This window comes from Loxodonta africana, chromosome 23 (genome assembly GCF_030014295.1).
Source record: "Loxodonta africana isolate mLoxAfr1 chromosome 23, mLoxAfr1.hap2, whole genome shotgun sequence".
In the NCBI taxonomy this organism is placed as follows: domain Eukaryota; kingdom Metazoa; phylum Chordata; class Mammalia; order Proboscidea; family Elephantidae; genus Loxodonta; species Loxodonta africana.
Genome location: NC_087364.1, coordinates 66,470,173 through 66,542,071, shown reverse-complemented (window position 1 = coordinate 66,542,071; position 71,899 = coordinate 66,470,173). Strand labels below are relative to the sequence as shown.

At 40.1% G+C, this 71,899-nt stretch overlaps 2 protein-coding genes and 1 long non-coding RNA gene across 3 annotated transcripts in view; 1 reads left to right on the top strand and 2 right to left on the bottom strand.

The window, feature by feature from the left end:
* Positions 1–24,633, bottom strand: part of CPA3 (carboxypeptidase A3) — a 32,118-nt gene extending 7,485 nt beyond the window's left edge. The window contains exons 1-10 of the mRNA XM_003416213.4: positions 23,986–24,633; positions 23,812–23,887; positions 20,146–20,270; positions 10,303–10,405; positions 10,097–10,198; positions 8,777–8,878; positions 6,949–7,059; positions 5,762–5,852; positions 4,129–4,331; positions 2,271–2,355 (exon numbers count right to left, since the gene is read on the bottom strand). Of these exons, the coding sequence (XP_003416261.1) occupies positions 2,271–2,355; positions 4,129–4,331; positions 5,762–5,852; positions 6,949–7,059; positions 8,777–8,878; positions 10,097–10,198; positions 10,303–10,405; positions 20,146–20,270; positions 23,812–23,887; positions 23,986–24,053 (1,066 nt within the window). The 5' untranslated portion in view covers positions 24,054–24,633. The remainder of the gene's footprint in view (positions 1–2,270; positions 2,356–4,128; positions 4,332–5,761; positions 5,853–6,948; positions 7,060–8,776; positions 8,879–10,096; positions 10,199–10,302; positions 10,406–20,145; positions 20,271–23,811; positions 23,888–23,985) is intronic.
* Positions 24,634–36,201: 11,568 nt separating this feature from the next.
* Positions 36,202–71,670, bottom strand: CPB1 (carboxypeptidase B1). Its single transcript, XM_003416164.3, has 11 exons — positions 71,455–71,670; positions 71,252–71,327; positions 63,546–63,670; positions 56,785–56,884; positions 56,427–56,528; positions 55,473–55,574; positions 52,518–52,628; positions 52,343–52,433; positions 51,462–51,664; positions 38,441–38,525; positions 36,202–36,389 (listed from the first exon to the last, which is right to left on the bottom strand). Exons 1-11 carry the CDS (start codon positions 71,523–71,525, stop codon positions 36,202–36,204), a joined length of 1,254 nt encoding a protein of 417 aa, XP_003416212.1. The 5' UTR covers positions 71,526–71,670.
* On the top strand, positions 49,530–56,214 carry LOC111752307 (uncharacterized). Its single transcript, XR_002787271.2, has 4 exons — positions 49,530–50,567; positions 51,608–51,686; positions 53,636–53,766; positions 56,013–56,214. It is a non-coding gene; the product is annotated as an uncharacterized LOC111752307 (long non-coding RNA).
* Positions 71,671–71,899: the final 229 nt, after the last annotated feature.

Below are 71,899 nucleotides of genomic sequence, written 5' to 3'. Positions count from 1 at the left end.
GGTTAAGAGCTACGGCTGCTAACCAAAAGGTTGGCAGTTTGAATCCACTAGCCACTCCTTAGAAACTCTTATGTGGCAGTTCTGCTCTCTCCTGTAGGGTGACTATGAGTCAGAATCAACTTGATGGCAATGGGATTGGTTTTTGGTTATGTGGGAGACCTGGCTTCCATTCTCAGCCAGTGCACCTTATGTGCAGCCACCACCCATCTGTTAGCAGTGGCTTGCATGTTGCTGTGATGCTGAATAGGTTTCAGCTGAGCTTCCAGACTAAGATGGCTAGGAAGAAAGGCCTGACAATCTATTTCTGAAAGTTAGCCAATCAAAACACTGTAGATCACAATGGTGCAATCTGCAACTGATCGTGTGGATGGTGCTGGGCAAGGGGGAGCATTTCACTCCATTGTCCATGGGGTGACCATGAATTGGGTGCCAACTCAATGGCAGCTAACATAACATTCCCAAACTAGGCTCAGCAGGAGCTTGCTAGGAGAGTAGACATGACCTTACCCTCCATGATCTGAATTAATATAGTAAATTTGAAAATAAAATTATCTTTCATTGTGGGATAGCCAACTGAATTTATTTTAGTTGACTGAAAACAGAAAAAACACGATTATTTTAGCTGCAAAAACCAAATAGTTAGGCAGTATGCACAGTGGTCAGGATCATGGACTTTGTTCTTGGTGAAATCTGGGATCGAGTCCCAGCTCAGCTAGTTACTAATATCTCATAGGGTTGTTACGAGGATTGGCTGAAATTGTGAAAATCAAGGGCTAAGCATGGTGCCTGACTTTTAAAAAAGACTCATATACAATTGCAGATAATATTTAGTATATAGTAGAATTTGGCACATTGTGGCTGGCAGCCTGTTTTTGTGAATGAAATTTTATTGTCATGTCTATTTGTTAATATATTATCTACGGCTGCTTTTGAGCTTCGGTGTCCTAGTTGAGTAGCTCCAACAGAAGCCATATGGCCAGCAAAGCCAAAATTAATCTGTTATCTGGCCACTTGTATATAGAATAAGAGATAAGTAAACTAAGGCCAAGAAATCTGTCTATTAATTCAAAAGTGCACAAAGACAAAGAAAGTCTAAAAATAGTGAATTGTAAGAAGCGGTACTGAGATGTTAAAACAGAAGCAACCAAACTGGAACCTTGTGGCTTCCTTTCTTAGTCCACTGTCTTAGCCGTCTAGTGCTGCTACAACAGAAATGCCACAAGCGGATAGTTTTAACAAAGAGAAATTTATTCTCTCATAGTCCAGGAGGTTAGAAGTCCTAATTTAGGGTGCCAGCTCCAAGGAAAGGCTTTCTCTCTCTGTCAGCTCTGGGGGAAGGTACTTGTCATCTATCTTCCCTGGTTGAGGAGCTTCTCAGCACAGAAAACCCAAGTCCAAAGGATGAGCTATTCTTCTGGCTTTTGTTTCTTGGTGGTATGAGGCCCCCCCGCCCCGTCTCTCTGCTCAATTCTCTCTTTTATATCTCAAAAGACATTGACCTAAGACACACCTAATCTTGTAGATTGAGTCCTGCCTCATTAACATGACTGCCTCTAATCCTGCCTCATTAACATCGTATGGGTAGGATTTACAACACATAGGAAAATCACATCAGATGACAAAATGGTGGACAATCACACTGTACTGGGAATCATGGCCTAGCCAAATTGACACACATTTTGGGGGGACAAAATTCAATCTATATCATTCAGCATGGAGTTATACATAAAGATTTCAGTTGAACATAAAGGGAAAGGGAAGGTGAGAGGGACAGGAATCTGGTTTTACACGACCAAAGTGGCTGAAGCTGGTTGTCTATTTTCTTACCTAGATGTAGAGAAAAGGCTCTAGTTGCACATAGACAAAGCCAAGGAAGAAAGAGTTGAATTAAAGTTAAATGTTGGGGGAAAAAAAAAGTATAAGGAGTATAGAGCCTCTCGAACAAATTCTTGTTCTAGTTCTTGTGAAGATAAAATGTTGTTGCAGGTGGCAGGGTACAGGGAGACAGATGAATCAAATGGCAAATTTGTCTTCGTTTAATAACTCCTGTTGACTTTGCTATCTTGTAGTACAAATTCTCCACCCCCCCAAAAAAAGTGGAATCTATCCTCTAGATTTGCATATAACTCAGACTCTCCTTTGAAAACTAGATTTTAAATTAGCAATTCCGGACATTCTAACCCTAATTTACTAATTCGATAATTTTCTTTAATATTTATAAAAAAAAGAATTAAGGAAAAGGACACAGTGAATAATAGAGAAAAACTTACACAGTATTGATGCTGTTGGGCCATAGACATAGCGGGTCTCATATCGGGTTGCTAGAGCATCAATGCCAATCTTTGCAACTTTGGCCTGGAGAGAAAGGACGCTTAGAGCAGACTAGTAGAATACTTTTTTTTTTTTATGCAAATGACATTAATTTACAAGGGATTGAAAAAGTCAATTTTACTGGTTATTTGGCATTTGAAGATCTAAATAAATGGTTAAATAAGAAATTTATTTTCAGTAAAATATTTTGTCATTGTAAAGAGTTTCTCTTTGCTACAAGACTTTCTTCCACTTACCTGATTTTAGCATGCCAAGGGAAGAAAGATGGGTGACTCGTCTTTAAAATAGTTCTGTTAAATTAGGGCTTCTCTTTCAGAATGGCATTTTATGACCTTTAATACACATTAGTGCTTTGTGCTACGAGAATGACTGTTGGAATTAACTTCAGTAGAATATGGTAACTAACATATTTGCACTCCAAATGAATGATTTTTTTTTGAAGATTTATGTATATATATAAAATGTGTAACCAATATATAATTTTTTGCTTAATTTGTGTAAGAATGCTTATTTTATTTAAAGTGGTTTTTTTTTGTGTGTGAATATATGTATTTTTTAACCACTTAATGCCATTTTCCTAAAAGTAGATTGCAATTGCCTTGCTATATATTTGCATAAACTAAACAAACTCATGGGTTCATATTTTCAGCTAGTTTGGTTAAACCAGTGACTCTATGGATCACATTTTATTTGTATATTTTCTTCACTTTACATACACGGGTGGTTTTAATGACTGGTTTATATCTCTGTACCAACTCAGAATTAAATGCTGCTGTGATTTTTTTTGTTTTGTGATGCCTGCAGTTGACTGAGATCAGAATGACAATTGTGACCTTTAAAAAAAAATTTTTTTTTCCTTTAATTAAATGAGGCAGTATTTAAGCTACACCTTTTACTGGACGTTCTATAGTTGTTGGCTAACATGGGAGCTGTGAAACAGAACTTTATCTACTATATCTCTTTCCTTCTACCACAGTTCAAAATATCCATCCATCCATCCATCCATTCACCCTGTCAGTTGTTGTGATTCATTGGAACCCAAATGTAGAGTTTTATTTATTCAATAGGCTAATATGGTGGGATTAGCTTTCATAGAAAGGAGAAGGATTCTTAGTGAATCATAGTTCTGGAAAGACAGCATGGTCTTAGTGACAAAGCCTCACACACATTTCTAACGTTCATTCTTTAGATTGATATCGTTTCTATATTGTTTACTCCCTCCAAACCAAACCCACTGCTATTCGACTCATAGTGACCCAGTAGGGTTTCCAAGGCTGTAAATCTCTACTGAAGTGGACTGCTCCATTTTTCTTCCACGGAGCTGCTGGTGGTTTCAAAGTGCTGAACCTTTCAGTTAGCAGTCAATTGCTTTAACCACTGCTCCATGAGGGCTCCTTCTGCATTGCTTAGGAAGGTGGAAATACAACTGAATCCCTTAAAGCTGTTGTCAGGGGGATAGGGCTAGTAGATGTTTTCGCTTTTCTGTTAGGCTTTTGCTGTGTGTGGTTTTGCAGTATGACCCATGGAAAATGTTTAACTCCACAAATGATCTGTGTAGTGATAGGATTCTACTCTGGAAGGTCAAGACATTGCTTACCATTTTCTTAGAATCACATTTAATGGTTTTATTTTCTGTACACTTCAGTCAGTTGAAAAGCTAAAGATTACAATTTTGACTCTGTTGGTTCTTGGGCATTAAAATTTGAAACAGTTCAACATAACCTATGCTGTTAATGAAGAAGAGACTGAAAGCCAATGGTGGTGTCAATGCATAAACCACAGATTTTTTCTACCTACCAGGTCCTTGTGATTAGGTGTCAGCTCTGAAGTGTATCCATAGGGAAACAGCAGCATCTGGGAGTAGGAATGGAAGGTGATGTAGGCCTTGATTGATTTCAGGTGGCTTCGAATGAAGTGGGTAACAGCTTTCGTCTCTCTCTCAGACTCTGGCGCAATGCCTCGGTAGGTGTCACCACATGGGTTACTGGTGTTAGGAAATGCTGCAGGAGGACATGAGTGGATGAGATCCCAATTCGCTCTCCATCAGTGTGGCCCCGTTCTTTTCCAAGGTGGATTCAGAAAACGCTTTAAACCTTTTAGCCTCCCAGGTTCACAGGACATCTTCAATGTCACTCTTACTTACTCTAGACTAACTTTGCTCACATATGTCGGTTTGTAATGGACTTGTTGTTAGGTGTCATCAAGTCGATTTTTGACTCATAGCAACCCCATGTGCCTGAGGAGAACTATCCCATAAGGTTTGCTCGGCTGTAATCTTTGCAGGAGCAGATTACCAGGTCTTTATCCCATGGAGCTGCTGCATGGGTTCAAACCACTAACCTTTCAGTTAGAAGCTGAGCACTTAACCATTGTACCACCAGTGCTCCTTGTAATGGATTTAACCCACTGGACTATGCTCAGCCTCACTTATTACCCCTCCCTTTACGAGGGTCACAGAACTAATACATCAGAAGCAACCCAGGAGCTGGAGTCAGACAGCCCCAAGTTCCAATTCAACTCCAGCCCTTACTAGCTGGGGACAGATGTAAATGTCATTTCCCGAGCTTGAGTTTCTTCCATTTGTTTCAGCAGGAAGCTCTCAATTGGGATAGCAGCTTTTATCATATTTACTATGGGAGAGTAGAATTAAAAAGCTGGGGTGATATTTTCAACAAGATTAGGTAGAGAAAAACAAAATGGGATAGTATTAACTTAGCCTTGAATGTCTGCAGCCGTGAAGTCACGTTAGCGTAGGGAGTACAGCGCCACCTGATCTAGCAGGTCTCTGCTTCTCAAAATCTCCCATTCATTGCAGTCCTCTTTGCCCTTTTCATTTTCTTTTCCCAGTAGGGCACTAAACATCTGAGGAACTGCCAGTATGTTGGTTTTAGCCACTGAGTGTTTATCAGCTTTTACCACCAGGAAGAGAACAGGACCTCTGGGTTGTACCTGATTTTTAGCAAGCTAGATGTATCAAGAAAAAGATGGCTTGAAAAACAACACTCTCACACACCACCTCCTCATACCCCTGTAGCAAAACATTTGAAACTCCTCTGTGTTCGTGATCATTACCTTCCATTTTGTAAATGAGAAAATTCACACTCAGGGAATACCTAAACCAGTAAAGCCAGTTGCCACAGAGTCAATTCTGACTCCTGGTGACCCCATGTGTGTCAGAGTAGACCTGTGCTCCATGGGATCTTTGGTGGCTGATCTTTCAGAAGTCTACCAGGCCTGAGGTGTCTCTGGGTGGACTTGAACCTCTAACCTTTTGGTGAGCTGCCAGTAGCAGCTGAGCACGTCAATAGTTTTTACCAACCACGGACTCCAGGGAATACCTGTCTTTACTGAAATGAGTAGGTGGTTAGCTAAAGTTGGTGTTCGAACACTCTTGAGAGTAATTTTCCTGGAGACCAAGCCTGCTACTCACAGTTCCAGGAGGCGTTAAAATTCCTGTTGAGGTCTGTGCCGATGCACCTGGAGTTCCGGTTCTTGGAACGATTTTTTCTCCACATGCGGTTCTGCAGGATTGAATGATGGAAGTGCTTATGCAAGATCACTTGGCATTTTTCCATTTGATTATTTCAGATTCTCTCTGCAGGTATCTACAGCTTTATCTGAAATTTAGCTAGTTAACTTGAGACCTTTTATAATAAAAAGGAAATATTGCTTGCTCATAATTTATAATATTTTCAGACACATTGTTTCTTATATTTATATTCTTCAGCCAAAATAATTCAGTTTGTTTGGAAAGCTAGTGAATAGTTCTCAGTATTGGAAAATGATCCATGGTGTTCTGAAATTACCCATGATTGAAATTATGACCTCGTAACATCTTTCAGGAAACCCTGGTGGTGTAGTAGTTAAGTGCTACAGCTGCTAACCAAGAGGTCAGCAGTTCAAATCCACCAGGTGCTCCTTGGAAACTGTGGGGCAGTTCCACTCTGTCCTATAGGGTTGCTTTGAGTTGGAATCGACTCGACGGCAGTGGGTTTGGTTTGGGTTTTTGGTAACATCTTTTACCATTTGGAGATTCAGATATAATACAAGTCAAATTGTGAACATTTTGAGCACAATTTTCAGAAAAGAAATTCATACGATAGTATTTTTCTGAAAGTTTGGGAGGAATCTTATTTACCAAAAACGGGGAAATAAAAGGATTACGATAAAAGCCAGCCAGCCAGGTATCTGTGTTTCTCTTCTATTTTTTTTTCTTTTCAGGGGAGTACAGTGATTTCACCTCACATCCTTTCCCAGTGACTTCTGCTTTGAAAGCAATGTGCCTATTATGCCTTTAAATGACTTTTATTCTTAGAATAAGCTTTTCTATATCATGTACTCATACATTTCCTGTATAATTACTGCTTTAAAAATTTTATTTCTACATTATTATCCTCAGTAGCAAATATTTTATATGATGTCAGATTACTTGAAGGACATCTAAGTCACTAGGAAATCATCCTTGCTTTAGTCTGAATTGAGGTTTTTAAAAATATACTTTTCTGAATTGGAGTTGACTAGTTACACGAACATTACACTTAATGCATAGCAATTGATGTGCGTAAAGTCAGTAAAACAATAGATCATATAAACGGAAACAAGAGTAGAGAATAGTACCTGTGTCCATGACCAGATATACCCATCAACGTTGAAAACAGGAAGAACATAAAAATTCATTTGGTCCAGGAGTTTGGTCATAATTTTGTTTTTTCCATAACTTTTGGTTGCCTGTAGGGATAGGGATAATTTGAGCCATTGGGGTAGCATTTAGCTACTATGTAGAAAGCTGTGGTTACTGTCCTAATAACTATTCTGCCTTGAGTCATTTGCCAAGGTCACATAGGTGGATTTCAAACATTTTTTTCCTTTAAATTGCACAAAAAATAAAAGATCCATACAGATGACAGAACAAATAACACTTACTTAGATTAGTGAAAACAACTGAACAGAACATTTAAAAGAGGCTCATGTAATTATTGAAATGTGTGGCATCCCAAGCATAGCGTGAAGATGCATTTCATAGGAAGAATGGAAGCCAAGTGGAAAATGAGCATTACGATATGTTTTAAATTGATTCTCTCCCTCTCATTTGCTATGTAGATATATATTGGCTCTGTAAGTATGGGAATACGGAGAAATTGGAGGGGATTTAGAAAATAATCATGACTAGAATTTAGAATTTTATTCTATTAATAAAAGTACTCACGAAATCATGGATTGGGCAGGCAACTTTTTTCTCACATCTGACTGAAATTTCTCTAATTATCTGGACTTTCTGTGGCTACCTACAATCTCACCATTCTTGGAAAATTTCTTCCAGGTACATCTGCACCTGTAGCCAAAAGATTTCTTGTGTCCCTATAAAGTGTGTTTCTTTAAGGGCTAAGAGGAGCCCTCGGCCTCCAGCTGGGAGAGCTAAAACAACCGCAGGGAGAAATCAATTCTACTGGCAAATTCTTTCCTAGCAAAAGTATCCAAGCCCAGAAAGCCGATGTCATGCATATCCTCTCAGCGTGTTGTGTGCAGAAGCTGGAAGGAAGACAAAGTTAAAAGACAGCAGGAGTCAGAGCACAATAGAAATTGAGTGAGAGGAGTAACAAAGGGGTCACTCATGAGCTGGACTTACCTTTAAAAAGTTAGCTTTCGCTGGCAAAGGAAATTTCAGCGTGAGCGTTACCAGTACTTGCATGGTCAGTGAAATATCTAAATGAGAACTAACGGTCTCTGCTTTGAGCTCACTGAAGAAAGTTCGGATTTATAGGTAGAACTAGAAGATGAAGCCCCTGGGTGGTACAAATGGTTAAGCGATGGGTACTAACCAAAGGAGCACTGGTGGTGTAGTGGTTAAGAGCTCGGCTGCTAACCAAAAGGTCGGCAGTTCAAATCCACCAACAGCTCCTTGGAAACCCTATGGGGAGGCTCTACTCTATCCTGCAGGGTTGCTATGAGTCGGAGCTGACTTGACGGCACCCAACAACACCACTAACCGAAAGCATTGGTGGTTTGAACCCACCCCGAGGCACCTGGGAAGAAAGACCTGTTGATGTGCTTCTGAAAGATCACAGCCATGAAAATCCTAGGGAGCACAGTTCTATTCTAAAACACATGGGGTCACTGTGGGCTGGAACTGACTTCATGGCAACTGATACTGTTTTTAATCTGAAGATGGTTTCAGATTTACCATACTTCGCTGTAGAAAACTTTCATATTACAACCCAAAAGAATTACTTTTAGACTCATAAACTGTCAGCTGGAGTTCAAGAAGTTTGAAGGAAGGTGTCAATTTTATAAAAATTGCACCAGTGAGTGAAATCCTGATCATTTATTTTCTGACAGGACCAAATGTGTGCTCTTGTAGTTAAGTGGAAAGGGGTGTCACCACTGGGTGAAGCGCTGGAGACTTGCCAGTCAAAGGAGAATTGCAAAAGTGTTCCGATTCACTTACCTGATAGACAAACCACTGGCAGAATGATGAGGAGACCCATTCTCGTGCATGGATGCCGCAGTCCATAAAAATAGACTTATTTCTTTCATCCTGTTTCCCAACCTATTTAAAAATAAACTTGAGATATTATTTTACATGAATTCACACCTTGACCTCATGTTGTCCAATAACTCACTCATATTCTCTTCAAAGCAGTTCTTTCCCCTGCCCATTGTTGGATGAGTAACTGTGTATGCACGTATTCTCAGGAAGGACCATGACACATAGCCTGAAACGCCTATGCATAATTCATAATCTGTTAGATAGTGTAGTTTTCAAAAATGTTTCTTAGTGTCAGAGTTACTTTTAGGATTTTCTTAAAAGTCACAATCTCTTGTTTTTCTCATCGAATTGCTAACATCCTTTGGTCAGAGAAATAGATTACAAAGCCACTTTTGCTTCTGCCATTTGCTTTTTCTGTTTGGCTTCATAAACTGGGCACGTTTAGCCTGGAGTAGAGAAAATTCTGTAGTTGTGTTTGGAGTGGGGAGGAGAAGGCATGGTGGAGAGTGGCCAGATATTTGAAGGACTGACATTTTGAAGAGAGTTTACATTTGTTTTGGGTGGTTGGAGAGAATGAATGGGTGGGAGTTCAGGGTAAGGAAAGACTTCCCAGTTATTGGAGGGCTGCTGCAGGGAGCAGTGTCTTTGGATGTAGAGAAATCCAGCAGCAGCTCAATGGCGATTGTCAGCCCTGTAATAGAACGGAATCCCCCGTCAATGAGGGGTTGAAATAGTTCGCTTACTCTTCTGGGATCCTATTATTCTGTAATACTTAAATTTCTCTCTTCTTCATTTATCAATTTAACTGAATTTTAATAAGTGGAAACTGTTTTTTACACCAGGGAATTCATATACTCTTGTAGAGAAAGATATGGGGAGATATTACATAGCTTATCTACTGTGTGGGAAACCCTGGTGGCATAATCGTTTAGTGCTGCGGCTGCTAACCAAGAGTTCAGCAGTTCGAATCTGCCAGGCGCACCTTGGAAACTCTATGGGGCAGTTCTACTCTGTTCTATAGGGTCGCTGTGAGTCAGAATCGACTCGATGGCAGTGGGTTTGGTTTTTGGTTTGGTATCTACTGTGTAACCTTTGACAAATGGTTCACCACCTAAAACTACCTGTCACTTCCACCCTTGAATAGACATCTACAAGTTAAATGTTCTTCAAAAGAGACAGACTTCTTACCATATCTAAACTAGCCCAGTTGTGTCACAAAGTAATTTTTAAGCTCATCTTTTGAAGATTAATTAAGGATCATTCTTGAATTATTTTTACCTTGAGAACATAGAGTGGATTTTCTTCAACAGTCGTTCCAATTTTAATGCGAGATACCATTTTAGGGTGCTTATTCATCATTTTTTCAGTCCATGCGACGATCTTAGGAGCAAAACCAATTTTAAGGAATTAGAATAAAAGGAAACTGACAGCAAATGTTGAGGGTGACTTTTTTTTTTTTGAAGTACAGGCATTTTATGGTGTACCTTGTCCCAGTTATTGTATTTTGCATAGCTGTGCCTGCCTGGGATATCTTCTTTAACATCAAACTGTTTCTCAATCTCTTTTTGCAGATCATGAATCAGGATTCTGTTTGAAAGAGGAATGATAAAATACACATTGACTAGAAAAGGAAAACACAGTTATCTTTCATTTGCAGAAATTTTCTCTTCCTTTTCCCCTATCTTTGATCAAGTTAGCCCTGTCTCTTAAGGAATCTTCTCTAGCTATCTCTCTCAGACAGTCATGTGTCTAGCTTCTGATCTCCTCATTTATCTTGTGTTGTGCTGTCCAATATGGTAGCTTCTAGCCACATGTGGCTAGAGAGCACTTAACATGTGGCTCATCCGAAAATAGAGATTGCTGTGCCTGTAAAATGTATACTGAATTTCAAAGACTTAGTATAAAAAAAGGATGTAAAATATCTCAATAATTTTTATATTGATTACATGTTGAAATCATAATACTTTGGATTTATTGAGTAACATAAAATATATTGTTAAAATTTTCTTCACCTGTTGCTAACATTATTGCAATTGGTCAGTGTTAATCTATAAGCAAGGTGGGGACCCTTCTTCAAAGCACCCACACACACACACAAATACGCACTACACAGGTAACCATGAATAGCCTCATCTACCAATCTATAGATCATCCCTTATAATTTCATACTTTGAGATCTGGGGGCACTGTGGAAATTGAATGCAAACTTGCGTGACTTCAAAATGACCATTTTCAAATACCATTGCTATTACATACACAAGTATTTTTAGATATTTTTTCTGTTTTGGGATTTTCTGTCTGCTCCATTGATGTTTTCCTACTTTTATGTAAGAGCCCCACTGCGTTTAATTATAAGACATTTTAATGTTGGATAAAGTGTCTCTTTCTTCTTTTCAAAATTTTCTTGAATGATTTCATCTGTTTTTAGTAAATGCTTGCCAGAATAATTTTGTTAAATTAGAAAAACAAAACACCTGAGCTTTTGACTGGAATTGCATTAAATTATGAATCAATTTAAGAACGATCTTATTTTTAATAAAGAAACATAATACAGCTGGCCCTTTCTATTCTTTGGTAAAATTGTGTATATTGTTGTTTATTCATAGTTTTTTTTTTTTTTATTACTTTTGCAAGTAGCTTTTTTTCCATTACAATTTTGAACTGGTTATCATTCGTGTATTAAAAAAGCTATTGCTTTGGTTATCCTATTATCCACTTTATTATGCAGTCTTTCAATAGATATTGTTAATATCTATTAGCCACTTTAAAAACTACATTTTTACTTCTAAAACTTTTTAGTTATGCCTTTAGGGTGTTTTGTGTAGTTATTTCTTCTGCAAATAATTATACTTTCTACTTCCCTTCTAGTAACTATTTCTTTTTTTCCTTGTTTTATTGCTTTCTCTGAATAATGGTAAATATTAATGGTGAAAGAGGGTATTCTTGTTTTTTTTCCTGACTTTCACAAAAATACCTCAAGTATGATATTGTTTGACATTTTAAGGTTACTATGCAGTATGTATTGACACAATCAAGTTATTATTGTCCATTGATGAAGGGGTGCAATTAATTTTATTGTTAGATTCCTTAATACACTATATATTATGTTGCAGCCATAGGAGATTTGGGAAACCGTAGTGGCATAGTGGTTAAGAGCTCGGCTGCTAACTAAAAGATTGGCAGTTTGAATCCACCAGGTGCTCCATGGAAACCCTGTGGGGCAGTTTTACCTTATCCTATAGGGTTGTTATGTGTTGGAATTGACTGGATGACAACAGGTTTGTTGTGTTTTTTTTTTATAGGAGAGTTACTGACACCTTCACAAAAAGCCTGGTTCTTTTGACTTAAGACATAGTTCTCCAGAGCTGAATTTAAGAAATAACTCATTGGACATAAGGGGAAATGGCTCCCTGGAAGAAAGCATATGTATATCAGTAGGTAACAGCCGACAGGAAAAAAAAGGAAAAAAAAATACAAATTTAGAAGAATTTAATAAGCACCAGGGTCAGTGGTCTCTTAATGTCAAAAAAACAAAAACAAAAAAACAACCCAGTGCTGTTGAGTCGATTCCAACTCATAGTGACCCTATAGGACAGAGTAGAACTGCCCCATAGAGTTTCCAAAGAGCGCCTGGAAGATTTGAACTGCCGACCCTTCGGTTAGCAGCCACAGCACTTAACCACTACACCATGTCCCCGAACCCATGTAGGTAGGTTGAAGTTGGCCTAAAATGCTTTGCTTTGGTAGCTTTAATCACCCAGGAGGCTACCATTCTCTTATAGCACTGTAAGAAAATCAGTGTTGATAATGATGTTGCCCTTGTTCCCTGCTGTGGAGTGGGCCTCCGACCTTACGCACAACAGGATCGCACCATTTGTGATACAAGAGTTTTCACTGGCTGATTTTCAGAAGTAGATTGCCAGGTCTTTCTTCCTAGTTCATCTTAGTCTGGAATCTCTTGCTGAAACCTGTTTAGCTTCATAGTAACACGCAAACCACCAGTGGCAGATGGGTGGTGGCTGCGCTTGGGGTGCGTTGGCCAGGAATCAAACCCGGGTCTCCCACATGGAAGGCAAAGATTCTACCACTAACCCACTATTATTGCCCTTGTTTATAATGATAATCCCCCCTAAAGATAAACTATATTCAATATACTCTATTTCATAGGGCAGAGAACTGTGAATTATAATGGAAATATTTCAATGAAAATATTTAAAATAAATGATTTTTTTGGGAGGTGTACTTTTCTGAACAATTTTCTTATTTGGATTGACTTCATATTAAAAAAAGGTATCACTATTTTTGTTAATGACGTGCGTATGTATTTTTCTTCTACATTAGTAGTGAGTCTTATGCAGGGAGGTGCTGTCTATTTTTTCACATCTGTGTCTGTTCTGACCTGATCATTTAAGATGTGTCTTACATTGTTGTTAGGTGCCATTGAGTCAGTTCTGACTGATAGTGACCCTATAGGACAGAGTTGAACTGCCCCATAGGCTTTCCAAGGAGCGGCTGGTGGATTCGAGCTGTCGAGCTCTTGGTTAGCAGCTGAGCTCTAAACCACTGTGCCACCAGGGCTCCAAACATTGTCGAATAAGGAAACAGTGACCAGTGGGAAGAGTGCTGGCCCTCTGGTCAGACATTCTTAGGCTTCAACCCCAGGTCAACCACTTAATATTTAGTGTGATCTTGGGCAGGTTAACTTATCTCTCTGAGCTTCAGCTTTCTCAGTCTTACCGTGGGACTAAACATACCTCCCAGGACTGAGGCAAGGATGAAAGGAATTGAACTATGAAAAGTGTATGGTACCTAGCAGGCGCCCTGTGACCCTCTGGGTAATAGTGAAGTTGAGTCACAAAATGAACAGCCACTCTACAGACTTTACATGTCCTTGAGCCAGACTTTGGCTGTACGGAGTCGTCTGGCTCTTTCATTTCTTCAATGTCTTAGGATGAGGGAGAGTGATTCTGGGGACCTCCACTTGACTTGTGGGTGTCTCTGGGCTGATGGACTGACTGACTTGAGTTCTGAAGTAGAATGCAAACGTAGCGTACTCCTAACTAGAGTTTATTTAGCACATGGGACCAAGCGCTGCTCCTGAATATTGATTCCCATTTCCAGCGCTGAGAAGCCCGTTGTGATGCACAGTATATCTCACTCACTGGGGCTTTGCTTTGACTTATGAGGAGTCTGGGATTTCTGAGCAAATACATTTGTGGCAGTTATTTTGGAATCGGGTGGGGCGTGGCGTACTAAAACTCACGCAAAGCCTGAGAAGGTTTGCTATTATATTTTGGGTGGTCACTCCAGATAGAATAGTTTTAAGCTAGAAAAGAAGCCCTGTGGGCTTTGCCCCACCTGCATTAACAGAAGTAAAAGAACCAGGCACAGGGACATTTCATGGTCCCCAGGGTTGATTCTTAACACCAGGCACTATTAATTAGTCGCAGGAAGCTGGAATCGAAGATATTTTTAGACTAACGCGTATCGGTTTAACTCTTGTGGTAACAGCAGCAAAGGAGAATTGTGTAAGCTGAAATACCATCTTGCCACAAGCACAGCTGTACCAGGACTTCAACTCATACCATGTTGTTGCTGATAGGGACTGGAAATGAAGCCTAAGGCTGGAAATTAAGAACCTAGGGCCAGATGTTAATTTCATGAGCCTTCCCACCAACCAGCAGCCAGGCTCGAGCAGCTGAAACCAAATGACTTTCTCTCAAATAATATTTTAGTCCTCCAAGATTTGCTTAATTTGTTAAAAAAATACTCCTAAATGTAGGTGGAATGATACATAATTATCACGGGGGATTCAGCATACAAATGGCTGATGTTTATTGAGACTTTCCTATGTACCAGGCACATTGCTCAGCACCGTATTTATATTTTCTCATTTAATCTGTTAATGAGAACACCACTGAGTCATCAACACTGTTAATCAGGTAGCATTATCATCACTACCATTGTTACGGAAGTTAGGTAGTTTCACCAAATTGGCACAACGGGTTAAATGCAGAAGCTGGGATTCAAGTCTAGAGATGCCCGACTCCAGCACCCTGGCTGTGAGCCGTTATAAAACAAGGCCTCATCATGAGTGGGCTCCCAGTGTTGCCAGCAAGCCGGTGCTCTCCTTAGTCTGTAAAGGGCTGCCATAAGGGGTTTGCCAGTGGACCAGCTGTCATGGAAGCTTGTGTCCCAAGGTCAGGGGGCAGGTAGGAGGTTCAGAGAAGAAGCAAGATAAATCCTACTTTGGCAATTTCATGGCTCCCTCCCTCTACTGATTTTAGAGTTACTAAGATTAACTTGAGGAAGACCCTCAACGAGATAGATTGACACAGTGGCTGCAACAAGGGGCTCAAGCATAACAACTATAGTAAGGAAGGCACCGGACCAGGCAGTGTTTTGCTATGAGTTGGAACTGACTCGATGGCACCTAACCACAACAACAAGAAGGACTAGAGGACTGTGGACCAGTGTATCTGACTGTCGTAGGCTGTGTGTGTGTGTATACATGAAACAGGGAAGATGTTTCAGGAAGGCAGAGTTGTTGTTACGGCCTTAACTGGACTCCCTGTATGTCTATATCCCAGCAGGATACCCATCAGTTTCAGTTGAGTTGAATCTGACTCAGAGTGACCCTATAGGATAGAGTAGAACTGCCTCATAGGGTTTCCAAGGCTGTAAATTTTTATGGAAGCAGACTGCCACATCTATCTTCCACAGAGCACTGGTGGGTTAGAACCACCACCATTTCGTTAGCTGCCGAGTTCTTAACCATCACACCACCAGGGCTCCCCCCAGAAGATTCCAAACCCAAACCCATGGCCATCCAGTTGATTCCGACTTACAGCGGAAGGACAGAGTAGAACTGCCTGATAGGGTTTCCAAGGCTGCAAATCCTTACCGAAGCAGACTGTCACATCGTTCTCCAGCGGAGTGACTGGTAGTTTCAAACCGCCTACCATTTGGTTAGTAGCCACGCACTTTAAGCAGTGCATCACCAGCAGGATAAGGCCTACTGAAAGAACCTGGTTTCAGGTTTCCACAAGTTCCCATTGTCTCCAGTAACTCCCTACTCGGGCTACCATGCATCAAACTGCACTTACTGACATGGTTTTCCCAGTACTTGAGGTATATCTTTATGTTGAACAGTAAACTTGAAGGCACTCAGTTATTCACTAGGAGAGAAAGGGAGCCTTTGATAGCTTCTAGTAATCCTTTGTCCCACAGTGTGTGTGTGTGTGTGTTTATTATCCCTATTTTACAGATGAGGTAAATGAGATTGAGAGAAGTTAAAGAAATTGTCAATGCTGAATGTCTAATTCATGGTTTAAGTGGGACTGGACCCGAACCTGCTTTTTTACTGACCACACTCTTCTGCTTCTCACCATGACCAACATCTCTTGGGCATTTGTAGTAGGCGAACAACTAATATATACAGATATGGAGCAGAAGGAAAAATGAATGGGAGGGCTATTATAATGATTTATTTGATTGAAACACGTATTTGGTAGGACTGTGGATATACTTGGGTTGTGAATTTGTGTCTGACTGAACATTTATTAGATAATTAGACATTAATATGAAGTGGTGATTACCGCTGCGATAGTTTGGCACACGTCTCTTGAATTTCCCACATAATCTTGTGTGAATCCTAATAAGATTTTGCTGTATTGTACTTTTTAAGTTTTACTATTAAAAGCTCAGCTGCTAACCAAAATGTCTGCAGTTCGAATCCACCAGCTGCTCCTTGGAAACCCTATGGGGCAGTTCTACTCTGTCCTGTAGGGTCGGTATGTGTTGAAATTGACTTGACAGCAACAAGTTTGGTCTTTTTTTTTTTAAATATAGGAATAATTATTTTCTGAATTGCCTTTCATTAACGACTTTTTATTTTCTAATGTTAATGTTTGATTAAAGAAAAGGGAATGTTCAAGACCAACTACCTAAAATGTAAAAAAATTAGTCACAAAACGAGGATTCTAACTGATGAATTGCAATATGGTGGCTGCCCTTCTTGGCTTAATCCAACAGACATGCTTTCCTTTAGGCCTTTATTCACCAGTCTGCTCAGCTTTGTTCGTGTATGTATAGTATTCATTTTTTGGACTCACCTTTTATGTTTTGAAAAGTGTAAATAAAAAGAAAGCAAGTACGCTTCTATCTCAATAATTTAATTTCTGAAAATTAAAAAAAAATCACACACAGATGCTTTAAGCTAAATAGTGGTTTATATGCACTGCCTAATGAAGGGTGTCTAAGTAAATCCTTGTGTCAAACCAGCCTCTTAATATGGTTTTATTCAGCCTGGTGCCCGGTTCCAAACAGATGTTTCTGTTCTGAGAACCCTCTTCTGTTCCTGACTGACACCAAGTAACACGTATAATTAATATGCAAATAAAATTATCTGTATAATTAGTACTCAGAGACAAGATTTTAAATAGTTCTTGTCTGCACGGATCACTTTACATATTTATATTTCTGAGGAAGGTAACTATCTAATTATGTGGATTTCCCACAACTGTAGCTAATTTGGGCCAATTTCTAGAAATCATGTTCTAATTAGATAAAACTAATTTTTATAGGTAATTTAACGGTTAGATTCTTGGTGTAGATAGCAAGAAAGTATCTTGGTATAAAAAGACAAGTGAAAAACACACTATAAACCTGTATTGAGTCAGGCCAGGAAAGGCCTAAAGGACCAGAGAGGAGAGAGGGCTGATGTTGAGTTCTTTGAAAAAATGGAGTGACAGTCAGCTGCCTGCCTAGTTCACCTCTCTCCTCGTGGTGGTTACTCCCCTATCCACACGCAAGTCAAGCAAGTAGCTTTTTGTCTCCATCACCAGGCCATTAAGAAAAACATAATGCCTCACTTCACTCTGCTGCCTGAACCAAATTATATCAAATTTGGCCAGAACACTACTGTATTTCAGCTTGGGCTGGATACTTTGTACGAATTAGTTGATTATAGGAATCCAGATCAGGTCAATACTAATGAAGTCAAGCAAAGGGTGAGGTAGCCAAGACACACATTCGAGAAGCTTATACAGCACGGAGGGGTGATTCTTTTAAGTGGAAGAATCAAAATGGCATCCACACGTTAGCATAGGCAGATGGTCTATGACGGATTCCTAATTTCTGGGATGTTGGGGGTATATTTATAGAGTGTCTCAGGCACCCTGCTTGCATAGTGGTTAAGCACTTGACTGCTAAGTGAAAGGTTGGCGGTTTGAACCCACCAGCCACTCTGCGGGAAAAAGATGTGGCAGCCTGCTTCTGTAAAGATTATAGCATTGGAAACCCCGTGGGGCAGTTCTACCCTGTCCTGTACGGAGGGTCATGTCTATTTCTAATTTTAATGGTGTAATTTATAAAAACATAGAAAAGCACATACCACTGTATTAATTAGAAAAGGTTAAAATGCTGGTGTAGGGGTCCCTGAGTGGTGTAAATGGTTAATGCAGTCAGCAGCTGAACTGAAAGGTGGGTGGTTCGAGCACACCCAGAGGCACCTTGGAGAACAGGAATGGCGATCTACTTTAGAAAAATCGCCGTTGGGGGAAAAAAACCCTATGGAACACAGTTCTCCACACATGAGGTTGCCATGAGTAGGAATCGACTTGGCAGGAACTGGTAAAATGCTGGTGTAAATTAATTTTGAATTACGTTTTCCAAATTTATTAACTTTTAAATTTCATTCGCAGCAAGTATTTCTAGCTGTAACAAAAATAGTGATCAACAGCCATCAGAAGTAATAGCTTGCTACTTTTTAAGCCATAAACGGAGTAAGCCATGAACAGGGATCGCTTTTGGTTTGCTTGTCTTATGTATGTCTTTCCTTAATTTCAATATTGTTTACTTTTATTAGGGATATTGCAGCAATACTGTAAACACAAACAAGAAGTGACCCCCCCAAAAAAACAGCAGGAAATCCTGCCCTGCAGCGTATGACATCACTAACTTCAGTGGGATCTTTGTGTCAGCCAGGATCAGAAGGCTTTTTGAGTTAAAGCACTAAATTAGGTAGCAGAGGCATGAAATAGCAAGTTCAAACAAACAAAACAACTAGTGCTTAGCTGCGTTTTGAGAGATGAGGGTCTCACTACAGAGGGGAAATACTGGGATGGTGAGAGCTAGTAGAATTAAAATAGGACTCCCCAGAACAACAAACCTGTAAATGCTTGTTTTGTAAATTACATGTTGACTTGGGATAATCATTGTTAGGGCTCCTTTCCTGTTCCCCAGGGCCCAGAACTCTGCCTGGCCCATGATTGGTGCTCAGTAAATTCTAGTTTTCCCTTACTTCTCTATGGGGCCAGAATGACTCCTTCTGCACAGTGGGCTCTTTGAGATTCTCTCTCTCATCTAATTTGTGTCTTACTGTCTTACTTTGCCTTTGCTTTCTCAGAGAGAGAATTTCTTTCATAAAGAATGACTTACTTATTATATATTTCGCATTCCCATATCTCTAACTTAAAGGTAATCATTGTGGAGGCCACCCTTTATGTATCAGGGAAATTCAAATGCACGAACATGGCACTGGCAATCACTGGTAGCTGGTGAGCTCTGGGCTGATTACCTGTGGGCAGTGATGATGTATGCTAAAGCACCTGTGTGCTCATGTGGGCTCCCACCTGTGAACAAACCGGCTTTTGGAGATGGCCGATCTAGGTCATTGTCATGTTCTTTCGGATCAGAACACACTGAAGACAGAAGCTGAGCTACCAAGTCTGATCTTATTACCTCTATTAAAACAAAACAAAAACCCAAACCTGTTGCCATTGAGTCGATTCTGACTCATAATGACCCTCTAACGTCAGAGTAGAACTGTCCCATAGGGTTTCCAAGAAGCAGCTAGTGGATTTGAACTGCTGAACTTTTGGCTGGCAGCCTGAGCTCTTAGCCACCATGCCACCAGGACTGCATTATGTCTGTAAGCAGGACTGAATAGTCTGTTTGTCAGTAACTGTGAATTTTCTCTTACAGATAAAGAACTTTAAGTTTTTGGGGTCCAGTTAAAAATTAGTTCCACTCTAATAAGTTGCTCAGGGGTCCCCGGGTGGCACAAATGGCTGAGTGCTCGACTACTAGCTGAAAGGTTGATGGTTCGAATACATCCAGAGGCGTCTTTGAAAACAGGTCTGGCAATCTGCTTCTGAAAGGCCACAGCCTTCAAAACCCTGTGGACCAATTCTACTCTGCACACATGGGGTCGCCATGAGCCAAAATCAACTCACTAGCACCCACCAACAGTTCTTCGCTCCCCATTTCAAGACCCCCAAAACTTCTGCCTATCCAACACGTTTGGATGTATACATAGGACTTACTTATACTGCATTTGATTTTGGTCCAAGGCAGACTGGATGAATTGGGAGTCCTGTTCACTTACTCGGAAATCCACCATCATATTAGCAGTTATGTGGTGGGTGGCGTCTGGATACCAGAAGTCAAGCTGCCAAGGTGAATTCAGTGTTAGTCACAGTTTTTTGCGTGCTTACCCAATGTATATTTATTAGAAATGATTATATGTCATCACCATGAAAGGAATTTGTGTTTCAGCGGTGACCAAGGTCTGGGCCGTCTTAAGAGATTTTTTGCAAATATATTTAGAAGCTACTGAATATTAGGGAGTGGGTAAGAAACTGTTTATTCTGATAACTTTTTCAAGACAACCCCCCAAAACACCAAACCCATTGCCGTCAAGTCATTCCAACTCATAGCAACCCTATAGGTCAAGGTAGAACTGCCCCCTAGGGTTTCCAAGGCAGTAATCTTTATGGAAGCAGACTACATCTTTCTCCCATGGGTTCGAACCACCGACCTTTCAATCAGCAACTTGCCACCCAAGGTCCCTTTTTAAGATATAGTATCTGTATATGTGGAAAGAATGGTCAACTTTTGGCTAATCTGTTTTCTCCCACCAGTTTGGGGTTGATTGGGATTGTTTCACAATTGATTCAGCTGGAGCTTCTGGCTCTAACTGAGAATTTAGATTAAATTCCCCTTAGTCAGCCCTCAAGACCAGATGCCTCTGTGGATGCTGGAATTCCTGGGAGGTTTGTATCCAACAGATGCCGTAACCTCCCAGCTCTGTCATTTTTCTAGCAGTATATCCTTGGGCAAGTTACTGATATTTTTTGAATTTCAGTCTTCTCCTCTAAAAAACGGGGCTAACATGACTCGGTTGAGAGTGTTGTGAAAGTTATTAAATAGGTCCGGCCGGGACTTGCGGGCATCTCACAACTGCTAATTCCTTTCTCTTTCTCTTCCCCCAGCTGAGAATTTCAGAAGGTTGGTGAATGGTCCCAGAAGTACAGAATTTAGGTTAAAAAAAAAAAAACTTTGAGAAGATTCCAATTCTTGTGGTTCTTTAAAATCACTCTCATTTTCTTGAGCCAAATGAAGTACAACTCCCCAACCTGGCAAATATAGGGAAATGCCAGTCATACCAAGTTTGTAACTGAGTCTGCTTGGCTGTTTCTTAGTTGTATCTCATGCTACCTCAAGTTCAATCAGCTACATGGCAATATGATGCTACTATGAACAAGACAGGGCCCTAGTGGTGCAGTGGTTAAGCGTTCGACTGCTAACCAAAGGTCAGCAGTTCGAATTCACCAGAAAACAGATTAGCCAAAAGCTAACTATCGTTTCCACATTTATAGATACGATGTCTTAAAAATGGAGCTCCGGTGGCATGTTGATTAAGAGCTCGGCTGCTGACTGAAAGGTTGGTGGTTCGGACCCATGGAAGAAAGATGTGGCAGTCTGCTTCCATAAGGATTACAGCCTTGGAAACCCCGTGGGGCAGTGCTGCTGTGTCCTATAGGGTTGCTATGAGTCAGAATTGACTCACTGGCAATGGGTTTGGGTTTGGTTTATGAACCAAACAATCTGTTTATTTTGATCAACTGCTCTAACATGGACTGGACATACGAGAGGTGTACCATTTAAAGGAGAGTTTGGCAGGACCATCTAATCACAATAGCAGTTCCTCTGTTCTAAAGGGGTGACGTGGGGCAGGATTGTAGAGGTCAGTGCACTTCCATGAGTGTTCATAAGCTCCAGGCACAAACCTGGGCACCATGGTTATAAAGGCTAGTAAAGGACTTATGAGAAGCAGGAGGCTTCATGTGGGAGACAGAAGCATATATGCATGTTTCCAAAATGCCACCCAATACCAGGGGCAAGCACGGGGTGCTTATGGAGGACGAGGAGCCAAACTAGGTCACAAGAGTCTATAGACAAGGCTTCCTGTAGGAGATGCTGTCTGAGCCAGGTCTTGAACGATAAGGAGTTAGCTAGATAAAAAGGCAGAGAAACACATTCCTCCTGAGAAAAAGTGTGAGGGACCAAAGCTGGTGGGTGTTTAGTACTTCTGGAGTATGGAAGTGAGGAAGAGGGCGGAGGAACAGGGGGCTGTAGAGTCTGGCAGAGTTTAGATCATGAGGGCTTTGAATGCCATACCAGCACCAACAGGAGACATTTCTACAATGCATATCATGGCCAGACCTGCTTCTGAGAGCTTCCCAAATATTACCAGTATCAACAGTTTCTATCAAATTGGTTCCAACTGATGGCGACTCCATGTTTGTCAGAGTAGAACTATGCTTCATAGGGTTTTCAATGGCTGTTTTCTTTGGAAGTAGATCACTAGACACTTTTTCTGAGGTGTCTCTGAATAGCTCAAACCTGCAACCTTTTGGTTAGCAGCTGAGGTTGTTAAGTGTTTGCACCACCTACCTGTACTCTATCATACCCGTTGCTGTCAAGTCAATTCCGACTCATATCAACCCTATAGGACAGAGTAGAATTTCTCCATTGGGTTTCCAAGGAGCAGGCTGGTAGATTGGAACTGCCGACCTTTTGGTTAACAGTCTGAGCTCTTAACAACTGTACCACCAGCACTCCATTTGCACCTCCTAGGGACTCATATTAGGTCACTTAATCTTTATAATAACCTTTTGAAGTAGGTATGATTATTATCCCCATTTTACAGAGGAGAAAATTGAGACCCAGTGAGGTAAAGTAACTTGCCTAAGGCAACAGAGCTAGTGTAGAGCTGAGATTTGAACCTAAGAATTTGTCTCTCAGATCTGTGCTCTTTCCATCCTAGGCTGCCTCTCACTAAAGAGCGTTAAATGGAGAAACACGCTTGTCAGCTTTTAGAGAGAGCAATCAGGTTGCAGTGTGGACTTGGCTTTACGGGAGGCAGGACTAGAACCACCAACACTAGTTAAGGGGCTATTGACACTATCCTGGTAAGAGGTAACGAGGACGTGAACTGAGCAATGGTAGTGGAGTGGAGAGGAAAAGTATGGATTCGGAAAACATTTGGGAATTAGAACAAGCTGAACGTTGGATTGATTTGATGTGGGTGATAAAAGGGGATATGACTAGAATTAATCTCCAATTCGATTCTGGGTTTAAATCTCTAGTGTGTGATCTTGGGCATTTAATTTACTGTCTCTGCACTTTATTGCTGTTTGTAAATGGGTCCTGTAGCATCAACATGGCAAATCTGTTGCAGAATTTGCAATGATGTGTGTAATGTGACTGACACAATGTGCCTTGTGTATAGTAGCAGGTGAATGAAGGATACAGTATTTTAGCGCTTTGGATTTTAAGGAGTCCCTGGATGGTGCAAACAGGTAAGCATTTGGCCGCTAACTGAAAGGTTGGTGCTTCAAACCCATCCAGAGGTACCTCAAGAAGAAAGGTCTGGCGATCTCCTTCGGAAAAATTAGCTATTGAAAACCCTGTGGAGCACAGTTCTACTTCGATACGCATGGATTTGCCATGAGTCGAAATTGACTCAACAACATCTACTTGATTGGTTCTTAAAGGGCTGACCTAACTTTAAGAGTCTTCTTTTAAAATGGACTTGCTCTTGGAAAGGGTCATGGACACTGAAAAAGAAAGGAGAGGAAGAAGAAGGAACTAGCAACTTTTAGAGAACAGAAAGAAATGATAAAATATCCTTCTAAATACTTTACCTCCCTGGTTTTGGCCAAGTCCTTTATGATGTTTGCTTGTGTTTCATCCTGGGGCTTCACGCGAAACACCTTTTCCCTTTAAGAACATGAAAGATGAAAGATGTGAACTGTAAAGAAACATTCCTTAATCCTCTTGCCACACAGAAGACTGGAAGACAGGGCAGTGAGATTTACCTGTCAAAGCGGACAGGAGCAATCGCAAGGGTGGTAGCGATCAAACCCATGAGCAGGATGAACTTCATGATTCTGCTTTGCTGGCTTCAGGGCCCTCAGCCAGTTTTATGCCTCAGCTCTTACCATGAGGAGCAGCTGATTTCCTCTTGGGGTTCTGTTGGATGAACTATCTCCTCCCCTTCCGTATCTCTGGTGGGGAAGGAGAAGAAGGGTGCGGCACTAATACTGGGTATCACACAGTGGTAGGCATACTGCCGTGCTACTAGCATACCTTTTACAATAGTGAATGCCCATTTTACAGATGAAGGATGGAAGACAAATTACTTTAGCAAATAACTTGCCCAAGGTGGCAGAGCTAGTATGTTCCCAGAGCTGAGATTTGAACTCAGCTCTGTTTGTCCTAAAGTACTACCATTCTACTATGCTTGAGCTGAATGATGGAGGGAATTAGTTTTAAAATTGTACTTCTCACCTGAGATGAATTTGGGTGTCTAGCCACAGAAGTTTGGTGGATGGTTCTTAATAATGTGAGGAATCTAATGTAATATGTGGTTTAGAAACTGGATGTAATTTGTTAAATTAAAAGCATTCAAATTACAAAGTGTTCCGAATATACTAAAAATACTGTACCATGGGCAACATTAATGCGTTTACCATCTAGATTTTATGATGGTAGTATTTTTTCCATATTTGCTCTGTACCTCTCTTTGTAAAGAAATGTACCTTATAGGAAAAGCTGAGTACCCTGGTTGCCACTGCTATCCCCTTCTCCTCACTTGGTCCTCAGAGGTAAATCGAGGCAAGATAATATCAAAGCTCAAATGTTTCTTCATTGGACGTTATCTTCAGAATCTGGATGTTGTAGGTGGCCCCCCCATAAAGCTTTTTAAAGGTTGATTTAATGAAAGCCATTTATAGATCATTTTAAACAGTCTCTGGGGATTTTCAGTCATAAACGAAACTCAGCTAATCATGGACTATTTGTGAGAAGACAACACCCTTCACCTAGAGCCATAGATTACCTAACAAAGTGAGTGAATTTATGTAATCAGGTAAATTATTAAAATTTCCTGTTAAAAATTACCTCTTCACGTTGGCAGATGTACAGATGATCACATATGAAACTCCTCAGAGTTATGGTTGTATATTTTTGTAATCACTCTAATGTTTTGGGGGAGATGCCCCTGTATAGCTGGGCCCCCTTATATGAACAGCAGCAGCTGCTTGTTCCCCCCACTCTCATAGTGTGGGATAAAGCAAGACTTTCTTTTATCCTCCTAAGAGGTTCCCCTTCCCCAACTCTGCAGGTTAAGGTGTGAAGGGTTTACAAATGTTTTTATGTTCTTGACATTGGGTAAGTTTATCAGCACTGTTGTTGTTAGGTGCTGTCCAGTCAGTTCTAACTCACAGTGACCCTGTGTACAACAGAACAAAACACTACCCGGTCTTGTGCCATCCTCAAAATTGTTGTTATGCTTGAGCCCATTGCTGCAGCCACTGTGTCAATCCATCTTGTTGAGGGTCTTCCTCTTTTTCACTGATCCTCTACTTTACCAAGCATGATGTCCTTCTCCAGGGACTGATCTCTCCTGATAACATGGCCAAAGTCATCTTGCCATCCTTGCATCCTTGCTTCTAAGGAGCATTTTGGTTGTACTTCTTCCAAGACAGATTTGTTCATTCTTTTGGCAGTCCATGGTAAATTCCTAAAGCAAATGCTTGTTCCATTGTTTTTGTCTAAGAGTGTTTTCCATCACTCATCTGTCAGTTTGGTGTACTGTGGTGGCTTGTGTGTTGCAGTCATGCTGGAAGCTATGCCACTGGTATTTCAAATACCAGCAGGGTCACTCATGGTGGACAGGTTTCAGTGGAGCTTCCAGACTAAGACAGACTGAAAAGAAGGACCTGGAGATCTACTGAAAAAAACTGGCCAGTGAAAACCTTACGAATAGCAGCAGAACATTGTTTGATATAGTGCTGGAAGATGAAGCCTTCTGGTGGATGTGATGTGACGTGAATGGAGTAAAGCTTTGAGACCTTCGTTTGCTTGTGTGGCATGACTCAAAATGTGAAGAAACAGCTGCAAACATTCATTAGTAATTGGACCGCAGAGTGTTCGAAGCATGAATCTAGGAAAATTGGAAGTTGTCAAAAATGAAACAGAATGTTTGAAGATGGCATCCTTGGTATTAGTGAGCTGAAATGGACTGATATTGGTTATTTTGAATTAGTCAGTCATATGGACTAATATACCAGGAATGAAAAATTGAAGAGGAATGGCATTACATTCATTGCCAAAAGGCACATTTCAAGATCTGTCCTGACGTGCAGTGCTGTCAGTGACAGGATAATATCCATAAGCCTGCAAGGAAGACCAGTTAATATGACTTATTCAAATTTACACACCAACCACTAAGGCCAAAGATGAAGAAATTGAAGATTTTTTTTTTTAAATCAACTTCTGCAGTCAGAATTGATCAAACATGCAATCAAGATGCATTGATAATTACTGGTGATTGGAACGTGAAAGTTGGAAACAAAGGAGGATCAGTAATTGGAAAACATGGGCTCAATGTTAAAAAACAATGCAGGAGATCACATGATAGAATTTTGCAAGACCAACGACCTATTCATTGGAAATACTTTTTTTCAAGAACATAAACAGTGACTATACGCATGGACCTTGACAGATGGAATACACAGGAATCACGTCAACTACATCTGTGGAAAGAGATAATGAAGAAGCTCGATATCATCAGTCAGAACAAGGCCAGGGGCCAATTGCAGAACAGACCATCAGTTGCTCATATGTCAGTTCAAGTTGAAGCTGTAGAAAACTAAAACAAGTCTAGGAGAGCCAAAGTACAACCTTGAATATATCCCAACTGAATTTAGAGACCATCTCAGAAATAGATTTGATGCATTGAACACTAATGACCAAAGATCAAACGAGTTGTGGGGTGACATCAAGGACATAGGACATCATACATGAAGAAAGCGAAGGTCATTAAAAAGACAGGAAAGAAAGAAAAGACCAAAAGGGATGTCAGAAGTGACTCTGAAACTTGCTGTTGAAGGTAGAGTAGCTAAGGCGAAAGAAAGAAATGTTGAAGTAAAAGAGGTGAACAGATTTCAAAGGGTGGCTCGAGAAGACAAAGTATTATAATGACATGTGCAAAGACCTGGAGTTAGAAAACCAAAAGGGAATAACACACTTAGCATTTCTCTAGCTGAAAGGACTGAAGAAAAAATTCTAGCCTCGCGTTGCAATAGCGAAGGATTCTGTGAGCAAAATATCAAACGATGCAGGAAGCATCAAAAGAAGATGGAAGAAACACTAAGAGTCGCTGTATCAAAAAGAATTGGTTGATGTTCATTTATTTAGGGAGATAGCATATGATCAAGAACTGATAATATTGAAGGTAGACGTCCAAACTGCACTGAAGGCATTGATGAAAAACAAGCCTCCAGGAATTTCCAGAATACCAATTGTGATGCAACACTGGAAGCGCTCACTTGTCTATGCCAAGAAATTTGTAAGACAGCTACCTGACCTTCTAACTGAAAGAGATCCAGATTTGTGCCCATTCCAAAGAAAGGTGTCCAACAATTACCTAACAATATCATTAATATCACATGCAAGTAAAGTTTTGCTGAAGATTGTTCAAAAGCAGTTGCGGTAGTACATCAGTAGGGAACTACCAGAAATTCAAGCTAGATTCAGAAGAGGACATGGAACAAGGGATATCTTTGCTGATGTCAGATGATTCTTGGCTGAAAACAGAGAAAACCAGAAAGATGTGTACCTGTGTTTTATTGACTATACAAAAGCATTTGACTGTGTGGATCCTGACAAGTTATGGATGACATTTCAAAGAATGGCAATTCCAGAACACTTAATTGTGCTCATGCTAACAGAACAAGGGGATACTGTGTGGTTCAAAATCAGGACTGACGTGTGTCAGGGTTGTATCCTTTCACCATACATATGTGTATAGATATGTGTGTGTGAGTGTGTCTTAGCTATCCATGATGTGACTTCTTTTTAAACGTGACTATGCTATCGGCGGTTGAATGCGAAAGTGGCATATGCCATTTCAGCAGAATGAGATGAAGTGGATTATAAAATTTTTAGTGGATGGTGGGTACTAAGATTTTTACTACATTATCACATTTTGTACAAAAAGAATAGTCTACATATTCTACACAAAGAAAAGGAGCCAGTGAACTTAGTTGTATCAACAATCAATGTAAAATGCTGTTGATCTCCCACAATGAAAACTTGACTTTCACTAATTTTGCTGTAATGGGTTCATCAATTTTGATGCTCGTGTCATAATAAATGCTACAAATAAAAATGAGCATATGAAAAGATATAAAGGAAAGTTCAATGATTAGAAAACAAATGTTAAAACAAATTACTGTATTTTATTTTTAGATCTTTCATCTCCAACATGTTATAATTAAAAACATTTCTATTCTTTGCTGTTATAAATTCTTCAATAATTTCATCACAATTAAGCTGCAGACAATATTTACTCCCATACAAAGTAAGGATAATGCATTGAGTCTTTCTTGAATCACTGTTGTACGTTGCTTACAATTTTCACCATTAGCTCCACTCCCCGAAATGTATTCCGGCTACAGAACCTTATTTGTTCACCATCCAGAAATTTTCAGTACGAATTTTCAAATGGTCCATTGTGGTGTTGACAATCACTTGGCCCTCTTTCAATGCATTAATTTACATCATTAGAAGAAAAATTATCCCACAAAGCAGGATCTGCCTTTCTGTTACTTATGGGATCTGCAGATGTGACAATTTCTGATTCTAAAATAGTTTCACTTTCTACACCATTATTATTATTATTTTTTACTACAACAAGGAATGATTCTGTTATATTCATATTGCTATTAGTTGAAATCGACTCTATGGCAACGATTTTGTTTTTTATTAATAATTTCGGCACTAGCAGTACTAGTACAACAGTTTGCAACCATTAAACTCGAGTGTTCAACAGAAGTCTTTTCTGATTCATTATGTTTTAAAAAGGAAGTTAATTTTGGAATTGCCGTTAGGGGCTCACAAATCCTTTTCTTTTTGTCTTCTGCAAGCTTTTGTTTTCGCGCTCCACTTAGATGTTGCTGTTTCATTTTACCTGGATATGAAATTTTGTCACTTTTAATTTGGTTCTAACCTAGCAAATAAACTGGAATAATTAAAAAATAAATAAAATTTATAAAACAAGAAAATTAACAAAATAAAATTTACATTCAAATTTGGACGTTAACACAAAAATGTATATTTGAAAATTAGTAAGGGAAAAAAACTGATATGGAACATGTAGTTTTGTTCTTCAGGTCTTAGAGAGTCAAAAGAAATAGTACTTACGAGGCAGCTGGAAAGACTTCCGATTGTTTGCTGTATGATGTTTGTTGGTGGGCCCTTCACAGATCTCCACAAATGTTTTTCATTTTGAAATAATGCTCAAAAACTTGGGCACTCAGTTTCCACCCTTTGATGCTGCATCTTCGTAGTTCATTGGACTACTGCTGATGGCTGGCAGGGGCCAGAGCGATCGCAGAGAACGTGGTACAAAATACAAGGGTATGTTCAATCTGAAGACAGGTTTGGTTTGCTTTTTGCAAGACCAGACACGTCACAAGTTACACGATTATAGTGCCTCTGGCTCGTTCGTGTGTGGTTGACGGGAGAGAAGTGAACGTGAGGTTATACCTGATAGGTCCGAAGTGAAAATATAATTATTATCATATACAAAATTTATAAAATGATATCGGTTTCATTGCATGCCCTGCCAATTCCCTTCCCCTGCGGCACTCTCTTTTCCTTGTGTCCTGCTTGACATCGATGGGTCTTTGCTTTGGACAGCTGGTGCCCTTATTTATTGATGCCCTAAGCCCATGCTGTCTGAGTCATCTAGTGCTGCTGTAACAGAAACACCACAAGTGGATGGCTTTAACAAAGAGAAGTTTATTCTCTCACAGTTTAATAGGCTGGAAGTCCAAATTCAGGGCGTCAGCTGCAGGGGAAGGCTTTCTCCCTGTGTAGGCTCTGGAGGAAGGTCCTTTTCATCAAACTTCCCCTGGACTAGGAGCTTCTCAGCACAGGAACCTTGGGCCCGAAAAATGTGCTCTGCTCCCGGTGCTGCTGTTTTGGTATGAGGTTCCCATGTTTCTCTGCTCACTTCTCTCTTCTATATTTCAAAAGTGATTGGCTTAAAATGCAGCCTAATCTTGTAGATTGAGTCCTGCCTTATTAACATAAAAAATTTTTTTTTTTTTTGCTAATTCCACCTCATCGACATCATGGGGATAGGATTTACAACACACAGGAAAATCACATCAGATGACAAAATGGTGGACAGTCACACAATACTGGCAATCATGGCCTAGCCAAGTTGACAGATATTTTGGGGGGACAAGGTTCAATCCATGACACATACTTACCTTGCTTATTGGGTAATCCGTCCCTGTGGCTGAAAGTGAAGAGGGCTTAAAGCACTTACTGATGAAGATCAAAGACAACAGTCTTCAGTATGGATTACATCTCAACATAAAGAAAACAAAAATCCGCACACCTAGACCAATAAGCAACATCATGATAAACAAGAAAATATTGAAATTGTTAAGGATTTCATTTCAACACCCATGGAAGCAGCAGTCAGGAAATCAAATGACATATTGCATTGGGCAAATCTGCTGCAAAAGATCTCTTTAAGTTATTAAGAAGCAACGATGTCACTTCGAGGATGAAGGTGTGCAAACCATGGTATTTTCAACTGCCTCGTATGCATTCGAAAGCTGGACAGTGAATAAGGAAGAATGAAGAATGGATGTTTTTGAATTACGGTGTGGGTGAATAATATTGAACATACTGTGGACTGCCAGAAGAACAAACAAACCTATCTTGAAAGAAGTACAGCCAGAATGCTCCTTAGAAGGAAAGATTTCGTCTTACGTACCCTGGGCATGTTATCAGGAGAGACTGGTCCCTGGAGAAGGACATCATATTTTGTAAGGGAGAGGGTCATTGAAAAACAGGAAGACCCTCTACGAGATGGATTGGACACAGTAGCTGCAACAAAGGGCTCAAACATAGCAACGATTGTGAGGATGGCTCAGGACCGGGCAGTGTTTTGTTCTTGTACACAAAGTGGCTATGAGTCCGAACTGACTCGACTGCACTGAACAACAGCAAAACAAGAGCGTGTCACAATGAAAAAGACTTTGAGTTTGGAATTAGCCCTGGTGGTGCAGTGGTTAGGCATTCGGCTGCTAACCAAAAGGTTGGCAGTTTGAATCCACCAGGCACTTCTTGGAAACCCTGTGGGGCAGTTCTACTCTGTCCTATAGGGTCGCTACGAGTTGGAATCAGCTTGACGGCAACGGGTTTGGTTTTTTTAAAGCACAGATTGTATCCAAAACACTAGCTATATTACCGTGAGCAGATGGCCTAGTCGTTGTGCGCCTTGGTTTCTTCATTTGTAATATGGGGATGCCATTGTGACTCTTGGAAACCCCGGTGGCGTAGTGGTTAAGTGCTTGTCTGCCAGCCAAAAGGTGGGCAGTTCAAATCCAGCAGGCGCTCCTTGGAAACTCTATGGGGCAGTTCTACTCTGTCCTACAGCATTGCTATGAATTGGAATTCGACTCGACGGCAATGGGTTTGGTTTTTTTTTGTTTTAATGTGACTCTTAAAGAACCCTGCTGGTGCGATGGTTAAGTGCTCGGCCGCTAACCAAAAGGTTGGTGGTTCAAACCCACCAGCCACTCCTTAGGAGAAAGACCTAGCAATCTGCTCTCACGTAGATTACAGCCTAGAAAGCCCTATGGGGGAGTTCTGTTCTGTCGCATGGGGTCACTATGAGTTGAAATCAACTTAAGACACTTAACAACAACATAACAACAATGCAACTCTAACAAGTGACCTGTAAGGGTTAAGTGAGATAACCTGTATAAGTGACTTTGTCCATGGTATAAAAATTTTTTTTTTTATTGCTTAAAGAAAAAAAAAAAAAAAGCCTCTGCCGTTTAGGCAGTTGATAAAATCGTCAGGTTCTAGAAACAGAAACTTATACAGTTGGCAACTTCCAGATAGCAGAACTGATGAGAGTCAGCATGTATCATGTGGTAGATTACAGTGGTGGCTTTGACTTTTAGGGGCAAAACCTCTCTCTGTATTTGTTTTAATGTGGACTACATCAATACATTTTTTTTTTTTTTTAAATGTTATAGCATTGTTTTTTAGCCTTCAAACCTTTTTCTGTGTGACTGGTGTTAAAGCTGTGAGAAGGCTTTTACAAGGCAAGTAGGAAGGACACATTCATTTCTATCGTATTTGGGGATCTAGGTAAATGTTTTGAGGACCCTGGTATCTCTCAGGTCAAGTCTCTGATGGTAAATAAAAGTCCTTCTTCATTGTCTTAGTATCTGTTGCATACTAACAGTTCCCTCTTTCTGGGAAAGGACATACACATGGGATACATTTAAGACCCTCCCACTCCTCCTCCCCAATCTATTTAGCCTCTGAAGAAAAGTACAATAGATGCATTTCCCGAATGTTCTGGAGCTTTTTCTCAGAACGGGTGCTATTTCTTGGCAGGCATACTTCAGTGCAACCTCATATTACCGCATCAAGATTTATAAAGGCTCTTGGCATATGTATGGAGTGGGATGAATAGTTGTTAGACACCATATCATTTTAGAATTGACTGTGTAGGACTCTGTGATGTTTCATAGGTTAAATTAATCTCTTTAAAAAGAAATGTAAAATTTAATGCTTCACACAGCAACAATTTTCCATCTTTTTTGGAGCTTTGCACTCCTAGGATTTTTATAGTAGTGTATTTTTTTTTTTTTTTTATGTCTAGCTACAGTTTGAAAATATCACTTTATTTTTTAGCGGTGCTTTTCTGTCTTATTTTTCAAATATTCTCCCAACAAAAAGAAATGTCCTAGAAAATGGAAGTAGAACTTACATGATTTCCTAGAATCTTTCAGATATTTCTCCACCTTCAAATCCAACCCAATGATTATTCCTGGAATAGCTGTAGATATCTCATAAAGGATATGTCGAAAGAAAGGTTTGTTGCCCTTAGTTGCGGCTGTGGGATTCTTAGCGTTGAAACCAAACTGCCCTGCAAAATGTGCCAGAGGCTTGTCTTAATTAGCTGCAGCAAATGTGGTATTTCTGGACAAATGTGTAGGTGTGTGACCCAGGCTGTGTCAGGCCTGGGAAGAAGAGGAGTGACTCCCTGCTCAAATGAGATCCCTAAGAAGCACATCAAGACCCCATTTGACTCCTAAATTACTTGCCTTGGTTGCCCTTTGCCTTTCTTCTAGGCCTGAAATTCTCTCTCTGACCAGTGTGTTTAGGTGAGCTGGCAAAAGCAGATGAACACAGGGGATGGAATTCTAGGTAAATTCCATAATCCAGACTGAAAAGCCAGTCTGGCCCTTTTCTAGACACACCATTTGAAAAAGGAGAGACTCAGGGGCCCACTCTGTGCTGTTGGTTAATTGTGGCTTTGGGGAGATGAGATCTTAGAGCTGGAAGAAGGGCTTAGAGCCTGACCTGCTCTCTCAGAGGGGAGTGAGGGCAAAGGAGAAGGGAGAAGAGGAGCCTAGGCCTCCTGGGTGGGCAAGGCTGGGCAGGCACCCTCCGCAGTCTTTGGTCAGCTAGGCAGGAGGGTGCCGGGTACTATTGCAGAGGCAAGGACTGAGGGCAGACTTTGTTCCTTTATTTCTTCTGGAGTTATCTCAGGCAAGTGGCTCCCCGCACCAAGCTAGCTGTTAACTGTCAGGAGGAGTTATAGTAAAAATGCCTCAGGTGCAGGAAATCTTGGATACACATGGTTTTAAATGAGAATATTTCCATATTTGATTTCCTAGGCTTTATTCTTATCCTTAAATATTCCTTGATATTTTAGAAAAATCTATATATATTCCTAATTTTGATTTTAAAGCACTCAATTTGGGGACTTTAAAGTGTTCTTTGTGGTCCAACCACATGACATCTGTACTTAGGGGTTGATGTTATCCCCCAGAGGTACGGTATGGAATGATGGACCTCCAGCAAGATAACTTCATTCAGGTAAGTACGGTTGAGTTAGCCCTCTAGTTCACAACACGGGTATAACGTCAATACAGAGAGGGAACGATAATCTATTGTTTATTACATATCAGTACTGCCAAAGTCTTCATAGTCTTCTTTTTTTTTTTGTACTTAATGGTCTCTCTTTCTGTAAGTTACTAAATTATTTTCAAGGTGATTGCGTGACAAGTTGTAGCAGTTACGCTGCCACCATCTAGTGGACAACTAATGTAATAAATTGTTCTTTGGTTTGACAACTTTCCAACCATTATAGGCCCTGGGTTATGAAGGAGTTTCATTCCAAAGTCTGTCTTCTTTAAGCCAAATTTACATGTAAGTTGCAACAGGTATGGTTCGTACCTAACGTCAGTTAGTCAAATGTTTGTCTTAGTATATGGTATGTATTGTACCTTTCTGTATATTAAAAAACATTAAAGAAATATTTCCAGATACACTAAAACATCTTTAGCATAGTATTTTGATGCATGTCACAAAATAGCACCTGTTTGTTGTTACGAACCATTGTTTTTACCTCAAATTTTTAATATAATAGGTGGTACAGGGGTTGGTTTGTAACTACTGGTTATATGTAAGTTGGGCGTTTATAATCCGGGGACTGCCTGTATTTCAAAAAGTTAGTTTTCTTGAATAGAACACCATTACAGGAATTTTAGCATATTTTGCTAGGTATGAAATCCTATTTTCCTTGAATTGACATATAAAATAATGAGTTAATATTTTATTCTATGATTTTAAAGAGGTGCCCCCAAGTTATGATCAAAATATATAATATTCCATTTTGAATTGGAACTTTGCACAATGCTCCCTAACATTGACACTTTCAGTTTTAATTCTGGAAAATCCAAGTCATGTGTTATGCTTCCCACTGTTCTTGGGCCAATGTCCCAAATCCTTAATGTGATCTCTAAGCTCTGCTTATGTGGTCTCTACCTCCCTCTCCAGCTCCTTCCTATACGTGGTCTCCTTCCCTCGATTCTCTAAGTTCCATCCTCCTGGCTTCCCTCTTACACCTCTGGGCATCACAGGGTCTGAAAGACCCACTTCCCATTGTCCAGTTAATTCTGACTCATCCTTCATGTTACAGCGCTTACTGAGGAAGACTTCTCTTAGCCCCCACATCAAGTAGATCATCTCTTGATGTATTCTCTCATGTAGTCTGCCCAGCACCAATTAGCCTAATGTAAGTTAAATTATTTACTAAATGTTAGCTATACTATTAATTACTGGGGCCCTAGTGGCGCAGTGGTTAAAAACTATGGCTGCTAACCAAAGGTCAGCAGTTTGAATCCACCAGCTGCTCCTTGGAAACCCTATGGGGCAGTTTAATTCAAAAGCCAAACCAAACCCATCGCCATTGTGTCAATTCCAACTCACGGCGACCTCTAGGATAGAGTAGAACTGCTGACATTTTGGTTAGCAGCTGAGCTCTTAACCACTGTGCCACCAAAAAAAAAAAAACTTTTTTTTTTCACCACCAGGGCTCCCTTAATTACTATATTCTTAATCAAATCATTAATTGTTTAATGTCTGTCTTCCCCAGTGGCTTATACGCCCATTGAGGGCAGAAACGATATCACTGCTGTCCTTAATTGCTTAGCCAAGTGCTTGGCAGCCAGGAGACACCTCTTAGGATGACTTGAGTGAGCTGAGATGAAAGCTGCACCAAGGTGGGGTCTTATACCTATATCATTTTACAAATTTAAAATTTCCTGTACATTTCTTCTTACTTACAAGCCTCCCATTATAATCGCTGTATCTCTGCCCTCAGTTGGTATAGGCCAACTTTAGCTCCTCCGTGGCTGACCACATCATTACCTTGACCCTGGTTGCTTCTTCATTTGTCCACACCATTCCCCACCCTAGTCCCAAATTAGACAATCTTTAGGTTTTCCAAATATAATGACTCATTTTCATTGTGCTCAATATTAAAAGATCCAAGTAGTTTAATAGATTTGGAAGCTTAAAAGAAAGACTGGGATCTGGAAAACATCCATGCCAATCAAAAAAAGAATTCAGGATAGCAAAGAATGAAGATGGGAACATTTTGAAATAAGACTTTCATTGGCCTCTTGCATTCTGGACTAGTACAGATGTTCCAGGACATAGCTGGCGAGGTACTTGACGGCCAGCAGTGTTTCCTCGCAGGTTGGTCGGACCTGGGATTCTGGGAGGGCAAAGCCGTATCGGCCTTTATCCCGGAGTTCAAAGGTGAAGGAATATTTGATTCCTTGGTCAAAAACCCAGTCATCAGAGGCCCCTGCTGAAGGGTCTGAAATGTAGAAACAAGCAGGAAAAAAAAAAAAAGGAAGTTTGAGTCTAAGAAGTAGATTTAAAAAATGCTAGCATCCTTTTTTATAACTGCTAAGATTTCACTATACAAAATATTATAAAACCAAACCCACTGCCGTTGAGTCAATTCTGACTCATAACAACCCTATAGGACATTGTAAAACCACCCCATAGGGTTTCCAAGGAGCAGCTGGTGGATTCGAACTGCCGACCCTTTGCTTAGCAGCCAAGCTCTTAACCAGTTGCACCACCAGGGATTCACTGCAAAATATCATAGGAAGGCCAGTTTTCTAGTTAACAGGATCATAAAGGATATGGCGACAACTTAAATAAAATTAGCCTCATCTTACCCCTCAGCCTGCTTTGTGGGAGTGATGTGTTTAATATCTCAGAAAGTATGTAATTTGTAATAGGAAGTTTTCAGTGTGCGTGTATGCTGTGGTAAACGGTATTGTATGTAAATTATTTATAAAATCTAATTTCTGGAAAATATTCTGGAAAATTTAATTCCTTATCTCCTAGGAAAATAAGGAAGGCTGTTTGCTGCAGGGGTGAGAGGACAGGATTCCAAACCTTTGGAAACTGTTCAGTGATAGAACCGCGGCAACCTGAGGGCAGGCTGTGCCTTCATGTTTTTATAGCCTAGGGCCTGGAATAGTCTAGGCATTTGTTAATTTTTAATTCTTCAGTAACAGTTATGGTATCACTACCACCTGGATTAAGCACTCATTCATTCATTCATCCATCCATTCATTCAGTTAGCAATTGTATAGCCCCACTGAGCAGCAGGTCATGGACTCAACTCTGGGGACACCAGGAGACAGAACCATGTGGCTCCAGTCCTGTAAGGCCTTACAGTATAATAGACTGAGAAACCTCATTGGACTAGTCTGAATATGACATATGGGAAGTTTTCAACATATAAATAGGTGTGTCATTTCTGCTAAAACACCCTTAAGAAGACAGTCTACCCCTTCTGAGTCAGAGCAGTTAAAAAAAAAAAAAATGACATGAATACAGAAAATTAGAGCTTAAAAAAAAAAAAAAATTCCTCGAGATTAGAGTCTCTCTAAACGCCTTGGAGGGTTCATGATGACAAAACTGGGACTCTTGTTTGTATTTCCATTTCTCAGATCTGGGGTGGAAAGAAATCACGTGAAGCCAAAGAAAATGTAACCAGAAATTCAAAATGGGCCCTGTGGGAAGTGCCTTCCCAGTCACATCTAAACTCTGCAGCATCAAGGCTCTGGGGTCTAGCCCTTTCTTAAGTCTGGGTGCTGCGTGTCTCTGGCCACTTCTTTGCACAACTGAGTGAGTGGTAAGGGGGACTGAGTCTACCCCCAGAGGTGGCATACTGCTCAAGCAGGCTTGCACCTGCTGTCTGTTTAGCCAGAAAAATCCTCTCTCTATGCTTTCTTCCTGCAGTTGTCCTTGAAGATAAAGCTCCGTGTCATTACTCCTGGGAAGCTATCCCTGATATTCTTGGACTGGGCTGGATGACTCTTGGGTGTCGTCTTTCCTTGTCCATCTTTTTGTTACAGCACTTAGTACCCTGTATTCCAATAGATGGTTTACTTTTCCTGCTTCCCTACTGTGGGGTCTTTGAAGACTGTGCTGGCCTCCCTCTCTCCCTCCTTTCTTCTTGCTTTTCTTTCATCCTTCCTTCCTTTCTCCTCTTGCACCCAGTGAGGGCTTGCCATGCAGTAGGCGCTCAGTAAATGCTTAAACCCATTGCTGTCGAGTTTATTCCAACTCACAGCGACCCTGTAGGACAGAGTAGAACTCATCGGATTTCCGAGGAGCAGCTAGTGGATTCGAACTGCCATGACCTTTTGGTTAGCAGCTGAGCTCTTAACCCCTGCACCACCAGGGATCCCAATAGATGCTTATAAAAATTCATAGACTGGCAGAAGCCACATGGCAACCATTTCAAAAGAGGGTTCAGATGATCAGAAGGGAGAGGCTCTGAAAACCATGTGTCACCATCTTAGGCCTGTGGTTTCTTTGCAGAGTTCTGAAGCCCAGACTCACAGATTGTTGTAGCTCCGGGGCCATATGTGTACTTCGTTTTGTACAGTGTGGCAAGCTCTGTCACAGCGGCTTTAGCCAGGGCGTTCTGCAGAAGAACCAGCAATAAGCAAGTGAATAAATATGTACAAACATACACCGCCAAACAGGCAGACAGACACACATTCCATATGTTATTTTTAAGTCATTGAAGACGTTTAAGTCACAATATGTTATTTTTAAGACATTGGGGATGTTTAAGTCACAATTCCCATTGGTGTTTTATACTTACTCAGCTACCACAGTGGGGTAAACTTGGTCCCTATGACTGCACACTCAGTGTGTGAAGGGAATTCCAATTTTCCCAGCTAGCTTAGTCTTACAATTCAAGTCATTCTTGTGAAAGGATGTCTTCCCTAACGCCCTCCCCAAGTACTTGCTTGGAGCCTCCCTCTGTCACATACAGACCATGTCATGTTGTGTCAACACGGTGTCCTTCCCTCTGAAGTTAGTGTCCAGTGACTCTTCCGCGGTGCTGCCCAGGGTCCAGCCCAGGGCTAGCCATTTGGTGGTCATTCACTAATTGCTTGTTGGAATGATGAGGCTGATTAGCACTCCTCTTACACTATTGTTTGAGAATTAGGTCCTTAAATTATTTTAAATCATTGTTGCAATGACATCTGGGCCCTACCACTAAATTCTATTTCAGCCACAGGACAATTTTTTTAACTTAATTTTCTTTTTATGTACATAGAACTTAGGTCCTGTTTTCTCTGGAATTCTTATTTAGATTGTTAAGGAAAAAAAAAAATTAACTTTAGCTCAGTCTAGAGAACTGGAGCTGTAGCGATCATGTAACGCTTCTCAGATATCACATTTACTGACATAGTAAAATGTCAGTGTGTTTTAAGCATCAGATTATGTCCAAGGATTAGTTTGGCAAATATATCCTATCTCTGGAGTTTGTGAGAGAAAAGTAGGGATCAAGAGCATCTTTATGGTTGTGCAAGAGAGATTGTCTATTACAGACAAGCAAGCAAACAAAAATCAAACGAATTGGAAAAAAAAGCCCACAACCAAACCCAGACCACCTGGAAACATGACAGGTTCTGAAGCCAAGAGTAAGTCCTGAGGTACTCGTGAATTTGGGCAGGAGTGTAAGAAATACAACGTTCAGTGCTAGCACAGAAATGCTTAAGAACGAGCACTAGTTTCAACCCGAAAAATGTTTGGACTAAAATATTAGAGAACATTCATTCTATTTCAAAATGCAGAATATCTGAATTCCAGAATAAAAAAATGTAGCATGTATTAACTTCTTTTTTCTTTGAAGCAATATCACCCTGTCCTAAGATGCACTACCCTCTAGCATGCTTCCTCCTGGAAAAAGGCTCCTCAAACCCTCTATGTCCCCAGATATGCTGTCTATTTGAATGAATCACTTGGAAAGCCAGGCCTGAATTGGCTGTCTGGGGAGTACAGATTTGAAAAACCAATTGTTTACAGCAGGAGAATTAGCCGTAATTCATTCTGGTTACGAAACTAGCTCTGTTTCATACTTTGGCATTGTAATTATGTCTTGTACATATGCCTGGAAAACTGTGAGGTTGGTGATGAATTCAGAACCATCCTGTTTTTACAGAGTAGGAATTCCCTTAGTTCTTGTCTTCATTTTAAAACCAGTTTAGTAGAGCCTGTGTCAAATTGACCACGAGGGCATGGTTATAAGATTTCAAGGATTCCAGTGCCCAGAACGTTAGTGCTTCATTGACCAAGTGTGAATGAGAAAATTGATAAAGATTTATGAAATTAAAAGAATGACTTTCTCTTCTGGTTCTTTGAAATGATACAATCACAGTTTTTTTGGAACAGATTTCCGATTCTCACAGTTTTGGGTTAGTAATTGAAGGTTTTAAGGTTCCATTTCCCTATTTCTGAACTGGTAATTTAACACATGCTTTCTCTTGCTTCATAGAATCTTTGTTGTTGTGATCTAAATGTATTGTTGCTGCTGTTTAGCCTTATTCTAACCAAGACACTGGACTTAAGTCTTCTCTTGACCCTTTAGTCTTATGGCCGATTGAAATCAGAATAATTTGCAGACGTTGCGTAATGCTTAGAATACATTCAAAATCATCTTTTAGAGATGTGAAATACTGGTGCGGTAATAGTTCCTTTGGTGAGTAAACAGCATATTTTCTACTCTTGTATAATTTCTTTAACTTGCCGTTCATCAGAGGCAATCTCTAGCTAGTTATTTGTCTGGAAAGCAGAGACTCTGATCCTAAAGAACTTGTGTTCCTTCTCTAGCTCCCTTTTCTTCTGTTCTTTTTTTCCTTAAAAACTTGGAGTATTTTTAGTTAGTAGAAATACGATTTTTTTTTTTTTTTTAGAATTAGTTTCAGATGCGACAAGTTATGAACCCTAGAAAAGATGTAGTTATAATTGTCATCTCTTAGCGCAGTGGTTAAGAGCTTGGGTTCTAAACAAAAGGTTGGCAGTTCAAATCCACTGGCTGCTCTTTGGAAACCCTATGGGGCAGTTCTCCTCTGTCCTATAGGGTTGCCATGACTGCAGGAAAGAAGAGAATAGACTCAAAATTGACTTACTTGATTGCCACGAGTTTGGTTCTTTCTGATTTTCATGTAGTATTTGAGTTATCTGACTAAACTAAAGGGCCTACTTGTGATCCATCATCTCTTTTGACTTATCAACCTATCAGTTTAGTCATAATTGCCATTAGGTCCACGCAAAAATGATCAGTTTGCTGCTCCTCAAACCATGTTCTGGGTTTGTGAAGTGTTAACCAAATGCTTTCTGGGCCTTCATAAGCGTATTTTGGAAACAGTTGCTCTACCTTTGATGTTGAAGCAATGCCTAAGACTGATGTCAGCTTATAAAGGCTGTTTTTTTATTCCAGTAACTGGCGTATACATTGGTCATTTATTTTTGTATCCTTGGTGGATTGCACAGCACATAACACATAGTTGGGTAACAGTCTTATTCTAGGGTGATGGGCAAGGTTTGGATGGGGTGCAGAGTGCAGAGGCTGACCTGTGACCCACTTGAGTGGAGATTGGGGAATGCTTGCGGGGAGGGTAATGGTACCATGAAGTGATAGCCGATGGGTTGCCACATTTGGACATCGACCTGTGTCCTGCAGTTTATTTTCATTAATTAAAAAAAAAAAAAAAAAATGAAGTCAGTGGACCCTTTCCCTTAGCCCCCCTCTAAGGCCAAGAGACAAAAATGTGAGAACAGATAACCAACCAAAATATCATGTTTTAAACTGATTATCTTAACAAAAATCCCTGGAATCAGTGTGAGTCTTTTCTTTTGAAGAGTTCAAATGATTTCACAAATGTTACTCATTTATCTTCCCAGCATTATCTGTCTACATTTCATCAACGCAGACTTTTCTAGCAGAATGGAATGCCATGTGGGGCAGCAGGCTCAGCGGGAATGTTCCAGCCAAGCTGGGTGACTGACCCCTGCCCGGAATTCTAGAGAGAGCGGTGATTCCCGCATTTGCTAAGATGTTAGTGTGATACCTCCTTGTACCTTTACGTTTCTGGAAAAAGGGACGAAGACAGCTGATGGAAGACCCACAGAACCAACATCACGACAGAGAGCATGATCCACATCTTGAAGCTCTGATTGATGACATTTTCTTTTCTGTACAACCTACCATTTGAGGGCCTTCTTACATCCTTGCTCAATGAGTTCAAAATAAGAACTAACATTTACATAAAACCTTAGACTTTACAAAGACTCTTGATAAGAGCTAGATATTTTTATCCCCATTTTACAGATAAAAGGACTGAAGCTTAGAGAGGATAAAAGAATTGCCCAAGGGCACACAGCCCCATAAGTGGCTGGCTTGAGCTAAGTTCTTCTTGCTTCAGACCCTGTGCTCTTTTTCACTTCTCCTGGTGGCCTTCTAATACTTCAAAAGAAGTGTTGCTGGAGCTGGCTTTACCAATTGTAAAGAACAGAAGGAGGCTAAATATAAATCAGTCTCAGAGAAAACTTTGCTTTCAGGCAAGGCCAAACATGGCCAGCCTTTATTAATCCTTAGATATGGATTTCCTACCATATCTTATGCATGTTCTCTTTTGTCACTGGTTTTCTTAAAAAGAGGCCTTGGTCATAGAGCAAAAGACAGAGAGTCTAAAATGTCACATCTAGCTCAAAGCCCAGGAGACAAAGAATGAACTAGCTGTAAAGTTTCCCCAGGTTATGGACTCCTGGGGAGTGTGAGCTGAATAAGGAGAGGATGTTCTTTTCTATTGACCTGAATGCCTGATAAAGAAGCCCCTGTCTGGTGACTGTGCACATAGTCCTCTTTCCAACCTCCATGTCCACAGCCAGCGTCATTTTGGGGGCTATCCCTTCTCCTCATCTCCCCCGTGCTCCTCCTCCCCCCAAAAACCAAGCCAGTTGCTGCCAAGTTGATTCCGACTCGTGGCTACCCCACGTGCGTAAAGGAGAACTACTTCATGGGTTTTTAGTGGTGTGACCTTTTGGAAGCAGATCACCAGATCTTTCTTGTGAAGTGCCTCTGGATGGGTTCAAACCACCAACCTTTTGGTTGGTAGTTGAGCACTTAACTATTTGCACCAACCAGGAACTCCTATTCTTCCCCCCAAAAAGAAAAAGAAACCAAACCCGTTGCCATCGAGTCTATTCCAACTCATAGTGACCCTATAGGACAGAGTAGAACTGCCCATACGGTTTCCAAGGAGCACCTGGTGGATTTGCACTGCCAGCCGTTTTGGTTAGCAGCTATAGCTCTTAACCACTACGCCACCAGGGTTTCCTTCTATTCTTCCAGTGGGCCTATTATTATGATGTAAGAGTATAAAAACTCCAAACCAACTACAAATAAAGCAAAGGAAATTTTCTTCAGAACTTAGTTTCTAACTTGAAGTCCTGGAATCGACTTGACAGCAGCTAACAGTGGTGTAGTACTTAAGTGCTATGGTTGCTAACGAAAGGTGGTGGTGCAGTGGTTAAGAGCTCGGCTGCTAACAAAAAGGTGGGCAGTTTGAATCCACCAGCTGCTCCTTGGAAACCCTATGGGGCAGTTCTACTCTGTCCTGTAGGGTCGCTTTAAGTCTGAATTGACTCGACGGCAATGGGTTTGGTTTTTGGTTTGGAAGGGTGGATACATGTGATAATGGCAGCATCAGAATGATCTTTAACTGCAGTTTCCTTCCTTCTGTCCTGTGATAATGGGTAATTCATACCAAGGGACCAACGAGAAATTTAACTCAGAATTTTCAAGCAAAAGGAGAAGTCCTAAAGGCTACGAACAGCACAGAGGACAAGGCACTTGGGACTTGAAAACCAAACAGAACACAAAAACAAAAACAAGTATGCTTCTGAGAAAAAGGATGAGGGTAACCAGGCCCAAACTTTGATTGCTAGGTCCTGAGATTAGAACGGGAAGATTGGCTTCCGAGGGCAGGGCCTGTCTTGTCTCTGCAGAACCCTGGGGATGGGTGGGAATGGGTTTACTGATTTAAACCAAATTTTGTCTTTGGCTGAGCTGCGTTCATAATTTTAAGCTCTTTAAAATTCAAGAAAAATGTGAAGCATGAGTCAGATGGAGTGGCAAAGCCCAGAGAAGTTTTTTTTTTTTCTTTTCTCTTCGGTGCAAGTGGTGTTTCTTCTAAATAAACATGAAAAAATAAACACTGTGTAACAGGGACGTGCAGGGTCTCTTGTGTGCCAGATTTGCAGAGCGCTGCAAACTGTTTGTGAGGGATGTATAAGATCCTGTGAAGCCAAGGGCCTTATCTTTGTCTAAAGCAGCGTTTCTCAACCTCGACATTATCGACATCCAGGGCTTGATAACTCTGTCGTTGGAGCTACTCTGTACGTTGCAGGATCTTTGGCAGCATCCCAGGCCTCTACCCACTAGATAACAGTAGGAACCTTTCCCCCACAGCTGACAATCAAAACTGTCTCCGAACATTGCCAAATGTCCCCTGGGAAGGGAGCATGGGGGAGGGATTGGTTTAGAGGAAAGTCAGATAGAAGACAAAATTATAGTAACCTAGAGTTTATTTTTTTAGGGAAAAAATTAAAAAGAAGACAGCTGGGTTTGAAGGTGCTCTGAATGCCCTAGTTTTCTCTGCTGTTAGTAGGGCGATCTCCTAAACATCTCTGCCGGATCAATCTTGCTAAATATCTCTTTACCAGCAAGGTAGTAGTAGCCAGGTTTAGGAAACAAAAATACAGCATGCCCAGTTACATACATTGCAGATTAAACAATAAATAATTTTTTAGTTTACATCTGTCCCATGCAATATTTGGGAAAGACTTACACTAAAATGTACATACATATTTGTCTTTAATCTAAAATTCCAGTTTAACAGGGAGTTCTGCATTTGACCTGGCAACCCTATTTACCAGGTCCAGGGTCCACTGTGACTCTGGATTCATTCTGACATTTGGGTCCCTCTATCATCTGACCGGAAACCCTGATGGCATAGTGGCTAAGAGCTAGGGCTGCTAACCAAAAGGTCGGCAGTACGAATCCACCAGGTGCTCCTTGGAAACTCTATGGGGCAGTTCTCTTTGTCCTATAGGTTTGCTATGAGTCCGAATCAACTTGAAGGCAACGGGTTTGGCTTGGCTTTTATCATCTGACCACCTTAATGATCAATCCTCACGCTCTGCTCTTCTCAAAAAAGAACGTTCAATACAGGCTGACCCCCGTCTGCCCCTTCCTCAGCTCTGTTTTTCATTCCCACTCTTACACATTTGTTGCTTCTTCTCTCTGTCGAAAATGATCTCTTCCTTCTTCTGACACTCAAATCCTGCCCATCCTTCAAGCATCAGGACAAATTTGACCTCTTCTCTATAACCTTTGTTGAGTAGCTTTATCACGCACTGCCATTTTCTTGCCCTGTGTATTTCTCTTGTAGAGTTCTGTTCTTGTATGGTTTCTTGTATCCCAGCCTTATCATTCCAATAAGATCCTAAGTTCTCAACGGTAAGATCATGGTTTGTGCCGAGCGCTTAATAGTTGCACAGTGAAGTTGCTGGTTATTGCCTGATGAGCCCTATGCTGACCAGGCCCAGTAGGAGAATTAACAGCCCAAGAAGTGACCTAAAGTATATGATGATGTCTCAAAAACCTGTTTCTCTAATCTGAGAAGTTCTGCAGTTGTCTTTGGAAAGTTTTCTGCCTTTTAAGTGAGATTAGAGATTCTGAGAAAATTCCTGAAGAGATGTTCTGTGCCTTATGGGCTTGCTGAGGGCCTCCCTGTTTGGCCGAGTTGCTGGTGGCCTGCCCGCACTGAGACTGTGGCCTTGGTACTCCTGTTATTAGGCCGGGGCATGGTGACAGCTGCTGTTGGTGTGCACACGGCCCTACAATTGTGCACCTCCTAATCACAATATTTCTTCCCTCTGATTTTTATCTTTATCTCTAATCATGGTCTTGCGGTATGTACACACGCTTGGGTGGCCATCTATTTTGGTGGCTCATTAGCCTTTAATTAAGAAGTAGTGAGGTCCACTGCACTGGGAAGTGGTGGACTTTAGAAATGGATTTCTATCTTTTGGTCAAGTTTAGTAATTTTTCAAAAAAAACAGGGCTTGTCTAGCTATATGGTCAGCTTTCTCTTGATTAATGAATGTATACTTATTGGAAGGATGGGCCAGGATTGTAAGACTAGGCCCTAAGAAATCAGGGAGCTTAGTTGACTAGTGCAAATCCTTAGCAACGTCCAGGGACAGTGGTAATAACGATGTACTTTGCGGGATGAGGAGTTGTGGTGGTGCCGTGGTTAAGAGCTATGGCTGCTAACCCAAAGGTTGGCAGTTGGAATCCACCAGCTGCTCCTTGAAAACCCCATGGGGCAGTTTTCTTCTCTCCTGTAAGGTCACTATAAGTCAGAATCAACTCAATGGCAAAAAGTCTTTTTGGTTGTGGGATGAAAGCTTTTGTCTGATGAATGCCCTTCTACAGTAGAGCTGTGAGGGATACTACTCTAGAATGTGGCCACACAGATTGTGTGTGTATGTCTTTGAAAATTGGAGCAGCCTAGGAAATTCCTCAGGACAAGGAGCTCTAGGCCCAGAGCTGCCCCACAACTGGTGTTGGCTAGCCAGGCCTTCATCATCTCAGCAGGAAAACAAGAAGGCAGAACTTCTAAGATTTTTTTCCCAGTTATACGATTATATGCTTCTAATTCGGAATCGACTCGATGGCAGTGGGTTTTAATGTAGAAAAGTGGCAGGAGACTCATGCCCTGGATTGGTGCCTTTGGATAGTGCATATTAGCTTTCCACTTGGTCAGTTTGGCGAGTGGGGCTAGACATTTATTCAGCTGGATATTTTTCTGGCTTTCTGCTTTTTCCTTAAAAGTGCTATCATCCTCACCATCGATGTTAATACTGTCATCAACAGTGCCATGTACATCTCTTTGGGGGGAAGGTGGAACCTCTCCATACCCAATAAGTGCAGAGGCATGGTTAGGCTTGGTGAGCCTTTTCCATTATGTCTCCTAATTTCTATTTTCTTTGACAATAAAAACCAAAGGGGAGGAAAAAAAAAAAAAACAAAACCCATTGCTGTCGAAGTTGATTCCGACTCATAGTGACCCCATAGGACAGAGTAGAACTGCTCCATAGGGTGTCCAAGGAGAAGCTGGTGAATTTGAGCTGCCAACCTTTTGGTTAGCAGCCAAGCTCTTAATCACCGTGCCACCGGTGCTCCTTTGACAATAAAGAGGTCATATAATCCAATATTTCATTATTCTTCATAATTTGGAAATTTAAGTGCATTCCTTTTCTGGCCGTTAAAACGGTTTTGAAGACAATGGTAGCTCTATAGCAAGGAAGTCAACACTGGCGAACTGGACAGTTTATGATGCCATTGGAAACTCATGGTATGCTTATTAATTCTCTCACCGTATGCTTATTAATTCTTTAAGTAATATAGTTTGTGTGAAAGCAGTTTGCATACTATAACCTCTTAATGTGTGTAAGTTACTCTTATTATTCCTTGTACTTTTTACCAACCAGTCAAGGAGATATTTTCTGGTAGCCTTTGTAATCCATACTATTACTTCCTCTAGTCTCACTTGTGTCTTTCTTCCCTCTGAAGACTGTCTCATGATATGAGTGACTGTTGGGCAACACACATGTAAGATCCTTCAGAAATGAAGTCACATCAGTTTTTATCATGACTCAGGTATCAAAATACTGCTGCTTATGTTAGGTGCTGAACTTGGGCCGAGAATGTTAATATAACTATGTTGAGTCTAAAGCCCCATTCTCCTTGAATTATTTTTTTGCTACAAGTATAAATTTATCAGTTTTGTAAGTATAAGGGAAATTGGTGTAGTGGTTAAGAGCTCAGCCGCTAACCAAAAGGTCGGAAGTTCAAATTCACCAGCTGCTCCTTGGAAACCCTATGGGGCAATTCTACTCTGTCCTATAGGATCGCTATGTGTTGGAATCAGCTCCACAGCCACAGGTTTATATACCAATTAGTAGGCCAAATTGTATCTCTCTAACAAAATTATGAGTTATCTATAGCATGGGATGAAGTCAAAAAGTCATTTTATTAGTCTTTTGACTACCTTTTGTTTTCTGCGGCACATTTTTTCTTTCCTTGTATTCTTTTGTATTCATATGGAGGCACTAGAGTTGTATGGACTATCCATATGTCCTAGATCAAGGCTTTTAATGTTTCTCTAGAAATCCTTATTACAAATAAAAACTGTGATAAAGTCAATATTTGTTTTTTTGAGAGATTCAAATTCTCTTTTGGCTACACATATATTTGTAGTAACACTATAGCTATGAGTTTGTTCTAGCAAAATAAGCTTTGGAAGTAAGTGGATTGAAATTGTACAAAATGAGAAGATCGAAAAATCCCTAATGCTTAAAATGCTTTCTTCGTGATGCCAGACTAAAATCAGATCCTAAATGAGTCAAATAATCAAACGATATTCACCTTAGACTTTACTAAACAAAACAAACCAAACTCATTGCCATCGAGTTGATTCTGACTCATAGCGACCCTATAGGACAGGGTAGAACTGTCCCATGGGGTTTCCAAGAAATGGCTGGTGGATTCAAACTGCCAACCTTTGCGTTAGCAGCTGAGCTCTTAACCACTGCGCCGCCAGGGCTCTTAGACTTTACTAATAGCATTTAAATATTTCTTAAGACACCAGGCAAAAGTTTAACTATAAAAAAAATAAATTTGAATGTTAAAGTAACTTTTGAATTCAATGGGTGTGATAGATACGCTAGTAATTAAAATTCAGTTTTGCATTTTAGTCACCTATCACTCTCAGGAAAAGATCAAAAGTGGCATGTACTTCTTGAATTTATTAGTTACGTAAGTATAAAAATAAACATCTAAGATAAGGTAATTTTGTTGTTTGCACTGTTTTTCATTTGATAATAGATTATGCATATTTTACCAACCCAAAAACCCACTGCCATCTAGTCGATTCCGACTTATGGTGACCCAGGATAGAACTGCCCCATAGGGTTTCCAAGGCTGTAATCTTTACAGAAGCAGACTGTCACATCTTTCTCCCAGGGAGTGGCTGGTGTGTTTGTACCGCTGACCTTCGGTTAGCAGTGAGCGCTTAACCACTGTGCCATTACTTTTGATATAATTCTGCTTATTCCACTCTCTTGTTAATAAGAATTTGAAAGCAATTTTGGAGGACAAGATTCCTAATAGCCTGTCTTTTACTATTAGCTCCCTCTCCTTGTCTTTAAATGAAGAAACAGTTCTTCAACGAGAGTATCAGTGCCTCATATGCTGCCTGACAGGCTTCATACCACTGGGGGCACATGTGAGCTGGCCCATTAAACCCAGTAACCCTGAGTCTTGGGTCTTTTCCTGGATAGAATTTCCACAGGAAGTGTAAAAATTATTCACAGGATTCCAAAGGCAGAATTTATTTGATTTTTTTTAAAGGATAAATTGGAGACCTTTAGAGTAGTCCAAGTGACTAGGTTATTATAGAATTATGCCAAACCCAAAACCAAACCAGTTGCCCTCAAGTCAATTCCTATTGATACGTGTCAGAGGAGAACTGTTTGCTCCACCTAGGGACTCCACAGGATGCTAAAAAAAAAAAACACCATTGCCGTCGAGTTGATTCTGACTCATAGCAACGCTGTAAGACAGAGCAGAACTGCCCAATAGAGTTTCCAAGGAGTTCCTGGTGGGTTTGAACTGCCGACCTTTTGGTTAGCAGCTGTAGCACTTAACTACTACGCCACCAGGGTTTCCAAGAGGATGCTAGTAGGGCAATACATCTAATTTATTGTTGAAAGGGCTGAGAGTTAATCCCAAAATAAGAAAGGTTACTGCAACCTGTATGAAGCAGCTTAGTTGTAAAGAACACTTCAAGTTTTTCTGTTAGTATTTGTCTTTTAGGATGGTTAAGACTAGCTGGTATTGAACAACCTGGATATTTTGGTTTTGTCACACTTAATGTGTTTTACACCTTTAACTTTGGTATTTATTAGCTCATTAGTGTTAAATTATTATAACTTTTGATTTATCTCTTCTGATGTGGTTAAATTTAAACATTGTTGTTGTTAGATGCTGTTCAGTTGGTTCCAACTTATAGCGACCCCATGTACAACAGAACTAAACACTGCCTGGTCCTGGCCATCCTCACAATTGTTCTTATTCTTGAGCCCATAAATTTAAACATACTCAAATGAATTAAGTAAACAACATACTACCAGCCTTCTTTCCTTTGGTGGCCAGAAATCTAGGACAGAAGCCAGGAGCTGACCACACCCACCTCTGGGGCTGGAGGATTGTGAGCACCACAAGGGAACAATGATACACTTAGTATATATAATTGGAAAGCTGAAGTATTTAATGGCTCCAACTAATGATATTTTCTTTTGTCTTTTGGGTACAGATAAGGACAATGGGAAGCTTTATTATTATTTTTTAAAGAATTGGACCAGGCCAACTATTAGCTATCAATTTTCTAGGAGGCTGGGGTTACTTTCTCGTTTTGCCCTTCACACAATATTTATAGCATTACATGTTTTACTTCGTCTCTAGAATATTGGCTCTGAAAGTACAGAACAACAAGTTGTGCTTTTTAAAGTTACTGGATTTTCAAATTTATGCATTTAGGTAAGCCAAATATCTATGTCATTGTCAAAGTGGGATACTTTTTTGGGGGGGGGCATAACTCAAATGCTTTAAATATTATACTTGCGATTGTAGATTATTGGTCTCAACTGGCAGCCAGATGTTTCATAAATTAAAAAAATATCATTTGAAGATTCAAACTTGCTTATTTATTTTTTACAAATATTCATGGAGGAATGTATAAATCCATTAACGTGAATTATTATGGAACTCACATTATTAAAATTTTCGTGTGACTATTTCTTGATTCTTCAGGGAGATGTTAGTTCTTTGAGTCAGGGATACTTAAGGATCTTTACGTCATTCCCTATATCTGGTAAAGTCCTATTCATATCAACTGTTCATTGATTGATTTACTTCTGTGTTTTACCTGATCAGAGAAATAAACACTTTTTAGATTCTCATTGCTAAACCTGATATTGACCAAATGTGGTTAAGTTCCCAATGATCTGCCATACTCTGCCTATGTCAAATCCAGCTCATGGCAGCTTGACAAAATTAACTCTACAACAAAGAGTTATGTGTGGAGTCAAGGAACTTTGTTGACTATTTCCAAATGCATCTGAAATCATCCTGTGAGTCATTTTGTGGTGAAGCTAGAGGAAGAGGAACTGTTGTCAATTTGAAGTTAGCTATTTTTTTTTTTTAATGAACCACACGTGATGGACTGTTTCCTGCATCAAAATCCTATTTCTTTTAGCCAACTAAAGAAATCCAGCTAACTAAAGAGTCATAAATCTATAGTACATTTTCCACTTCTACTACCAAAAATCAACAGTGGCACTTCCAGAAACTGTCTTATAATTCTCTTTCAGGATTTGAATTAAAAGAAAATCTCAATGGTGAAATACCATATGTCCCATCATAGCTACTTACCAACTCATCATTGTTCGCGGGGAGTTTGTAATCATAGGAGTAAGGATAGAGCAGCATCTGGGAGTATGAGTGTATTGACAAGTAGGCCTTGATGGAAGAGAGGTTTTTACGGATGAAATCAGCCAGGGCTTTGGTCTCTTTTTCAGACTCTGCAGCAGATCCACAATAAGTTTCATCACAAGGGCTTCGAGAAGCTCCGAGTTCTGGAAAAACATAGTATTAATGGTAAATGATCACTCACTGGCGTCCTCCCAGGGGATATTTCAAACCTCCAAATTAGGGAGTTAAAAAAGTTATGTTTTCACAGAAATCCTTATCGATTCCGACTCATAGCGACCCTAGAAGACAGAGTAGAACTGCCCCATAGGGTTTCCAAGGAGGCTGGTAGATTTGAACTCCAACCTTCTGGTTAGCAGCTGAGGTCTTAACCGCTGTGCCACCGGGGCTCTGAGATCAATATAGTTTAAGAAAATTAATAAGTAGGGGACAAATTAATATTTATTAAAAAAATTCTCTGTTACTGTAATCGTTTGTTGAGAGTTAAGTCACAGGATTCTAATTCCATCACAATTTTACTTTATCATTTGCATAAGTATTTATTTAATAACTACCTCCCCTCTAGACTATGCATTCCATGAGTGTTGGGATCATGTCCGATTTGTTCATTTAGGGCAGCTGGGAACATAATAGAACATTCAATACATTTTTGTTGAATGAATAAATAAACTACCTATTGTCTGTGTTTTCAGAAAGTTGGAACTCTGAGATATAAAATTTTACATTTTTGTTTGTTTGTTTTAGACACTGATGTGTTTTCCAACGTTTTTTTCCCTTTTATACTTTTCAACTGATACATGCAAAATGGTTGGCCAGATACTTACTGCACCAATCAGCGTCAAAATTTCTGTTGGGGTCTGTGCCAACGCAGGCACTTCCAGAATTGATAGAGCGGGTCTTTCTCCACATTCGGTTCTAAAAGTGGATTATATGGTTAGGACAATCATAATAAAAGGTGGTTGTATCAGCTTTGTTCAGTATTGGAAATGGTTCACATACCGTGGTCCAGGTGTAGACATAGCCATCGATATTGAACACAGGCAGGACATAAAAGTCTAAGTTATCCAGAAGGTTTGTTACCTGGGTCTCACTCCCATAGGTGCGGACAGCCTGTGTATTAATTACAAAGCAGAATTTCATAGAAAAATGGAATGCACAATGCTGTTAAAATTTACATAGACTAGATAAATGTTGCTTTTTTTTTTTTTTTTTTGAAATGAAAGAGGTATCCCCACTGAGGTACATACTATTAATATTTAAAGAAGCAGTCAGGAAGATGTTATCAAAATTTTAATTTAAAACTGCTGTTTCTAATTTTGTTTCTAGGATAGTCCTAATTCATCTATATATAACCCACTAAATTGTCTTATTTTTTACCTGAAAAATGAACAAAGATTTAATAAATTACTAGGATTCACAAAGAACATATATACTCACTTCCTTTAGCATAGCAATGGCAATAATCTTTCAAACAGTAGGATATTAATGTAAAGAAATATTCCTAGTAAGTAGGGAATGTCGACGGATGGCTATGAATGTTTTTGAATATTATCTAGGAATTTTTTACTTTCTATGAAATATCTTATAGATGATCCCATTAGAGGGAGTGCCCATCGTGGAGGAGGAACAAGAAAGCCTTCCACTATTGAGTGCTCACTGGTGGGTTTTGGAGTTCTCACCAAGGCTCCCAGCTGCATAATGGTGAAAGTCTCCTTCTAAGCCCTCTGCCTTGAGAAGGGAACCCCTATGAGGAACTAGTTCTACCTGCTCAGTGAGTAGTGTGAACATGTATCCATGAATGAAGGACATCATGGCCATATAATGTTTTCTTAATTCCTGTCCCTCTACCCCAGGATGATGTTAAAATGTAAATTCAGCGCTGCTTTAGGCTTTTTTTTTTTTTAGGCTTCTTTAAATTGACTTTAACATGCCTATGTTTAAAGCTCCTTTATTTTAACACTTTTTACATGCTCTGTGTGACTGTATGTAAGTATTTGTTACAGTGACACTTGATGAGGTGTGTGGTTTTAAGGTTGGAGGAGGTCTAGAATCATACCCTTTTAATGGTCTACACATTGGACATGACCAAGGTAATTACAAAAGTTCTCTCCTTCTAGAGAGCAGGTGGTGAGCTCCCCACTGAAATTAAGTGATGTCAAATGCAGATATGATATATCTGGAAGCCAAGACCATAACAAAAAAAGACAGAGGTACTTCAAGTACTATGAAGCACAAAATAAATTATATTGTAAGTAATAATGTTCTTGTATTTGTAAAATGCTTAAATATTTTTTACCTTTGAAATAATTTTAGACTTACAGAAGAATTGCAAAAATAGCACAGCGAGTTTTTCCTATACCCTTTGCCAAGGTTCCTCAATGTTAACCTCTGACATGATCATGGTGCAACAATCAAAACAAAGAAATTACTGTTGGTGTAACACTATCAACTGAAATACAGGCTTTATTCATATTTTGCCAATTTTTTACTAATGTCTTTTTTCTGTTCTAGGATCTAATATAGGATCCTACGTTGCATTTAGTTGTCATGTCTCCTTAGCAGGGTCAAACTGGTTCATTCCACTCTGACCCCCTCCTGAGAATTTGCATTTCCACCCTAGATGTACTGAATCAGAATCTATACTTTAATGAGATCCCCACGTATTCATAAGAATCACCAGGAAATCTTGTTAAAATGTAGATTCTGATTTGGTATATCTGGGGTGGAAATGCAAATTCTCAGCAGGGGGTCAGAGCAGAATGAACCAGTTCAAAGCCCTGTTTCTTAATCTCCTTCAGTCTGTGGCAACTCTTCAGTCTTTACTTGTCTTTCATGATTTTGATATTTTAGAAAAGTAGTGATCAGGTTAATTTGTAGAATGTTCCTCAATTTGGGTTTATCTGATTTTTTAAATGATTATAGTGAGGTTATGCATTTTGGGGAAGAGTACAAAAAGGTGATGTGCCAATTAAAATGCATGATATAAGGGGCACATGATACAATATGTCATTACTGGTGATGCTAACCTCGATTACTTGGTTAAAGTTTCTCCTACCAGGTTTCTCCATAAATTTTACCTTTTTTTAATTAATATATATTTTGAGGGAGGTACTTTGACACTCTGCAAATATCTTGTTTCTCCCCCAAATTTTACCCACTAATTTTGGTATTGGTCCATGGATCTTGCCCGAAACAATTGTTACCATGGTGTTTTAATGATGTTTTCTATTTTCCTCGTTATTTTACACCTGTTAGTTGTAAATCTTTATGAGAAAGAGTTCTTCCTTCTCTCCTTTTTGTTTAATCATTGAATCATCTATTTATATTAGTATGGTCTCATGGATATTTATTTTAAAATGCTTCAGTGTTTTTTTTTCGATGTTTAAAGGGCTTTCATGTACATCCTAAGACCATAAAGAGTGAAAGACAGGAACATTTAGAGTAGGGATTATCACGTGCTGTTTCCTTTTATTCTGAAGTTTACAATAATTATTAGCCAGGCAATAATGACCAAGTCAGTGGTTTATCCACAACCATTAACTTTTAAATAACCTATGCGTCATACAGAAACCCTGGTGACGTAGTGGTTAAGAGAATCTACCAGGCACTCCTTGGAAACTCTGTGGAGAAGTTCTACTCTGTCCTATAGGGTTGCTGTGAGTCGGAATCGCTACACTGTTAGCCTCTCCTCCAAAGACGGTTGAGAAAGTTCAAATGAGTAAAATTAAAATAAAGATAATTTGCTAATTGTTTTAAAACCTTGCCTTATAAAGATCTGTTGTGAAAGTTGAAACTAATTTCCAAAAATGATCACTTGGAATTATGGATTTCTTCTCTGTGTTATTATTATCTTTTATTATAACTAGGTTATAAGGAATTGATTGAAATAAAAAATATACATATATATATATTTCCTACTGTCCTCTGCCAAAAAACCCTCTACCTACTACTGACCTCTCTCACAAACCACTGGCAAAATGCAGGGGAAATCCACTCCCTGGCATGGAAACCACAGTCTATGAAAATGGCGGGCTTGTCTTGTCCAGCTTTGCCAACCTAGTGCAAACAAAAGAAAAAGGAAAACTGTGAATCATATGGCATTCAGGGGTTAATATTCGCTTCTCATCTGGGCTTTGGACTCAACAGGTGAGACCTGACAGCAGCAAGAGATATATCCCATGATTAAATTAAAACATAATACTGGCACGGTATGTTCTTTCTTCTAGACACTCTAATGTGGAGCTGAAGGCTTCCACGGCTGTTTATTATTTTTATTCAGCTTGACAAGCTCATATTTTCTGAAGATGCTTGATTACCCTGCTTAATTGTACTCACATGGAGGTTATTTTCAGCTGCTATTATTTTTTTTTTATTATTAGGTGACATGACCAAGGCAACTGGATGAGTAATTAGAAGTAATCACAATTGTTGCTAATCTCTTAAGAACTTTCCTTCTCACCCACTGATTCCTAGTCTTTTTATTTTCTTCATTAGAATTACATGACAAAAATGGCATTTGAGGACGACAGAAACAAATTGTTGATACGCTTTGTAATGTTGTCTGATAGACGTGAAGTTTATGAACCTCTTTAGCAAATGGATTTGCAAACAACAGCTGGGAGAGAACAATTTCATCAAGGTAGATGATCATTTACATTGCTTACAGGGATGTGGTTAAATTTATAGGACTTCTCTCATTTTATTGCATTTTTCCTTTTGGATAAATCAAAAATCCACATATGATAAAAGAAGCCAGAGAATCTGTTTGATTCCCTGGGGGATAGAGGCAGGGAAAGAGGTTATAACAACGTTTGGGATACGCCATGTCTGTGGAACAGATGTTAATGTGTTAGAATCTATTGATTTAAAGCCCTCAGATGTGCCAAGGCCATGGTTAAAGGCGATTACCTTGAGGAGGTATATATTGCGTCCTTCAAATGTGGTTCCAATCACACTTCGAGAGATGAGGTTTGGATTATCAGCGGCCACTTGTTGGGTCCAAGCCTCTATCTACCAAATTAAACCATTTATAGATTAGTGTGATATTCTTAGTTTGGTTCTCAAAACTCGTTGAAAAAAAATCCCTTGCCGTCCAGTCGATTCTGACTCATAGCGACCCTGTAGGACAGAGTAGAACTGCCCTGTAGGTTTCCAAGGAGTGTCTGGTGGATTTGAACTGCCAACCTTTTGGTTAGCAGCCATAGCTCTTAACCACTGTGCCACCAGGGTTTATCAAAGTAATGTCCAAATCATGTGCATGTCATACCGTTTCCCAGTTGTTGTACTTCTCATAACTGTGTCCAGTTGCACGGAGGCCGCTGTCAAACTGAGCCTCCAGCACGGATCTCAGGTTGTTGATCAACACCCTGCAGTGAACAAAGTGAGTGCTCCTGTGAACATAGCCCATTCCTTCCCAGTGAAAACACACAACACTCCAAAGGCCCTGACTTGTAGATGGGACAGTGTACTCTCCACGGAATCACGCATTGCCCTCTAATTGTTTTTGATGCCTTTCAACCTAAGCTGCTCATGGGAGATTCTGTTACTGATCACAAAGAGTGAGTAAATCATTGAGGAGGATGAGCGACAGTGTGAGCAACGTGCGCTCTTCCGCAGTACCCAACTCCCCCCCCCAAAACAAACAAACAAAAAACCCCAAAAAACCAACCTGTTGCAATCTAGTCAATTCTGGCTCATAGTGACCCTATAGGACAGAGTAGAACCACCCCATAGAGTTTTCAAGGAGAGGCTGGTGGATTCAAACTGCCGACCTTTGGTTAGCAGCTGAGCTCTTAACCACTGTGCCAACAGGGTTCCTTCTTCTCAGCCCAGGCTTCACATATTTGGATGTCCTTGGACCCTAAGCCTGAGAATGGTTTCACCTGGTACCTGCTGCATTCTAGACCAGAGCCTTGGGCTGCCACACAAAACTCTACACTTGAGGTGTATCTATGGTAAGTTTCTTGGAACTTTCTTGGGATTAGCACTTAAAAGTTCTATGTTCCAGGCACAGTTGGTCACCTGGGGTCTTTCTCCAGGTTTTGAGAAAAATACCTCGGTGGATGGAAATTCAGAATTATTAGCAAGCTAATGGACCGGATGGCAAGAGGTTTTTTTTTTTTTTTGGTTAAAGATTTATTAGGCATGAGTATACTAGGTTTAGGAGCCCTGTTGGCATAGTGGTTAACAGCTCAGCTGCCAACCAGAAGGTTGGCAGTTTGAATCTACCAACCGCTCCATGAAAACTCTATGGGGAAGTTCTACTCTGTCCTATAGGGTAGCTATGAGTCAGAATCAACTCGATGGCAATGGGTTTTGTATTGAGTTTAGGGTACTAGTTTCTGCTTCATTTATTTTTGGCTGGTTTAAAGTAATCTAAGATTGGCTCTGTAGCAAGGTAAAATGAAGATTGCTCTCAGAAGGTTTGAGGCCTGCTTATTTCTGTGAATGAATTGTTCCTACTGGAAGAGTCAGGTCTGAAGGTTTAGGTGTATGGAATTTCATTTCCCTTTGCTACTTTGAGTGGACAGTGTATTGGGAACGGGTGCAATTTTATGAGCATTAATGTCCTTGATTACTGTATTGTGACTATCACAGAGGCCAGTTTGCAGAAGCTTGTGTTATACAAAGTCAAGCCTTGGAATGGTTTTATCTGACACACAGAGAATTGCAGCCATACATCAAAAGTCGGCTTCCCCTCCGGCTGCCCCAAGGGCATTCTGATGAAGTATGTCAGGGACACCCTCTGAACCTCCCTCGCAGTAGCTCTTTCCTTTGGGGAACGTGGACATGAACTTGTATCCGTTTATGGAAAATGCAATAAATTAATACCAAATGGCATCTGTCTGAGTCCTAGCAAAAGGCCAATACTGAACTGACTTAAGGTAGTATTTTTTTAAAAAGGAAAAGGAGCAGATTTTAAAATTTATTCTGTGAAAAGACGTATTTTTCATTGTGCAGTCATCAATAATTTGTTAATGTTTTAGTTTTCTATGGTCTCTGTAACAAGTTACCACAAACATAGAGGCTTAACACAACACAAGCTTATTTTCCTACAGTCCTGTAGGTTAGAAGACCAATAACACAAGTTCTGTGGGTTAAAATTAAGGTGTCAGCAAGGCTGTGTTTCTCTGTGGAGGCTCTAGGGGAGAATCCATTCCTTGGCCTTCACCAGCCTTTAAAGACTGCCCATATTCCTTGGCTCATGGCTCCTCTCCTTTATCAAAGCCAGCAAAAGTGGATCAGGTTCTCACTTCATTTCGCTTTGACCTCTTCTTCTGCCTCCTTCTTCCCATTTTAAAGACCCCTGTGATTATACTGGGCCCCCCCAGATAATTCAAGATAATCTCCTTTTAAGGTCAGCTGATTAGCAACTTTAATTCCATCTGCCACCTTTATTCCCCTTTGCTATATAACAAAACATGTTCGTAGGTTCTGAAGATTAGGACATGGACATCTTTGGAGGGCCATTATTCTGCCTGCTACAGTTAGGAAAATGACATAAGTGCTGTAGTTATCTTCAATACCCAAATTTGATTGTTAGGAAATAGGGTGGAAGTAGAAGGAATCCTGAACTAGGAATCAAATGATCAGGGTCATAGTTTTGTCTAATTTGTAACTTGGCCTTAGAAAAGCCATTTAATCTTTGGGTCTTAATTCCATAATGTTTAAGATGAGGGCATTTGATTAGCTCTTGTTCAATATCCCTTTCAGCTCTAAAATGCAATGACTTGGCTCAAATCCATAGGGATTGGTTATTTACATAGATGTTTTCCAGTATGTAAGGAAAAAAAAAAAAAAAAACCCGAAGTTTTAAATTATGGTAGAGTTGGCAGTTACCACCTTCATAAACTCAAGAAAAACATGGAGGAAACTAAAGACTAGAATAGAGATAATTTAGGAAAATGATTTTCAAGGCTACCTAAAAACAAACAAAAAACCTTGAAAATTTAAAAAATCAACTGATAGATGCCTTTACAACCAATATTCCAATATCATCTCTTTAAAAGAACAGATCTTACTGAACAATAATGAAGTTTTCTGAATGACAAAACTAGAAAACTGATGGGGAAATGCTAAATGGCACCTGCTTTGGAATCCTGGTGACGTAGTGATGAAAAGCCATGGCTGCTAACCAAAAGTTTGTTAGTTTGAATCCACCAGCTGCTGCTTTAAAACCCTATGGGGGCAGTTCTACTCTGTCTTATAGGGTAGCTATGAGCCAGAATTGACTCTGCAGTGACCGGTTTTGGCTTTAACAAGAGTTTCCATTGTCAGCGAGCAAGTAAAATATCATCTAGGTCACACGGCCTCTTACTGGAAGCCCAGAGAAAAGAAATCATCAGTTAATTGTTCCCGGGCAATTCCATAGCCACAAACTTTTCCACAGACATCTGTATCTAGGGCCGTATCTATGGGGGTGTCTCTGATCTATTAAGAAGCATCTCTGTGTAAAGGAACCGGGGAACCTTCCATCACATATGCCTACCCTTTCATCTGTACCCAACCCTCAAGTTCAAATGATTTAGGAAAATCATTGACTTTGCAGGGCTGGTGTGTTTTGTTTGGTGTTAACAAGAAGCATGCTCTTAGACTTATTAGTGTGTTAAATATTAAACATTTTCATCAATAACCTGGACGAAGGAACATAAAGAAAAAAACCCCAAAAAAACAGTGAAATTTAAGATGACACCCAAGAGTAAAAGTACCCTCTAGTAATTTGCAAAGGAACGTCAGAATGTGATTGAAATGTGGTGCCAACTTTGGCCTGAAGGTGGGGGATTGACCTCAAATGATCCTTTCCAGCCCTCTGATTATTTGATTTTCTTAGATTTAGGACAAAGCACCACTTGAGCTATATTACAAAATATTATTACTAAATAATGAGCTTCTATTCTGGAAGATTAAAACAATGCCTCTTAATATAATTGAGACCTCATTACAGCTCCAGAAAACAGAGGCATGTGCACTATTTTATACTTTTATATGCTTCTTTATAGAGCCATCCAACTTTTTTTTTTTTTTTTTTTTTTTCACATGCAGGCAAATTAGGTAACTGCTACTGCCAGTGAACCGAGGAACACAATGTCTGAGGAGTAAAGAGAGAGATGACTCAGTCTTCTCCTCCTTCCAGATTCCAGACTGTGAATTCCTATCTGGCCAGCTCCTGGACTATGTGTCCATTGCTATCCAAGGATACTTTCCCGTGTGACTCTGAAATATGCAGGATAATGATGTTATAGGCAGTTAGCAACAATCCGTCTCTCCCTGGATGGGCTAAAGCCAGGACAGGATTCTGCGGAGGGCTGTCCACCAAGAGGTTATGCTAATTTGGCTTCAGTACCATGGATTGGGGATTTACATCATCACATCCCTAGTCTATCTGTACCTAAGTGTGCAACACTGGCATTTAAAGATAGGGTTGGATTGCTTTTTTGCACACATTTTGAATTTTTCTCCCATGATAACTCAGCGTTTGATTAAAGCTGTTGAATGATGCAAGTCTTGGTGAAGAGGGATGGGACCACTGAAAAATTCGCAAAGCTATTTTGGTGGAACTTGTGCAGTAGAGGGTTCCTGTTATATATATATACAATGGTGGATCCTCGCTGACAGGAAACAGCCTCAGTACAAATTAGTTACCATGTGAGGTAATAATGGCACGCACAGGGACTGCTCGCAGCCCTAGCAAGGATATTGCTGGTGTGCTTCACCAGGATTTCTAGGGACTTATTATTATTTAATATTTAGAAAATTATATGTTACAAATGTGCTAAGCGGTGAACAGAGAAGCAAAAATTAACAAGCTCTTAGCCCTCAGGGAACGTCTTATGTTCTAGATGAGACAAGGTTCATATACAATTCCCAAAGAGTTTACCACTGAAAAAGGAAGTGAATTTTCCACCCAGTAAGAGGAGATTGGTATACGACTAGAAGCCATTTTACTGTTTTGTGATATGGATAGAATTAGGACATCATTCAGGTAGCTAGGGTTAGTCTACAAGCATTGAGCTTCCTTTGTTCTTTTTAAAGAATAAAAAGGAAATGGTTCTTATTTTGAATGTTACTGAAGGTTCCTAAAGACTAGGATTTTAGAAGGCCTTCCCAGTGTAATCAGAAGAGGAGAATATCACAGACATGAATCTTAAGCACATTTTAAAACTTATTGGGTTACATCTTTGTTGTAAAAAAGACAATCAGATCTTAGGGTCATATTTTGACACTTCCCTCAGGCAGAAGCAGATAGCAAGGCCACGTGAGGGATGATAATGGGGTTAAATATAACAGTTTCTGCTGACCCTTAAAAAATACATGGTCTCTCTCTTTGTATATTAGTAAACCATAGCAGCATTCTCAGCAATAGTAATAGTTTTATTTCATTTTCACCACAGCCCACTGAGGGAGGTACTATATCGTCATTTCCTGGATCAGGAAACTGAAACTCAGAAAGGTTAAGTAGATTACCCAAGGTCACACAGTCAGGAAGTTGCAGAGTTGGGATTTGAATCCAGATTTGGTTGTCTCCAAAGCATATGCTTGTTGTACTATGCTACACCACTTCTTCTGATGGAGGTACCGAGTTTGCAGGTGAGACAATTCTGATGTCATCACTAGCATAAAGCCTATTCTTCTATATGTTTAAGATGTAAAAGAAGTCCCTGGGTGATACAAAGCGTTAAGCTTTGTAGTACTAACTAAAAGATTGGCGGTTCAACCCCCCCAGAGTTACCTCAAAAGTGAGGCCTGGAGATCTGCCCCTGAAAGATCATAGCCTTGAAAACCCTATGGAGTAGTTCTACTGTGCACACCTGGGGCCTCCATGAGTGGGAATCGACTCAACGGCGATGAACAACAACTGCAAGATGTGAAAAACAAGTGGAAGTTTCTAATCTTAAAATTATGTCGGTCACATTTATTTTCAAAATCATAATGAAGACTGGAGCTTGGGGTGGGGAATGGATCAATAAACATTCTCATGTTCAGGACTGGAGCCTAAGACTTTCTCTTTACTCCTCCCTGTTCTACCCCTTGTAGGAAGAGTTCTGCTTTGGATCAGAGCTAAAGGTCTCATTTCTCTCTTTCCTCTCATGCAAATACCTTAGCTTTAACATCTCTCCTACCTCCCACCTTCGCATGTAGTCTTCTCTACCTAGAATATGGCTTTTCCCCATCTTTGTCTGGGTAATTTCTACTCATCTTTCTGATCTCAGCTGAAGCCTCACTTTCTAGACTTGGCCTATTCCTTTCCCTCTTTACCCTTCTCTGTGTCTATTACACATTTTTGTAATCCCTTGTTTATGGTTTGCCTTCCCCTAAAGCATGTGGGGCCTGTTTTTCTTGTTCAGTGTTTGGTACCTGTAGGCATTCTGTTTCTAGCTGTTGGATCAACAAATGGGCAATTGCCTCTACTATGAGGAGACATTTTCACCTTGAAAACCACAAGGATTGTATTTGGGGAGAGGAGACATGGGTAACCAACTTAGCTAACTCTTCTCTAAGCCTTTGGGGAATCAGTTTTCTTTCTTTGGGCCCATCTCTCTAGGCCTTCTCCTATCAATAAAGATAGGAGACAGGTCTTGGGGTAAAAAGGACAGAAGGCTACTCAGTCTGGTCCTTAAGCTAAAGGAACGTAAAGAACTCTCATGGATCACAGTAGGCCCCGCATAGAAAGAAGACCTGGTAAGATTTGGAGCTAAAATGGCATCCAGCTAATAATAGTGTCCATTCATCTGGCCTGTCCTCTGAATATCACTTTTAAACTAGTAGCAGGGTCAAATATCTGGCCGAAAATGTGGGACTCGAAAGTCAAAACCACTTTAATTAGAGCAATGACTAAACAGAAAATCTACCTGGCCTGAAGTCTTAAGATTTGGAATCTAGAGTTGGCTCTGCCGATACCTATTTGTGGGACCCAGGACAAAGTCGTGTAACCTCTTGGTCTCATTTTTACTGCCCCAGGGTTATTCAGAGACTCAGATAAGAGCATGTGTGAGGGAGAATTTTAATAACTATAAAGCATGAACTTACTCATATTGTAATTCATTCTGCTCCAGAAAGTCCTCCACAGTGAAAATATCTTCTGCTTTAACACGAAAGTCAACTGTGCTGTGAGGTTTGATTTGCGTGGCAGAATCTGGTTTCCAAAAGTCAATCTGAATAAAGGACAAAATACACTATATTGAACGCCTATAATTCGTTGGGTGGATTATCCTCTGAGAGCCACCATTGCTCTACTCCACTCAGTTATTTTCAAAACCAAATTATCCATGAAACCTCTTGAAAATATCTCATTTGAGTGAAAAAGCGTTGGGACCAAGCAGTTAGATGTCAATAAAAATATTTACAAATACATACGTAACCTTAATTGATTATCGACAGGCTTGAAGACCATGTAATTACTTCCCATAATGTTAGTTAATGACACTATTCCGTAACAACTCTTTTCTATTTATTGATTTTCTGGGGCACTTGCTTGTTGTGATAGCAGTGTTTGTGGTAATGGATGAATTTGCTGAATGAAAGATGATGAATTAACTAGAACCACAAAATTTAATGGAGAGAAATTAAGCTTTCCCTTTGACTATTTATGGCCACATTTTATGATGTTATCTGGGAACTCAATGCTGTCCAAGTCACAATAATGTATGGAACCAGGAGCATCCCTGGGCTGGAAGATACATCAGGGAGAACAAAGGCATTTTTCCACAGGGGCAACTAGGCACCATGATCAGAAACAAAACACTCTCAGGGATCCAGTAACATTCTGACATTCCCATTTACTCAGTTATTCAGCAACTACTACTGAGGACTTACTATGTGCTGGAAACCCTGGTGGCATAGTGGTTAAGTGCTACAGCTGCTAACCAAGAAGTCAGCAGTTCAAATCTACCAAGTGCTCCTTGGAAACTCTGTGGGGCAGTTCTGCTCTGTCCTGTGGGGCCTCTATGAGTTGGAATCAACTCGATGGCAATGGGTATCACATGTTAGGCATTGTGTCTGAGACTAGGAGTTCACTAGTGAGCAAATCCAACATAGCTTCTGTCTTGGTGGAATTTACAGTCTCATGAGGGAGACTTTAAAGGAAATTATGCACTAAAAGAACAGGCTGACTGATTTGACAATTCTAATGTTTTTATTTTGAGGAGATGAGATTTGAATTTTTCATGGAAAGATATTAACCAGGGGCATGTAGTCTCTCATAAGCATTGCTTTTCTGTTCCTTTTTGTGCTGAGTGTAGACCTAGAAGCCTGCGGTGAGCCTGACATAGCTTCGTCCTCTGCTCCTGTCTTTCACACAATCCATCTTCAGATGTTTGTGAGCTAGTCTCAGCTCCAGATGTGACAGGTGGTGATTTTTAGAACCACAGCTTGGGGATTTGGAAGGAGGTTTGGGCAGACTTGGAGATGGTGAGGCAGGAACTGATGTGGTAAGCTCTTAAATGACTCAGTTTCAGATACACCTGTGGAAAATCTGATAACCTCTTTCCTGTCCTGGTAATATTCAAACTACTGAAGAAGTCCAGTGGGAGCTGAGTCCTGGGTCAGGGCCATAGTTATAGCCACGGGAGGCAAGAACCCAGGGATTCCATCAAGAGAGATTCCAGAAGAGTTAATTGTGAGTGTATTTGTCACAAAGGGATTGAAAGGAGAGAGTACTGATGGCTGGATAAGGACTGGATACAGAATGGGACCTAGTGAGTCAAGGGTGAGAGGATACAGCAAAAAAAAAAAAATAAAAAAAACCCAAACCCGTTGCCATTGAGTCGATTCTGACTCATAGCGACCGTATAGAGGATACAGAGGAGAGATTAATTGATGGTGGAGGGAACATAAAGGCATGTTGTGATAAAGACAGAGAAAGCAAGAGGCTGGTGATAAATCCTCTTCAAGAGAAAGCATATTCTTAACAGAACAAGTAAGAGTGATGCTCAAACAATATGGTAAACATAATGAATGTCACTGAACCATACATTTGAAGATTGTTGCAATGTCAAATGTTTTTTACATATATATTTATCACAAGAAAAAAATGCAAAAAAAAAATAGCTATGATTTTGTGTTCCTAATAAATGTCTATCATTCCGAGGTGGGGTGGGAGAGGGAGGACCTCTGAGCATGTGTAACAGATGCGGTCCATGCCCCACCCATACATAGACTTTGGACCTTTTAGGGTGCCCAGGGCACTGCCAAAATCTGCCTTTCTGTCCCAAAGGGCTCTTTCCCCTAGAACTGCCAAAAGCCAAGTTATCAGCTTGTGGCAGGCGGGAGGTGCTGAGAAAATATTCCTTCCAGAGAAGTCTTCAACCAATGGCTCTGGAAAGTGGATGTCTAAATATTCTACTTCCCTTGCTTGGGTGGGATAATTCTGAAGCATGTGTTTTGTGGCCTTTCCCAGAGTTTTCCTGTGGGATTAAGCTCCAATTTCCCTCTGTGGGAGCTGGCTTAATAGTGCCTCCTTTGTTGACTGCCACTCTTTCACTCCCCGTTTCTCCATGTGTTCCCTGGATGTCCCTAATAAAATCCTTGCCCTTGAATCCTTGTCTCAGGATCTGCTTCTGGGAGAATTCATATTAAAATGCCAGCCTTCCACTCAAAGCAAGAAATGCCTACACGATATCCCTGGTGATAGTTCTAGTACAACCTTGAGCACGCCTACTGCCACCTCAGAACAGCCTAATTGTCCACGAATTATTTTTTCTTAATACTGAGCTGCAAGTTGACTTCCCTAATCTTTTGCTCATTGGTCCTAGCTCTGCCAAATACTGGAAGATATATATCGTGCCACCTTTAAGATTCTGCAGTGAGATACTAAAATGATGGATTCTTGAAAAGGGGGTGATGGAATCTTAAGAATATGTTTGAGAGAAGAATTAGAGACCTAACCTGAGATGGTTTAAAAATTTCAGTTTGACGTGGAGAGAAATGGTCAGGAAGATCGCTAACATCCAACACTATGGAGTGCTTGCTGCAAGTATGCTACAGACTTAGTGTACTGGAGTTAGCCCCAGCAGTTACATATACACCCCATAGCTGTTTACTAGTGCACCAGGTATAGATACAAATAATAAATAAATTCAAAGTATTAACAGAGCTTTCATGAATTACCAATACCTCAAAAAAAAAAATTTTTTTTTTTTTTTTTTTTGTAAATAGGATTTCTGTTTAATATAAGATGTGGGGACTTGAATTCTATATCAAGAAGTTATAGAACTGAATATAAATCCAGTAAGCTGAGTGGTGAAGAAACACAGAAAACTTTTGTTGGAAGACAAAGAGATATGTTTAAGTGACTACATTGCGGGCGGTATCTACAGGTGGCTGATAACTAAAGAGTTCTTCCTAAAATACATCACAAAACTAGCACAAAAGTAAGATAAAGTAATTTATTCAACTGTTGTGGATTGAATTATGTGCCCCCCCGCCAAATGTGTGTCAACTTGGCTAGGCCATGATTCCCAGTATTGCCTGATTGTCCACCATTTTGTCATCTGGTGTGATTTTCCTATGTGTTGTAAATCTACCTTTATGATGTTAATGAGGCAGGATTAGAGGCAGTTATGTTAATGAGGCAGGACTAAATCTACAAGATTAGGTTGTGTCTTAAATCAACCTCTCTTGAGATATAAAAGAGAGATGCAAGCGGAGAGATAGGGGGACCTCATTACCACCAAGCAAGAAGAGCCAGAAGCATGTGTCCTTTGGACCCGAGGTCCCTGCACTGAAAAGCTCCTAGACTAGGGGAGACTGATGACAAGGACCTCCCCTCAGAACTGACGGAGAGAGAAAGCCTTGCCCTGGAGCTGGCACCCTGAATTTGACTTATAGCCTCCTAAACTGTGAGAGAATAAATGTCTGTTTGGTAAAGCCATCCACTTGTGATATTTCTGTTACAGCAGCACTAGACCAACTTACATTCTTTTGGGAATAAAGTGGGAATATAAAAGAATATTGGTGTTGGGGATCTTTGGTTCTTCAGAAATTTTCAGATGTTACATTTGCCTATAAATAGAACATCTGATAGATTCTTCCTTTATCTTGATGAAATTTTCATTTCTTGTTGGAAGAGGAAACGATGACTACTCTAAGCCTTATTCAGAACAGCAGTGAAGAACTTACTGGTGTATTAAGGATGGTGGGAACAGGGAAGACTGTAATCATTTCACTCTTGGCCTAGATAAATGTGTACTTTAAATTCAAGAAACAGAGTTCAAGAAAGTCCAGAGAAAGTATGTTCTAGGGTGAATGGCTCCAGAAAAGGAACAAGTACAGCTCCGATTGCAAGGAGATAGAATTCTTACTGTACAATAAGAGATGATCCAAATGGCAAGGGGGAGGGCTGTTGGGTCCAGTGTGGTCACAGAGCTCTCCAATACATTCAGCTTTTAAAAGGACATGTTCAAAAGCTGGAGGAAGCACACATGGCCAAGGATGAATACAAAGACTGGATGCCCTTGTAATGATCTTATCAGGAAGGCTACATCCCAGAATATGCTGCACTTGCAGGATTGCTGAGGAGAAGAAAAATCTTTTTCAATCATGTTGAAAGTAAGAAGAGTAAAGAAGAAAACATGCTGGCCCACTGCTTGGAACTAAAACATGATAATGTTTGTCGCGGGAAGAGAGAAAGTAGCCCTGTTTAAATCCTTTGGCTTCTGTTCTTTCCAAGGAGTTTCAGCATCTCTTGTTTCTTTTACTTCCATTGAAAGATGAAATTAATTACCACCAGGATAAGTAAAGAGTTTTTCATGTACTATGAAATATTTTCTTTGGAAAGAAGGCGTGGAGGCCCATGGTAGGTGAGGAGAGAGGTGATTACACCTAGCCATGTAAAACTAAAAAGACACCAAACTCATTGCTGTTGAGTCAATTCTGACTCATAACAACCCTATAGGACAGACTAGACCTGCCCTACAGGGCTTCCAAGGAGCAGCTGGTGGGTTCAAACTGCTGATCTTTTTGGTTAGCAGCAGAACACTTAACCACTGCACCACCAGGGCTCTCAGCCATGTACATTGACTTAAAAATTCCAGACCTAATGGTAATAATAATAGCAAGTACTTATATAACTTACTATATAAGTGCTTTCTAAGTGCTTTCCATATTATTACGATTATTTCTTAAATTTTACAACCCTACAAGGTAAATAGTATTATTATCCTCATATATTATGTCACCTCACAAATAAGGTGATTAAGGCACAGAGAGGTTAAGTAAAGTGCCCAAGGTCCAGCTAACCAAGTGGTAGAGTCAGGATTTGAACCCATGCACTGTGAGACCAGATTCTCTGCTCTTGACCACCATAAAATGTCGAATTTTGAGTAACAACAACAACAAAATACTGAAGATGTAATCACAGAACTTGAAGGAATCTTGAAGGAGTCAGAACTTGAAGGGACTGCTGAGAACCGGAGGGAGCGAGTCTGGAATTTCATAAGCAGGAAAGCAGATGAATCTCAGAAGCAGGAAATCCTGGGACCTGGCATGGATTCTGGCAAAGCTGCAGGGCAAACTGGAAGCAGATGGATTGTGAATGCTCAGAAAAGGGAGCTGTGTTCCCTGGGAGCCAGCATGGTTTAAAACAAGAATGAGTCAGGCCCAATTAACTTCCTCTCATTACTGGAAGAGACCAATAGCTGGGTAGAATACTGAATCTTGATCTCAGCAAAGCAGTTGACGGTCTCAGCATTGATAACCTTCTTTACAGTCTGAAAATCAGTACAACGTTAGTTGTAGGTAACTCCTCAATAATGTGGGTAGTTGATCAAACTTACCCACGCAGAGTTGATTAATGAATGATGTTCTGTGCTTAATACTGTGTCTGGCACATTGGAGACTCATGATAAATACAGAGCCAGCAAACCAAGAAGGAGGCCACTAGTTCTGCACTGACCCCCTGACCTACTTAATACTCTTCTTTATCAGTGACGAAGATTAAAATCAAGAAGGTATGCGTATGAAACTTGCTGGTGAAGTAAACTTAAAAAACTTAGGGGAAGAATTATTTCCTTGGAGGACTGAATTAGTTTTTAATAAGATAACATGCTGAAAACAGGCCATCAAGATAAATTTTAAGAGTAAACCTAAAATCCTGCATTTAATTTAGAAACAGACAAGTACAGAAAGAGGAACACCTTGTTTGAAGGTGATTCACATGAGAAAAAAAATCTTAATGGTTTTGATTGACCACAGCTTTAATGTAAGCTGATAGCGTTCTATGATTGCCAAAGATGCTAAACAGCATCTAAGATCCTGTTAATAAATGTCTGCTTTACAAATGAAGACAGGCAATGGTCCTGTAAAAAAATTAATCAGAGCACACCCAGAGGCCCACTGTCAATCCTGGTAGCTACATGTTTCAGAAGAAATACAGGCAAAAGACTGAGCTGTGTCCAGAGGTGACCAGGATGACCAGCGCTAAGTAAACCAGCGCTAAGAAAAATGTTGGCAGACCTGGAAGAAGATAAATCTTAGAGGTAACACAGTATTTGGCTCAGCTCGGTCCAATGGAACCAAGTTAGAGAAAGCAACTTTCATCTCAGTTATTAGGAAGAAAACAGAGTGATTTTTAAGGCAAATGGGCTATTCAGAATAGTAGCTTACCTACTATTCCTGGAAGTACCCAAACAGGTTTTACTAGGGCTAGCAACCAGAGATGCTGTTTCCAGGGAAGTAATTCCAGATTTGAGTGGAAGGCTGAGATAGATGACTTTATATATCCTCTTTCATTTCGGGAGGCCCTGGTAGTGTAGTGGCAAAGAGCTACAGCCCCTAACCAAAAGGGTGGCAGTTTGAATCCACCAGGCATTCCTTGGAAGTCTTATGGGGCACTTCTACTGTGTCTTATGGGGTCACTGTGAGTTGGAATCACGGCAATGGAGTTTTTTTTTCTTTCATTTTGAAAACTTCTGATTGTGATTATGACACTTTGCACTGTCTTCCTCGACACCTTGAAATTTAAGAAATGACTTTCTATATATTTACATGTATTTATACATAGATTTTCAATAAAGGATGTTTAAGAGCTTGCAGATTATTTTGGCTTATATATACATGAAGAAACAGCATTGACCCAAATAGAACTATTTGGGGTTAGTGATAGCTTCCTGCCACACTAAGTATAACGAAAATGGCAGTTTTCATCTCATAGTAAGTGTTTTTTTTTTTTCTTTTTTTTTAAAGTAGCATGGAGATTTTTGGTCTCTTGTAAGCAAAAGAAAAGTATGGAAATCACTCATGACTTTTTAACATCCCCGACCCCCATACCATATCATTAAGGGGACTCGAATCAAGGTCATGAAAACCCAAGCTGTTTGATTTGGAATGAAAGAAAACCAAAGAGAACAGATGATACATGGGATGTGGAAATGAAGTGCAAGTTGGACAAAAGCCCAGTTTTTCAGCAATATCCAAGTTGATCAGTTTTCTCTTTTGCTTTAAAAGGGAAGTAACTGCATATTAGATGTTCTTGTGACCTTCATGACAGTTCCAACTCATCCAGTTGTCATGCTCTGTCAGCTCTTTTAAAAGTTACCATGGATTTATAATACTGTAGGGTTTATGGCTATCTAATTCAGGCAGGCAAAAGGGCAGCATTATGGCACTAAGTTTTTCCAAGTTTTGATCTTTTGCTGATGTTCATATTTCATGTCAGTCTTCATTTGGTGGAATCACGTTGCAGTCTAAGATTTTAAAGTAGGTGTGAAGCAAACCTATAGTAGAGAGTTGTTGCTCACCTGGTTGGTGCTGGCCAACTCCTGGATTAAGTTGACATGATTTTCATCTCCAACATTGATGCGGAATACCTTCTCGCTGAATGGTGAGATAGAGGAGGAAGAATAGAAAATTTTAAAAGGGTAATGCATCCAAATTAATGCACCCAAATTTGGGGGCGAGCAAGGAAGAGAGCTTGCTTATATTTAAGAAGCTGCCTACTTACCCTTCAAAGTGCTCATCAGAACTGTGAGCAGACGCTAAAGCCACAGTTAGGAGAACCAGGAACATCAGCATTGTGCCTGAGTAGGTCTCTTGGGTGGGTTTCACCTGCTTTTATAATCCAGGGTGTTCTTTTTTTTCTTCTCCTGATGGCAAATAAGCACTATCAAATCTTGATTAATGGTTTTTCCGGCATTGTTGCCTTGGTAGTTGTGTAAAGTCTGAGAGAATCTCTCTCTCAACACCTGTGAAAACAGAGCAAATAATCTGAATTTAATTTTGAATTTAATTTGAATGCCAGACCTTGAAGAGCCTGGAGGTGAGTTTTAAGTAAATCCTATTTGGTAGTCTTTTTTTTTTTTTTGCATTTTGAATTGAGGTGTATCTAAATACAATAAATTGTATAGATTGAAGTATAAAGTTTAATGAGTTTTTACAAATATATACCC

What these genes read in the sequence shown, in the direction of transcription:
- CPB1 (XM_003416164.3), bottom strand. Translation starts at nt 71,525, where the DNA reads ATGCTGATGTTCCTGGTTCTCCTAACTGTGGCTTTAGCGTCTGCTCAC. An exon ending in ATGTCTACACCTGGACCACG is followed by an intron (nt 52,434 to 52,517) that starts GTATGTGAACCA and finishes ATCCACTTTTAG; the next exon opens with AACCGAATGTGGAGAAAGAC. An exon ending in CCCCGGAGCTACAACAATCT is followed by an intron (nt 36,390 to 38,440) that starts GTGAGTCTGGGC and finishes TCTACATTTCAG; the next exon opens with ACCCTTCAGCAGGGGCCTCT.